The sequence below is a fragment of the Scyliorhinus torazame genome, chromosome 13 (genome assembly GCF_047496885.1).
Source record: "Scyliorhinus torazame isolate Kashiwa2021f chromosome 13, sScyTor2.1, whole genome shotgun sequence".
Classification (NCBI taxonomy): domain Eukaryota; kingdom Metazoa; phylum Chordata; class Chondrichthyes; order Carcharhiniformes; family Scyliorhinidae; genus Scyliorhinus; species Scyliorhinus torazame.
This window is the reverse complement of record NC_092719.1, coordinates 94,056,326-94,128,414: the sequence shown is the minus strand read 5'-3', so window position 1 is coordinate 94,128,414 and position 72,089 is coordinate 94,056,326.

Genomic DNA, 72,089 nt, shown 5'->3' with positions numbered 1-72,089 from the left:
ATGTCTGGCAAAAAATAGTAAATTTCAATGCAAGCCGTTCTGAAACCAATCGGCAAATTACTCAAAATGCTTAACTCGCCGAGAAAATCACTTTTTTCCCACAATGAATGTCTGGCAAAAAATAGTAAATTTCAATGCAAGCCGTTCTGAAACCAATCGGCAAATTACTCAAAATGCTTAACTCGCCAATAAAATCAGTTTTTCCCACAATGAATGGCTGGCAAAAAATAGTTCATTTTGATGCAAGCCGTTCTGAATCCAATCGGCAAATTACTCAAAATGCTTAACGAGCCAAGAAAATCACTTTTTTCCCACAATGAATGTCTGGCAAAAAATAGTTCATTTCAATGCAAGCCGTTCTGAAACCAATCGGCACATTACTCAAAATGCGTAACTCGCCGACAAAATCACTTTTTTCCCACAATGAATGTCTTGGCAATAAATAATTAATTTTGATGCAAGACGTTCTGAAACCAATCGGCAAATTACTCAAAATGCTTAACTCGCCGAGAAAATCACTTTTGTTCCACAATGAATGTCTGGCAATAAATAGTTCATTTTGATGCAAGCCGTTCTGAATCCAATCGGCAAATTACTCAAAATGCTTAACGCGCCGAGAAAATCACTTTTTTCCCCACAATGAATGTTTGGCAATAAATACTTAATTTTGATGCAAGACGTTCTGAAATCGATCGGCAAATTACTCAAAATGCTTAACTTGCCGAGAAAATCACTTTTGTTCCACAATGAATGCCTGGCTAAAAATAGTTAATTGTGATGCAAGCCGTTCTGAAACCAATCGGCAAATTACTCAAAATGCTTAGCTCGCCGAGAAAATCACTTTTTTCCCCACAATGAATGTCTGGCAAAAAATAGTAAATTTCAATGCAAGCCGTTCTGAAACCAATCGGCAAATTACTCAAAATGCTTAACTCGCCGAGAAAATCATTTTTTTCCCACAATGAATGTCTGGCAAAAAATAGTTAATTTTGATGCAAGACGTTCTGAAACCAATCGGCAAATTACTCAAAATGCTTAACGCGCCGAGAAAATCACTTTTCCCCCTCAATGAATGGCTGGCAAAAAATAGTAAATTTCAATGCAACACGTTCTGAAACCAATCGGCAAATTACTCAAAATGCTTAACTCGCCAATAAAATCAGTTTTTCCCACAATGAATGGCTGGCAAAAAATAGTTCATTTTGATGCAAGCCGTTCTGAATCCAATCGGCAAATTACTCAAAATGCTTAACTCGCCGAGATAATCACTTTTTTCCCACAATGAATGTCTGGCAAAAAATGGTAAATTTCAATGCTAGCCGTTCTGAAACCATTCGGCAAATTACTCAAAATGCTTAACTCGCCGAGAAAATCACTTTTGTTCCACAATGAATGTCTGGCAAAAAATCGTTCATTTTGATGCAAGCCGTTCTGAAACCAATCGGCAAAATGCTTAACATGCTTAACTCGCCGAGAAAATCACTTTCTTTCCACAATGAATGTCTGGCAAAAAATAGTAAATTTTAATGCAAGCCGTTCTGAAACCAATCGGCAAATTACTCAAAATGCTTAACTCGCCAAGAAAATCAGTTTTTCCCACAATGAATGCCTGGCACAAAATAGTTCATTTTGATGCAAGGTGTTCTGAAACCAATCGGCAAATTACTCAAAATGCTAAACTCGCCGAGATAATCACTTTTTTCCCACAATGAATGGCTGGCAAAAAGTAGTTCATTTTGATGCAAGACGTTCTGAAATCAATCGGCAAATTACTCAAAATGCTTAACTCGCCGAGAAAATAACTTTCTTCCCATAATGAATGGTTGGCAAAAAATAGTAAATTTCAGTGAACGACGTTCTGAAACGAATCGGCAAATTACTCAAAATGCTTAACTCGCCGAGAAAATCACTTTTTTCCCACAATGAATGTCTGGCAAAAAATAGTAAATTTCAATGCAAGCCGTTCTGAAACCAATCGGCAAATTACTCAAAATGCTTAACTCGCCGAGAAAATCATTTTTTTCCCACAATGAATGTCTGGCAAAAAATAGTTAATTTTGATGCAAGACGTTCTGAAACCAATCGGCAAATTACTCAAAATGCTTAACGCGCCGAGAAAATCACTTTTCCCCCTCAATGAATGGCTGGCAAAAAATAGTAAATTTCAATGCAACACGTTCTGAAACCAATCGGCAAATTACTCAAAATGCTTAACTCGCCAATAAAATCAGTTTTTCCCACAATGAATGGCTGGCAAAAAATAGTTCATTTTGATGCAAGCCGTTCTGAATCCAATCGCAAATTACTCAAAATGCTTAACTCGCCGAGATAATCACTTTTTTCCCACAATGAATGTCTGGCAAAAAATGGTAAATTTCAATGCTAGCCGTTCTGAAACCATTCGGCAAATTACTCAAAATGCTTAACTCGCCGAGAAAATCACTTTTGTTCCACAATGAATGTCTGGCAAAAAATCGTTCATTTTGATGCAAGCCGTTCTGAAACCAATCGGCAAAATGCTTAACATGCTTAACTCGCCGAGAAAATCACCTTCTTTCCACAATGAATGCCTGGCAAAAAATAGTAAATTTTAATGCAAGCCGTTCTGAAACCAATCGGCAAATTACTCAAAATGCTTAACTCGCCGAGAAAATCACTGTTGTTTTACAATGAATGCCTGGCAAAAAATAGTAAATTTCAATGCAAGCCGTTCTGAAGCCAATCGGCAAATTACACAAAATGATTAACACGCCGAGAAAATCACTTTCTTTCCACAATGAATGTCTGGCAAAAAATAGTAAATTTTAATGCAAGCCGTTCTGAAACCAATCGGCAAATTACTCAAAATGCTTAACTCGCCAAGAAAATCAGTTTTTCCCACAATGAATGCCTGGCACAAAATAGTTCATTTTGATGCAAGGTGTTCTGAAACCAATCGGCAAATTACTCAAAATGCTAAACTCGCCGAGATAATCACTTTTTTCCCACAATGAATGGCTGGCAAAAAGTAGTTCATTTTGATGCAAGACGTTCTGAAATCAATCGGCAAATTACTCAAAATGCTTAACTCGCCGAGAAAATAACTTTCTTCCCATAATGAATCGTTGGCAAAAAATAGTAAATTTCAGTGAACGACGTTCTGAACCTAATGGGCAAATAACTCAAAATGCTTAACGCGCCGAGAAAATCACTTTTTTCCCACAATGAATGTTTGGCAATAAATCGTTAATTTTGATGCAAGACGCTCTGAAAGCAATCGGCAAATTACTCAAAATGCTTAACTTGCCGACAAAACCACTTTTGTTCCACAATGAATGCCTGGCAAAAAATAGTTAATTGTGATGCAAGCCGTTTTGAAACCAATAGGCAAATTACTCAAAATGTTTAACTCGCCGAGAAAAACACTTTTTTCCCACAATGAATGTCTGGCAAAAAATAGTAAATTTCAATGCAAGCCGTTCTGAAACCAATCGGCAAATTACTCAAAATGCTTAACTCGCCGAGAAAATCACTTTTGTTCCACAATGAATGCCTGGCAAAAATTAGTTCATTTTGATGCAAGCCGTTCTGAAACCAATCGGCAAAATGCTTAACGCGACGAGAAAATCACTTTTGTCCCACAATGAATGTCTGGCAAAAAATAGTTAATTTTGATGCAAGACGTTCTGAAACCAATCGGCAAATTACTTTAAATGCTTAACACGCCGAGAAAATCACTTCCCCCCCCCCCCTCAATGAATGGTTGGAAAAAAATAGTAAATATCAATGCAAGCCGTTCTGAAACCAATCGGCAAATTACTCAAAATGCTTAACTCGCCGAGAAAATCACTTTCTTTCCACGATGAATGTCTGGCGTAAAATAGTAAATTTTAATGCAAGCCGTTCTGAAACCAATCGGCAAATTACTCAAAATGCTTAACTCGCCGAGAAAATCAATGTTGTTCCACAATGAATGCCTGGCAAAAAATAGTAAATTTCAATGCAATCCGTTCGGAAACCAATCGGCAAAATGCTTAACGCACCGAGAAAATCACTTTTTCCCCACAATGAATGTCTGGCAATAAATAGTTAATTTTGATGCAAGACGTTCTGAAATCAATCGGCAAATTACTCAAAATGCTTAACTTGCCGAGAAAATCACTTTTGTTCCACAATGAATGCCTGGCTAAAAATAGTTAATTGTGATGCAAGCCGTTCTGAAACCAATCGGCAAATTACTCAAAATGCTTAGCTCGCCGAGAAAATTACTTTTTTCCCCACAATGAATGTCTGGCAAAAAATAGTAAATTTCAATGCACGCCGTTCTGAAACCAATCGGCAAATTACTCAAAATGCTTATCTCGCCGAGAAATCACTTTTTTCCCACAATGAATGTCTGGCAAAAAATAGTAAATTTCAATGCAAGCCGTTCTGAAACCAATCGGCAAATTACTCAAAATGCTTAACTCGCCGAGAAAATCACTTTTTTCCCACAATGAATGTCTGGCAAAAAATAGTTAATTTTGATGCAAGACGTTCTGAAACCAATCGGCAAATTACTCAAAATGCTTAACGCGCCGATAAAATCACTTTTCACCCTCAATGAATGGCTGGCAAAAAATAGTAAATTTCAATGCAAGCCGTTCTGAAACCAATCGGCAAATTACTCAAAATGCTCAACTCGCCGAGAAAATCACTTTCTTTCCACGATGAATGTCTGGCATAAAATAGTAAATTTTAATGCAAGCCGTTCTGAAACCAATCGGCAAATTACTCAAAATGCTAAACTCGCCGAGAAAATCACTGTTGTTCCACAATGAATGCCTGGCAAAAAATAGTTCATTTCAATGCAAGCCGTTCTGAAACCAATCGGCAAAATGCTTAACGCGCCGAGAAAATCACTGTTGTTCCACAATGAATGCCTGGGAAAAAATAGTAAATTTCAATGCAAGCCGTTCTGAAGCCAATCGGCAAATTACACAAAATGATTAACACGCCGAGAAAATCACTTTCTTTCCACAATGAATGTCTGGCAAAAAATAGTAAATTTTAATGCAAGCCGTTCTGAAACCAATCGGCAAATTACTCAAAATGCTTAACTCGCCAAGAAAATCAATTTTTCCCACAATGAATGCCTGGCACAAAATAGTTCATTTTGATGCAAGGTGTTCTGAAACCAATCGGCAAATTACTCAAAATGCTAAACTCGCCGAGATAATCACTTTTTTCCCACAATGAATGGCTGGCAAAAAGTAGTTCATTTTGATGCAAGACGTTCTGAAATCAATCGGCAAATTACTCAAAATGCTTAACTCGCCGAGAAAATAACTTTCTTCCCATAATGAATGGTTGGCAAAAAATAGTAAATTTCAGTGAACGACGTTCTGAAACTAATGGGCAAATAACTCAAAATGCTTGACGCGCCGAGAAAATCACTTTTTTCCCACAATGAATGTTTGGCAATAAATCGTTAATTTTGATGCAAGACGCTCTGAAAGCAATCGGCAAATTACTCAAAATGCTTAACTTGCCGAGAAAACCACTTTTGTTCCACAATGAATGCGTGGCAAAAAATAGTTAATTCTGATGCAAGCCGTTTTGAAACCAATAGGCAAATTACTCAAAATGTTTAACTCGCCGAGAAAAACACTTTTTTCCCACAATGAATGTCTGGCAAAAAATAGTAAATTTCAATGCAAGCCGTTCTGAAACCAATCGGCAAATTACTCAAAATGCTTAACTCGCCGAGAAAATCACTTTTGTTCCACAATGAATGCCTGGCAAAAATTAGTTCATTTTGATGCAAGCCGTTCTGAAACCAATCGGCAAAATGCTTAACGCGACGAGAAAATCACTTTTTTCCCACAATGAATGTCTGGCAATAAATAGTTAATTTTGATGCAAGACGTTCTGAAACCAATCGGCAAATTACTTTAAATGCTTAACACGCCGAGAAAATCACTTCCCCCCCCCCCCCCTCAATGAATGGTTGGAAAAAAATAGTAAATATCAATGCAAGCCGTTCTGAAACCAATCGGCAAATTACTCAAAATGCTTAACTCGCCGAGAAAATCACTTTCTTTCCACGATGAATGTCTAGCGTAAAATAGTAAATTTTAATGCAAGCCGTTCTGAAACCAATCGGCAAATTACTCAAAATGCTTAACTCGCCGAGAAAATCACTTTTTTCCCCACAATGAATGGCTGGCAAAAAGTAGTTAATTTTGATGCAAGACGTTCTGAAACCAATCGGCAAATTACTCAAAATGCTTAACGCGCCGAGAAAATCACTTTTCACCCTCAATGAATGGCTGGCAAAAAATAGTAAATTTCAATGCAAGCCGTTCTGAAACCAATCGGCAAATTACTCAAAATGCTCAACTCGCCGAGAAAATCACTTTCTTTCCACGATGAATGTCTGGCATAAAATAGTAAATTTTAATGCAAGCCGTTCTGAAACCAATCGGCAAATTACTCAAAATGCTTAACTCGCCGAGAAAATCACTGTTGTTCCACAATGAATGCCTGGCAAAAAATAGTTCATTTCAATGCAAGCCGTTCTGAAACCAATCGGCAAAATGCTTAACGCGCCGAGAAAAACATCTTTCCCCACAATGAATGTCTGGCAAAAAATAGTTCATTTTGATGCAAGACGTTCTGAAACCAATCGGGAAATTACTCAAAATGCTTAACTCGCCAATAAAATCAGTTTTTTCCCACAATGAATGGCTGGCAAAAAATAGTTCATTTTGATGCAAGCCGTTCTGAATCCAATCGGCAAATTACTCAAAATGCTTAACGAGCCAAGAAAATCACTTTTTTCCCACAATGAATGTCTGGAAAAAAATAGTTCATTTCAATGCAAGCCGTTCTGAAACCAATCGGCACATTTCTCAAAATGCGTAACTCGCCGAGAAAATCACTTTTTTCCCACAATGAATGTCTTGGCAATAAATAATTAATTTTGATGCAAGACGTTCTGAAACCAATCGGCAAATTACTCAAAATGCTTAACTCGCCGAGAAAATCACTTTTGTTCCACAATGAATGTCTGGCAAAAAAAAGTTCATTTTGATGCAAGCCGTTCTGAAACCAATCGGCAAATTACTCAAAATGCTTAACTCGCCGAGAAAATCACTTTTGTTCCACAATGAATGCCTGGCAAAAAATAGTTAATTGTGATGCAAGCCGTTCTGAAACCAATCGGCAAATTACTCAAAATGCTTAACGCGCCGAGAAAATCACTTTTTTCCCCAAAATGAATGTCTGGCAAAAAATAGTAAATTTTAATGCAAGCCGTTCTGAAACCAATCGGCAAATTACTCAAAATGCTTAACTCGCCAAGAGAATCAGTTTTTCCCACAATGAATGCCTGGCAAAAAATAGTTCCTTTTGATGCAAGAAGTTCTGAAACCAATCGGCAAATTACTCAAAATGCTAAATTCGCCGAGATAATCACTTTTTTCCTACAATGAATGGCTGGCAAAAAATAGTTCATTTTGATGCAAAACGTTCTGAAACCAATCGGCAAGTTACTCAAAATGCTTAACTCGCCGAGAAAATCACTTTTTTCCCACAATGAATGGTTGTCAAAAAAAAGTAAAATTAAGTGCAAGACGTTCTGAAACTAATGGGCAAATAACTCAAAATGCTTAACGCGCCGAGAAAATCACTTTTTTCCCACAATGAATGTCTGGCAATAAATAGTGAATTTTGATGCAAGGCGTTCTGAAACCAATCGGCAAATTACTCAAAATGCTTAACTTGCCGAGAAAATCACTTTTTTCCCACAATGAATGCCTGGCAAAAAATAGTTAATTGTGATGCAATCAGTTCTGAAACCAATCGGCAAATTACTCAAAATGCTTAACTCGCAGAGAAAATCAATTTTTTCCCACAATGAATGTCTGGCAAAAAATGGTAAATTTCAATGCAAGCCGTTCTGAAACCATTCGGCAAATTACTCAAAATGCTTAACTCGCCGAGAAAATCACTTTTGTTCCACAATGAATGTCTGGCAAAAAATCGTTCATTTTGATGCAAGCCGTTCTGAAACCAATCGGCAAAATGCTTAACGCGACGAGAAAATCACTTTTTTCCCACAATGAATGTCTGGCAATAAATAGTAAATTTCAATGCAAGCCGTTCTGAAACCAATCGGCAAATTACTCAAAATGCTTTACTCGCCGAGAAAATCACTTTTGTTCCACAATGAATGTCTGGCAAAAAATTGTAAATTTCAGTGCAAGACGTTCTGAAACTAATGGGCAAATAACTCAAAATGCTTAACGCGCCGAGAAAATCACTTTTTTCCCACAATGAATGCCTGGCAAAAAATAGTTAATTGTGATGCAATCAGTTCTGAAACCAATCGGCAAATTACTCAAAATGCTTAACTCGCTGAGAAAATCAATTTTTTCCCACAATGAATGTCTGGCAAAAAATGGTAAATTTCAATGCAAGCCGTTCTGAAACCATTCGGCAAATTCCTCAAAATGCTGAACTCGCCGAGAAAATCACATTTGTTCCACAATGAATGTCTGGCAAAAAATCGTTCATTTTGATGCAAGCCGTTCTGAAACCAATCGGCAAAATGCTTTACGCGACGAGAAAATCACTTTTTTCCCACAATGAATGTCTGGCAATAAATAGTTAATTTCAATGCAAGCCGTTCTGAAACCAATCGGCAAATTACTTAAAATGCTTAACTCGCCGAGAAAATCACCTTCTTTCCACAATGAATGCCTGCCAAAAAATAGTATATTTTAATGCAAGCCGTTCTGAAACCAATCGGCAAATTACTCAAAATGCTTAACTCGCCGAGAAAATCACTGTTGTTCCACAATGAATGCCTGGCAAAAAATAGTAAATTTCAATGCAAGCCGTTCTGAAGCCAATCGGCAAATTACACAAAATGATTAACTCGCCGAGAAAATCACTTTGTTTCCACAATGAATGTCTGGCAAAAAATAGTAAATTTTAATGCAAGCCGTTCTGAAACCAATCGGCAAATTACTCAAAATGCTTAACTCGACAAGAAAATCAGTTTTCCCCACAATGAATGCCTGGCACAAAATAGTTCATTTTGATGCAAGCTATTCTGAAACCAATCGGCAAATTACTCAAAATGCTAAACTCGCCGAGATAATCACTTTTTTCCCACAATGAATGGCTGGCAAAAAGTAGTTCATTTTGATGCAAGACGTTCTGAAATCTATCGGCAAATTACTCAAAATGCTTAACTCGCCGAGAAAATAACTTTCTTCCCATAATGAATGGTTGGCAAAAAATAGTAAATTTCAGTGGACGACGTTCTGAAACTAATGGGCAAATAACTCAAAATGCTTAACGCGCCGAGAAAATCACTTTTTTTCCACAATGAATGTTTCGCAATAAATCGTTAATTTTGATGCAAGACGCACTGAAAGCAATCGGCAAATTACTCAAAATGCTTAACGTGCCGAGAAAACCACTTTTGTTCCACAATGAATGCCTGGCAAAAAATAGTTAATTGTGATGCAAGCCGTTTTGAAACCAATAGGCAAATTTCTCAAAATGCTTAACTCGCCGAGAAAAACACTTTTTTCCCACAATGAATGTCTGGCAAAAAATAGTAAATTTCAATGCAAGCCGTTCTGAAACCAATCGGCAAATTACTCAAAATGCTTAACTCGCCGAGAAAATCACTTTTGTTCCACAATGAATGCCTGGCAAAAATTAGTTCATTTTGATGCAAGCCGTTCTGAAACCAATCGGCAAATTACTTTAAATGCTTAACGCGCCGAGAAAATCACTCCCCCCCCCCCCCCCCCCCTCAATGAATGGTTGGCAAAAAATAGTAAATATCAATGCAAGCCGTTCTGAAACCAATCGGCAAATTACTCAAAATGCTTAACTCGCCGAGAAAATCACTTTCTTTCCACGATGAATGTCTGGCATAAAATAGTAAATTTTAATGTAAGCCGTTCTGAAACCAATCGGCAAATTACTCAAAATGCTTAACTCGCCGAGAAAATCAATGTTGTTCCACAATGAATGCCTGGCAAAAAATAGTAAATTTCAATGCAAGCCGTTCTGAAACCAATCGGCAAAATGCTTAACGCGCCGAGAAAATCACTTTTTCCCCACAATGAATGCCTGGCAAAAAATAGTTCCTTTTGATGCAAGAAGTTCTGAAACCAATCGGCAAATTACTCAAAATGCTAAATTCGCCGAGATAATCACTTTTTTCCTACAATGAATGGCTGGCAAAAAATAGTTCATTTTGATGCAAAACGTTCTGAAACCAATCGGCAAATTACTCAAAATGCTTAACTCGCCGAGAAAATCACTTTTTTCCCACAATGAATGGTTGTCAAAAAAAAGTAAAATTCAGTGCAAGACGTTCTGAAACTAATGGGCAAATAACTCAAAATGCTTAACGCGCCGAGAAAATCACTTTTTTCCCACAATGAATGTCTGGCAATAAATAGTGAATTTTGATGCAAGGCGTTCTGAAACCAATCGGCAAATTACTCAAAATGCTTAACTTGCCGAGAAAATCACTTTTTTCCCACAATGAATGCCTGGCAAAAAATAGTTAATTGTGATGCAATCAGTTCTGAAACCAATCGGCAAATTACTCAAAATGCTTAACTCGCAGAGAAAATCAATTTTTTCCCACATTGAATGTCTGGCAAAAAATGGTAAATTTCAATGCAAGCCGTTCTGAAACCATTCGGCAAATTACTCAAAATGCTTAACTCGCCGAGAAAATCACTTTTGTTCCACAATGAATGTCTGGCAAAAAATCGTTCATTTTGATGCAAGCCGTTCTGAAACCAATCGGCAAAATGCTTAACGCGACGAGAAAATCACTTTTTTCCCACAATGAATGTCTGGCAATAAATAGTAAATTTCAATGCAAGCCGTTCTGAAACCAATCGGCAAATTACTCAAAATGCTTTACTCGCCGAGAAAATCACTTTTGTTCCACAATGAATGTCTGGCAAAAAATTGTAAATTTCAGTGCAAGACGTTCTGAAACTAATGGGCAAATAACTCAAAATGCTTAACGCGCCGAGAAAATCACTTTTTTCCCACAATGAATGCCTGGCAAAAAATAGTTAATTGTGATGCAATCAGTTCTGAAACCAATCGGCAAATTACTCAAAATGCTTAACTCGCTGAGAAAATCAATTTTTTCCCACAATGAATGTCTGGCAAAAAATGGTAAATTTCAATGCAAGCCGTTCTGAAACCATTCGGCAAATTCCTCAAAATGCTGAACTCGCCGAGAAAATCACATTTGTTCCACAATGAATGTCTGGCAAAAAATCGTTCATTTTGATGCAAGCCGTTCTGAAACCAATCGGCAAAATGCTTTACGCGACGAGAAAATCACTTTTTTCCCACAATGAATGTCTGGCAATAAATAGTTAATTTCAATGCAAGCCGTTCTGAAACCAATCGGCAAATTACTTAAAATGCTTAACTCGCCGAGAAAATCACCTTCTTTCCACAATGAATGCCTGGCAAAAAATAGTATATTTTAATGCAAGCCGTTCTGAAACCAATCGGCAAATTACTCAAAATGCTTAACTCGCCGAGAAAATCACTGTTGTTCCACAATGAATGCCTGGCAAAAAATAGTAAATTTCAATGCAAGCCGTTCTGAAGCCAATCGGCAAATTACACAAAATGATTAACTCGCCGAGAAAATCACTTTGTTTCCACAATGAATGTCTGGCAAAAAATAGTAAATTTTAATGCAAGCCGTTCTGAAACCAATCGGCAAATTACTCAAAATGCTTAACTCGACAAGAAAATCAGTTTTCCCCACAATGAATGCCTGGCAAAAAATAGTTCATTTTGATGCAAGCTATTCTGAAACCAATCGGCAAATTACTCAAAATGCTAAACTCGCCGAGATAATCACTTTTTTCCCACAATGAATGGCTGGCAAAAAGTAGTTCATTTTGATGCAAGACGTTCTGAAATCTATCGGCAAATTACTCAAAATGCTTAACTCGCCGAGAAAATAACTTTCTTCCCATAATGAATGGTTGGCAAAAAATAGTAAATTTCAGTGGGCGACGTTCTGAAACTAATGGGCAAATAACTCAAAATGCTTAACGCGCCGAGAAAATCACTTTTTTCCCACAATGAATGTTTCGCAATAAATCGTTAATTTTGATGCAAGACGCACTGAAAGCAATCGGCAAATTACTCAAAATGCTTAACGTGCCGAGAAAACCACTTTTGTTCCACAATGAATGCCTGGCAAAAAATAGTTAATTGTGATGCAAGCCGTTTTGAAACCAATAGGCAAATTTCTCAAAATGCTTAACTCGCCGAGAAAAACACTTTTTTCCCACAATGAATGTCTGGCAAAAAATAGTAAATTTCAATGCAAGCCGTTCTGAAACCAATCGGCAAATTACTCAAAATGCTTAACTCGCCGAGAAAATCACTTTTGTTCCACAATGAATGCCTGGCAAAAATTAGTTCATTTTGATGCAAGCCGTTCTGAAACCAATCGGCAAATTACTTTAAATGCTTAACGCGCCGAGAAAATCACTCCCCCCCCCCCCCTCAATGAATGGTTGGCAAAAAATAGTAAATATCAATGCAAGCCGTTCTGAAACCAATCGGCAAATTACTCAAAATGCTTAACTCGCCGAGAAAATCACTTTCTTTCCACGATGAATGTCTGGCATAAAATAGTAAATTTTAATGCAAGCCGTTCTGAAACCAATCGGCAAATTACTCAAAATGCTTAACTCGCCGAGAAAATCAATGTTGTTCCACAATGAATGCCTGGCAAAAAATAGTAAATTTCAATGCAAGCCGTTCTGAAACCAATCGGCAAAATGCTTAACGCGCCGAGAAAATCACTTTTTCCCCACAATGAATGTCTGGCAAAAAATAGTTCATTTTGATGCAAGACGTTCTGAAACCAATCGGCAAATTACTCAAAATGCTTAACTCGCCAATAACATCAGTTTTTCACACAATGAATGGCTGGCAAAAAATAGTTCATTTTGATGCAAGCCGTTCTGAATCCAATCGGCAAATTACTCAAAATGCTTAACGCGCCGAGAAAATCACTTTTTTCCCACAATGAATGTCTGGCAAAAAATAGTAAATTTCAATGCAAGCCGTTCTGAAACCAATCGGCACATTTCTCAAAATGCTTAACTCGCCGAGAAAATCACTTTTTTCCCACAATGAGTGTCTTGGCAATAAATAGTTAATTTTGATGCAAGACGTTCTGAAACCAATCGGCAAATTACTCAAAATGCTTAACTCGCCGAGAAAATCACTTTTGTTCCACAATGAATGCCTGGCAAAAATTAGTTCATTTTGATGCAAGCCGTTCTGAAACCAATCGGCAAATTACTTTAAATGCTTAACGCGCCGAGAAAATCACTCCCCCCCCCCTCAATGAATGGTTGGCAAAAAATAGTAAATATCAATGCAAGCCGTTCTGAAACCAATCGGCAAATTACTCAAAATGCTTAACTCGCCGAGAAAATCACTTTCTTTCCACGATGAATGTCTGGCATAAAATAGTAAATTTTAATGCAAGCCGTTCTGAAACCAATCGGCAAATTACTCAAAATGCTTAACTCGCCGAGAAAATCAATGTTGTTCCACAATGAATGCCTGGCAAAAAATAGTAAATTTCAATGCAAGCCGTTCTGAAACCAATCGGCAAAATGCTTAACGCGCCGAGAAAATCACTTTTTCCCCACAATGAATGTCTGGCAAAAAATAGTTCATTTTGATGCAAGACGTTCTGAAACCAATCGGCAAATTACTCAAAATGCTTAACTCGCCAATAAAATCAGTTTTTCCCACAATGAATGGCTGGCAAAAAATAGTTCATTTTGATGCAAGCCGTTCTGAATCCAATCGGCAAATTACTCAAAATGCTTAACGCGCCGAGAAAATCACTTTTTTCCCACAATGAATGTCTGGCAAAAAATAGTAAATTTCAATGCAAGCCGTTCTGAAACCAATCGGCACATTTCTCAAAATGCTTAACTCGCCGAGAAAATCACTTTTTTCCCACAATGAATGTCTTGGCAATAAATAGTTAATTTTGATGCAAGACGTTCTGAAACCAATCGGCAAATTACTCAAAATGCTTAACTCGCCGAGAAAATCACTTTTGTTCCACAATGAATGTCTGGCAAAAAAAAGTTCATTTTGAGGCAAGCCGTTCTAAAACCAATCGGCAAATTACTCAAAATGCTTAACTCGCCGAGAAAATCACTTTTGTTCCACAATGAATGCCTGGCAAAAAATAGTTAATTGTGATGCAAGCCGTTCTGAAACCAATCGGCAAATTACTCAAAATGCTTAACGCGCCGAGAAAATCACTTTTTCCCCACAATGAATGTCTGGCAAATAATAGTTAATTTTGATGCAAGATGTTCTGAAACCAATCGGCAAATTACTCAAAATGCTTAAGTCGCCAAGAAAATAAGTTTTTCCCACAATGAATGCTTGGCAAAAAATAGTTAATTTGATGCAAGACGTTCTGAAACCAATCGGCAAATTACTCAAAATGCTTTACTCGCCGAGAAAATCACTTGTGTTCCACAATGAATGTCTGGCAAAAAATAGTTCATTTTGATGCAAGCCGTTCTGAAACCAATCGGCAAATTACTCAAAATGCTTAACTCGCCGAGATAATCACTTTTTTCCCACAATGAATGTCTTGGCAATAAATAGTTAATTTTGATGCAAGACGTTCTGAAACCAATCGGCAAATTACTCAAAATGCTCAACTCGCCGAGAAAATCACTTTTTTCCCCACAATGAATGGCTGGCAAAAAGTAGTCATTTTGATGCAAGCCGTTCTGAAACCAATCGGCAAATTACTTAAAATGCTTAACTCGCCGAGAAAATCACCTTCTTTCCACAATGAATGCCTGGCAAAAAATAGTAAATTTTAATGCAAGCCGTTCTGAAACCAATCGGCAAATTACTCAAAATGCTTAACTCGCCGAGAAAATCACTGTTGTTCCACAATGAATGCCTGGCAAAAAATAGTAAATTTCAATGCAAGCCGTTCTGAAGCCAATCGGCAAATTACACAAAATGATTAACTCGCCGAGAAAATCACTTTGTTTCCACAATGAATGTCTGGCAAAAAATAGTAAATTTTAATGCAAGCCGTTCTGAAACCAATCGGCAAATTACTCAAAATGCTTAACTCGCCAAGAAAATCAGTTTTCCCCACAATGAATGCCTGGCAAAAAATAGTTCATTTTGATGCAAGCTATTCTGAAACCAATCGGCAAATTACTCAAAATGCTCAACTCGCCGAGATAATCACTTTTTTCCCACAATGAATGGCTGGCAAAAAGTAGTTCATTTTGATGCAAGACGTTCTGAAATCAATCGGCAAATTACTCAAAATGCTTAACTCGCCGAGAAAATAACTTTCTTCCCATAATGAATGGTTGGCAAAAAAATAGTAAATTTCAGTGGACGACGTTCTGAAACTAATGGGCAAATAACTCAAAATGCTTAACGCGCCGAGAAAATCACTTTTTTCCCACAATGAATGTTTGGCAATAAATCGTTAATTTTGATGCAAGACGCACTGAAAGCAATCGGCAAATTACTCAAAATGCTTAACGTGCCGAGAAAACCACTTTTGTTCCACAATGAATGCCTGGCAAAAATTAGTTCATTTTGATGCAAGCCGTTCTGAAACCAATCGGCAAATTACTCAAAATGCTTAACTCGCCGAGAAAATCACTTTTCTTCCACAATGAATGCCTGGCAAAAATTAGTTCATTTTGATGCAAGCCGTTCTGAAACCAATCGGCAAAATGCTTAACGCGACGAGAAAATCACTTTTTTCCCACAATGAATGTCTGGCAAAAAATAGTTAATTTTGATGCAAGACGTTCTGAAACCAATCGGCAAATTACTTTAAATGCTTAACGCGCCGAGAAAATCACTCCCCCCCCCCCCCCCCCCTCAATGAATGGTTGGCAAAAAATAGTAAATATCAATGCAAGCCGTTCTGAAACCAATCGGCAAATTACTCAAAATGCTTAACTCTCCGAGAAAATCACTTTCTTTCCACGATGAATGTCTGGCATAAAATAGTAAATTTTAATGCAAGCCGTTCTGAAACCAATCGGCAAATTACTCAAAATGCTTAACTCGCCGAGAAAATCAATGTTGTTCCACAATGAATGCCTGGCAAAAAATAGTAAATTTCAATGCAAGCCGTTCTGAAACCAATCGGCAAAATGCTTAACGCGCCGAGAAAATCACTTTTTCCCCACAATGAATGTCTGGCAAAAAATAGTTCATTTTGATGCAAGACGTTCTGAAACCAATCGGCAAATTACTCAAAATGCTTAACTCGCCAATAAAATCAGTTTTTCCCACAATGAATGGCTGGCAAAAAATAGTTCATTTTGATGCAAGCCGTTCTGAATCCAATCGGCAAATTACTCAAAATGCTTAACGCGCCGAGAAAATCACTTTTTTCCCACAATGAATGTCTGGCAAAAAATAGTAAATTTCAATGCAAGCCGTTCTGAAACCAATCGGCACATTTCTCAAAATGCTTAACTCGCCGAGAAAATCACTTTTTTCCCACAATGAATGTCTTGGCAATAAATAGTTAATTTTGATGCAAGACGTTCTGAAACCAATCGGCAAATTACTCAAAATGCTTAACTCGCCGAGAAAATCACTTTTGTTCCACAATGAATGTCTGGCAGAAAAAAGTTCATTTTGATGCAAGACGTTCTGAAACCAATCGGCAAATTACTCAAAATGCTTAACTCGCCGAGAAAATCACTTTTTCCCCACAATGAATGTCTGGCAAATAATAGTTAATTTTGATGCAAGATGTTCTGAAACCAATCGGCAAATTACTCAAAATGCTTAAGTCGCCAAGAAAATCAGTTTTTCCCACAATGAATGCTTGGCAAAAAATAGTTAATTTTGATGCAAGACGTTCTGAAACCAATCGGCAAATTACTCAAAATGCTTTACTCGCCGAGAAAATCACTTGTGTTCCACAATGAATGTCTGGCAAAAAATAGTTCATTTTGATGCAAGCCGTTCTGAAACCAATCGGCAAATTACTCAAAATGCTTAACTCGCCGAGATAATCACTTTTTTCCCACAATGAATGTCTTGGCAATAAATAGTTAATTTTGATGCAAGACGTTCTGAAACCAATCGGCAAATTACTCAAAATGCTTAACTCGCCGAGAAAATCACTTTTTTCCCCACAATGTATGTCTGGCAAAAAATAGTAAATTTCAATGCAAGCCGTTCTGAAGCCAATCGGCAAATTACACAAAATGCTTAACTCGCCGAGAAAGTCACTTTTGTTCCACAATGAATGTCTGGCAAAAAATAGTTCATTTTGATGCAAGACGTTCTGAAACCAATCGGCAAATTACTCAAAATGCTTAACTCGCCGAGAAAATCACTTTTGTTCCACAATGAATGCCTGGCAAAAATTAGTTCATTTTGATGCAAGCCGTTCTGAAACCAATCGGCAAATTACTTTCAATGCTTAACGCGCCGAGAAAATCACTCCCCCCCCCTCAATGAATGGTTGGCAAAAAATAGTAAATATCAATGCAAGCCGTTCTGAAACCAATCGGCAAATTACTCAAAATGCTTAACTCGCCGAGAAAATCACTTTCTTTCCACGATGAATGTCTGGCATAAAATAGTAAATTTTAATGCAAGCCGTTCTGAAACCAATCGGCAAATTACTCAAAATGCTTAACTCGCCGAGAAAATCAATGTTGTTCCACAATGAATGCCTGGCAAAAAATAGTAAATTTCAATGCAATCCGTTCTGAAACCAATCGGCAAAATGCTTAACGCGCCGAGAAAATCACTTTTTCCCCACAATGAATGTCTGGCAAAAAATAGTTCATTTTGATGCAAGACTTTCTGAAACCAATCGGCAAATTACTCAAAATGCTTAACTCGCCAATAAAATCAGTTTTTCCCACAATGAATGGCTGGCAAAAAATAGTTCATTTTGATGCAAGCCGTTCTGAATCCAATCGGCAAATTACTCAAAATGCTTAACGCGCCGAGAAAATCACTTTTTTCCCACAATGAATGTCTGGCAAAAAATAGTAAATTTCAATGCAAGCCGTTCTGAAACCAATCGGCACATTTCTCAAAATGCTTAACTCGCCGAGAAAATCACTTTTTTCCCACAATGAATGTCTTGGCAATAAATAGTTAATTTTGATGCAAGACGTTCTGAAACCAATCGGCAAATTACTCAAAATGCTTAACTCGCCGAGAAAATCACTTTTGTTCCACAATGAATGTCTGGCAAAAAAAAGTTCATTTTGAGGCAAGCCGTTCTAAAACCAATCGGCAAATTACTCAAAATGCTTAACTCGCCGAGAAAATCACTTTTGTTCCACAATGAATGCCTGGCAAAAAATAGTTAATTGTGATGCAAGCCGTTCTGAAACCAATCGGCAAATTACTCAAAATGCTTAACGCGCCGAGAAAATCACTTTTTCCCCACAATGAATGTCTGGCAAATAATAGTTAATTTTGATGCAAGATGTTCTGAAACCAATCGGCAAATTACTCAAAATGCTTAAGTCGCCAAGAAAATAAGTTTTTCCCACAATGAATGCTTGGCAAAAAATAGTTAATTTGATGCAAGACGTTCTGAAACCAATCGGCAAATTACTCAAAATGCTTTACTCGCCGAGAAAATCACTTGTGTTCCACAATGAATGTCTGGCAAAAAATAGTTCATTTTGATGCAAGCCGTTCTGAAACCAATCGGCAAATTACTCAAAATGCTTAACTCGCCGAGATAATCACTTTTTTCCCACAATGAATGTCTTGGCAATAAATAGTTAATTTTGATGCAAGACGTTCTGAAACCAATCGGCAAATTACTCAAAATGCTCAACTCGCCGAGAAAATCACTTTTTTCCCCACAATGAATGGCTGGCAAAAAGTAGTCATTTTGATGCAAGCCGTTCTGAAACCAATCGGCAAATTACTTAAAATGCTTAACTCGCCGAGAAAATCACCTTCTTTCCACAATGAATGCCTGGCAAAAAATAGTAAATTTTAATGCAAGCCGTTCTGAAACCAATCGGCAAATTACTCAAAATGCTTAACTCGCCGAGAAAATCACTGTTGTTCCACAATGAATGCCTGGCAAAAAATAGTAAATTTCAATGCAAGCCGTTCTGAAGCCAATCGGCAAATTACACAAAATGATTAACTCGCCGAGAAAATCACTTTGTTTCCACAATGAATGTCTGGCAAAAAATAGTAAATTTTAATGCAAGCCGTTCTGAAACCAATCGGCAAATTACTCAAAATGCTTAACTCGCCAAGAAAATCAGTTTTCCCCACAATGAATGCCTGGCAAAAAATAGTTCATTTTGATGCAAGCTATTCTGAAACCAATCGGCAAATTACTCAAAATGCTCAACTCGCCGAGATAATCACTTTTTTCCCACAATGAATGGCTGGCAAAAAGTAGTTCATTTTGATGCAAGACGTTCTGAAATCAATCGGCAAATTACTCAAAATGCTTAACTCGCCGAGAAAATAACTTTCTTCCCATAATGAATGGTTGGCAAAAAAATAGTAAATTTCAGTGGACGACGTTCTGAAACTAATGGGCAAATAACTCAAAATGCTTAACGCGCCGAGAAAATCACTTTTTTCCCACAATGAATGTTTGGCAATAAATCGTTAATTTTGATGCAAGACGCACTGAAAGCAATCGGCAAATTACTCAAAATGCTTAACGTGCCGAGAAAACCACTTTTGTTCCACAATGAATGCCTGGCAAAAATTAGTTCATTTTGATGCAAGCCGTTCTGAAACCAATCGGCAAATTACTCAAAATGCATAACTCGCCGAGAAAATCACTTTTCTTCCACAATGAATGCCTGGCAAAAATTAGTTCATTTTGATGCAATCCGTTCTGAAACCAATCGGCAAAATGCTTAACGCGACGAGAAAATCACTTTTTTCCCACAATGAATGTCTGGCAAAAAATAGTTAATTTTGATGCAAGACGTTCTGAAACCAATCGGCAAATTACTTTAAATGCTTAACGCGCCGAGAAAATCACTTCCCCCCCCCCCCCCCCCCTCAATGAATGGTTGGCAAAAAATAGTAAATATCAATGCAAGCCGTTCTGAAACCAATCGGCAAATTACTCAAAATGCTTAACTCTCCGAGAAAATCACTTTCTTTCCACGATGAATGTCTGGCATAAAATAGTAAATTTTAATGCAAGCCGTTCTGAAACCAATCGGCAAATTACTCAAAATGCTTAACTCGCCGAGAAAATCAATGTTGTTCCACAATGAATGCCTGGCAAAAAATAGTAAATTTCAATGCAAGCCGTTCTGAAACCAATCGGCAAAATGCTTAACGCGCCGAGAAAATCACTTTTTCCCCACAATGAATGTCTGGCAAAAAATAGTTCATTTTGATGCAAGACGTTCTGAAACCAATCGGCAAATTACTCAAAATGCTTAACTCGCCAATAAAATCAGTTTTTCCCACAATGAATGGCTGGCAAAAAATAGTTCATTTTGATGCAAGCCGTTCTGAATCCAATCGGCAAATTACTCAAAATGCTTAACGCGCCGAGAAAATCACTTTTTTCCCACAATGAATGTCTGGCAAAAAATAGTAAATTTCAATGCAAGCCGTTCTGAAACCAATCGGCACATTTCTCAAAATGCTTAACTCGCCGAGAAAATCACTTTTTTCCCACAATGAATGTCTTGGCAATAAATAGTTAATTTTGATGCAAGACGTTCTGAAACCAATCGGCAAATTACTCAAAATGCTTAACTCGCCGAGAAAATCACTTTTGTTCCACAATGAATGTCTGGCAAAAAAAAGTTCATTTTGAGGCAAGCCGTTCTAAAACCAATCGGCAAATTACTCAAAATGCTTAACTCGCCGAGAAAATCACTTTTGTTCCACAATGAATGCCTGGCAAAAAATAGTTAATTGTGATGCAAGATGTTCTGAAACCAATCGGCAAATTACTCAAAATGCTTAAGTCGCCAAGAAAACCAGTTTTTCCCACAATGAATGCTTGGCAAAAAATAGTTAATTTTGATGCAAGACGTTCTGAAACCAATCGGCAAATTACTCAAAATGCTTAACGCGCCGAGAAAATCACTTTTTCCCCACAATGAATGTCTGGCAAATAATAGTTAATTTTGATGCAAGATGTTCTGAAACCAATCGGCAAATTACTCAAAATGCTTAAGTCGCCAAGAAAATCAGTTTTTCCCACAATGAATGCTTGGCAAAAAATAGTTAATTTTGATGCAAGACGTTCTGAAACCAATCGGCAAATTACTCAAAATGCTTAACTCGCCGAGATAATCACTTTTTTCCCACAATGAATGTCTTGGCAATAAATAGTTAATTTTGATGCAAGACGTTCTGAAACCAATCGGCAAATTACTCAAAATGCTTAACTCGCCGAGAAAATCACTTTTTTCCCCACAATGTATGTCTGGCAAAAAATAGTAAATTTCAATGCAAGCCGTTCTGAAGCCAATCGGCAAATTACACAAAATGCTTAACTCGCCGAGAAAGTCACTTTTGTTCCACAATGAATGTCTGGCAAAAAATAGTTCAATTTGATGCAAGCCGTTATGAAACCAATCGGCAAATTACTCAAAATGCTTAACTCGCCAAGAAAATCAGTTTTTCCCACAATGAATGCCTGGCAAAAAATAGTTCATTTTGATGCAAGCTGTTCTGAAACCAATCGGCAAATTATTCAAAATGCTAAACTCGCCGAGATAATCACTTTTTTCCCCACAATGAATGGCTGGCAAAAAGTAGTTCATTTTGATGCAAGACGTTCTGAAATCAATCGGCAAATTACTCAAAATGCTTAACTCGCCGAGAAAATAACTTTCTACCCATAATGAATGGTTGGCAAAAAATAGTAAATTTCAGTGCACGACGTTCTGAAACTAATGGGCAAATAACTCAAAATGCTTAACGCGCCGAGAAAATCACTTTTTTCCCACAATGAATGTTTGGCAATAAATCGTGAATTTTGATGCAAGACGTTCTGAAAGCAATCGGCAAATTACTCAAAATGCTTAACTTGCCGAGAAAACCACTTTTGTCCCACAATGAATGCCTGGCAAAAAATAGTTAATTGTAATGCAAGCCGTTCTGAAACCAATCGGCAAATTACTCAAAATGCTTAACTCGCCGAGAAAATCACTTTTTTCCCACAATGAATGTCTGGCAAAAAATAGTAAATTTAATGCAAGCCGTTCTGAAACCAATCGGCAAATTACTCAAAATGCTTAACTCGCCGAGAAAATCACTTTTGTTCCACAATGAATGTCTGGCAAAAATTAGTTCATTTTGATGCAAGCCGTTCTGAAACCAATCGGCAAAATGCTTAACGCGACGAGAAAATCACTTTTTTCCCACAATGAATGTCTGGCAAAAAATAGTTAATTTTGATGCAAGACGTTCTGAAACCAATCGGCAAATTACTCAAAATGCTTAACGCGCCGAGAAAATCACTTTCCCCCCAACCCCCCTCAATGAATGGTTGGCAAAAAATAGTTAATTTTGATGCAAGACGTTCTGAAACCAATCGGCAAATTACTCAAAATGCTTAACTCGCCGAGAAAATCACTTTTGTTCCTCAATGAATGTCTGGCAAAAAATAGTTCATTTTGATGCAAGCCGTTCTGAAACCAATCGGCAAATTACTCAAAATGTTTAACTCGCCGAGATAATCACTTTTTTCCCACAATGAATGTTTGGCAATAAATAGTTAATTTTGATGCAACACGTTCTGAAACCAATCGGCAAAATGCTTAACTTGCCGAGAAAACCACTTTTGTTCCACAATGAATGCCTGGCAAAAAATAGTTCATTTTGATGCAAGCCGTTCTGAATCCAATCGGCAAATTTCTCAAAATGCTTAACTCGCCGAGAAAATCACTTTTTTCCCACAATGAATGTCTTGGCAATAAATAGTTAATTTTGATGCAAGACGTTCTGAAACCAATCGGCAAATTACTCAAAATGCTTGACACGCCGAGAAAATCACTTTTGTTCCACAATGAATGTCTGGCAAAAAAAAGGTCATTTTGAGGCAAGCCGTTCTGAAACCAATCGGCAAATAACTCAAAATGCTGAACTCGCCGAGAAAATCACTTTTGTTCCACAATGAATGCCTGGCAAAAAATAGTTAATTGTGATGCAAGCCGTTCTGAAACCAATCGGCAAATTACTCAAAATGCTTAACGCGCCGAGAAAATCACTTTTTCGCCACAATGAATGTCTGGCAAAAAATAGTTAATTTTGATGCAAGATGTTCTGAAACCAATCGGCAAATTACTCAAAATGCTTAAGTCGCCAAGAAAATCAGTTTTTCCCACAATGAATGCTTGGCAAAAAATAATTAATTTTGATGCAAGGCGTTCTGAAACCAATCGGCAAATTACTCAAAATGCTTAACTCGCCGAGAAAATCACTTTTGTTCAACAATGAATGTCTGGCAAAAAATAGTTCATTTTGATGCAAGCCGTTCTGAAACCAATCGGCAAAATGCTTAACTCGCCGAGATAATCACTTTTTTCCCACAATGAATGCCTGGCAAAAAATAGTACATTTCAGTGCAAGACGTTCTGAAACTAATGGGCAAATAACTCAAAATGCTTAACGCGCCGAGAAAATCACTTTTTTCCCCACAATGAATGTTTGGCAATAAATACTTAATTTTGATGCAAGACGTTCTGAAATCGATCGGCAAATTACTCAAAATGCTTAACTTGCCGAGAAAATCACTTTTGTTCCACAATGAATGCCTGGCTAAAAATAGTTAATTGTGATGCAAGCCGTTCTGAAACCAATCGGCAAATTACTCAAAATGCTTAGCTCGCCGAGAAAATCACTTTTTTCCCCACAATGAATGTCTGGCAAAAAATAGTAAATTTCAATGCAAGCCGTTCTGAAACCAATCGGCAAATTACTCAAAATGCTTAACTCGCCGAGAAAATCACTTTTTTCCCACAATGAATGTCTGGCAAAAAATAGTAAATTTCAATGCAAGCCGTTCTGAAACCAATCGGCAAATTACTCAAAATGCTTAACTCGCCGAGAAAATCATTTTTTTCCCACAATGAATGTCTGGCAAAAAATAGTTAATTTTGATGCAAGACGTTCTGAAACCAATCGGCAAATTACTCAAAATGCTTAACGCGCCGAGAAAATCACTTTTCCCCCTCAATGAATGGCTGGCAAAAAATAGTAAATTTCAATGCAACACGTTCTGAAACCAATCGGCAAATTACTCAAAATGCTTAACTCGCCAATAAAATCAGTTTTTCCCACAATGAATGGCTGGCAAAAAATAGTTCATTTTGATGCAAGCCGTTCTGAATCCAATCGGCAAATTACTCAAAATGCTTAACGAGCCAAGAAAATCACTTTTTTCCCACAATGAATGTCTGGCAAAAAATAGTTCATTTCAATGCAAGCCGTTCTGAAACCAATCGGCCCATTACTCAAAATGCGTAACTCGCCGAGAAAATCACTTTTTTCCCACAATGAATGTCTTGGCAATAAATAATTAATTTTGATGCAAGACGTTCTGAACCCATTCGGCAAATTACTCAAAATGCTTAACTCGCCGAGAAAATCACTTTTGTTCCACAATGAATGTCTGGCAAAAAATAGTTCATTTTGATGCAAGCCGTTCTGAATCCAATCGGCAAATTACTCAAAATGCTTAACGCGCCGAGAAAATCACTTTTTTCCCCACAATGAATGTTTGGCAATAAATACTTAATGTTGATGCAAGACGTTCTGAAATCGATCGGCAAATTACTCAAAATGCTTAACTTGCCGAGAAAATCACTTTTGTTCCACAATGAATGTCTGGCAAAAAAAAGTTCATTTTGATGCAAGCCGTTCTGAAACCAATCGGCAAATTACTCAAAATGCTTAACTCGCCGAGAAAATCACTTTTGTTCCACAATGAATGCCTGGCAAAAAATAGTTAATTGTGATGCAAGCCGTTCTGAAACCAATCGGCAAATTACTCAAAATGCTTAACTCGCCGAGAAAATCACTTTTTCCCCACAATGAATGGTTGGCAAAAAAAAGTAAATTTCCCTGCAAGACGTTCTGAAACTAATGGGCAAATAACTCAAAATGCTTAACGCGCCGAGAAAATCACTTTTTTCCCACAATGAATGTCTGGCAATAGATAGTGAATTTTGATGCAAGGCGTTCTGAAACCAATCGGCAAATAACTCAAAATGCTGAACTCGCCGAGAAAATCACTTTTGTTCCACAATGAATGCCTGGCAAAAAATAGTTAATTGTGATGCAAGCCGTTCTGAAACCAATCGGCAAATTACTCAAAATGCTTAACTCGCCGAGAAAATCACTTTTGTTCAACAATGAATGTCTGGCAAAAAATAGTTCATTTTGATGCAAGCCGTTCTGAAACCAGTCGGCAAAATGCTTAACTCGCCGAGATAATCACTTTTGTTCCACAATTAATGCCTGGCTAAAAATAGTTAATTATGATGCAAGCCGTTCTGAAACCAATCGGCAAATTACTCAAAATGCTTAGCTCGCCGAGAAAATCACTTTTTTCCCCCACAATGAATGTCTGGCAAAAAATAGTAAATTTCAATGCAAGCCGTTCTGAATCCAATCGGCAAATTACTCAAAATGCTTAACGCGCCGAGAAAATCACTTTTTTCCCCACAATGAATGTTTGGCAATAAATACTTAATTTTGATGCAGGACGTTCTGAAATCGATCGGCAAATTACTCAAAATGCTTAACTTGCCGAGAAAATCACTTTTGTTCCACAATGATGCCTGGCTAAAAATAGTTAATTTTGATGCAAGGCGTTCTGAAACCAATCGGCAAATAACTCAAAATGCTGAACTCGCCGAGAAAATCACTTTTGTTCCACAATGAATGCCTGGCAAAAAATAGTTAATTGTGATGCAAGCCGTTCTGAAACCAATCGGCAAATTACTCAAAATGCTTAACTCGCCAATAAAATCAGTTTTTCCCACAATGAATGGCTGGCAAAAAATAGTTCATTTTGATGCAAGCCGTTCTGAATCCAATCGGCAAATTACTCAAAATGCTTAACGAGCCAAGAAAATCACTTTTTTCCCACAATGAATGTCTGGCAAAAAATAGTTCATTTCAATGCAAGCCGTTCTGAAACCAATCGGCACATTACTCAAAATGCGTAACTCGCCGAGAAAATCACTTTTTTCCCACAATGAATGTCTTGGCAATAAATAATTAATTTTGATGCAAGACGTTCTGAAACCAATCGGCAAATTACTCAAAATGCTTAACGAGCCAAGAAAATAACTTTTTTCCCACAATGAATGTCTGGCAAAAAATAGTTCATTTCAATGCAAGCCGTTCTGAAACCAATCGGCACATTACTCAAAATGCGTAACTCGCCGAGAAAATCACTTTTTTCCCACAATGAATGTCTTGGCAATAAATAATTAATTTTGATGCAAGACGTTCTGAAACCAATCGGCAAATTACTCAAAATGCTTAACTCGCCGAGAAAATCACTTTTGTTCCACAATGAATGTCTGGCAAAAAAAAGTTCATTTTGATGCAAGCCGTTCTGAAACCAATCGGCAAATTACTCAAAATGCTTAACTCGCCGAGAAAATCACTTTTGTTCCACAATGAATGCCTGGCAAAAAATAGTTAATTGTGATGCAAGCCGTTCTGAAACCAATCACTTTTTTCCCCAAAATGAATGTCTGGCAAAAAATAGTAAATTTTGATGCAAAACGTTCTGAAACCAATCGGCAAATTACTCAAAATGCTTAACTCGCCGAGAAAATCACTTTTTCCCCACAATGAATGGTTGGCAAAAAAAAGTAAATTTCAGTGAAAGACGTTCTGAAACTAATGGGCAAATAACTCAAAATGCTTAACGCGCCGAGAAAATCACTTTTTTCCCACAATGAATGTCTGGCAATAAATAGTGAATTTTGATGCAAGGCGTTCTGAAACCAATCGGCAAATAACTCAAAATGCTGAACTCGCCGAGAAAATCAATTTTGTTCAACAATGAATGTCTGGCAAAAAATAGTTCATTTTGATGCAAGCCGTTCTGAAACCAATCGGCAAAATGCTTAACTCGCCGAGATAATCACTTTTTTCCCACAATGAATGCCTGGCAAAAAATAGTACAATTCAGTGCAAGACGTTCTGAAACTAATGGGCAAATAACTCAAAATGCTTAACGCGCCGAGAAAATCACTTTTTTCCCCACAATGAATGTTTGGCAATAAATACTTAATTTTGATGCAAGACGTTCTGAAATCGATCGGCAAATTACTCAAAATGCTTAACTTGCCGAGAAAATCATTTTTTTCCCACAATGAATGTCTGGCAAAAAACAGTTAATTTTGATGCAAGACGTTCTGAAACCAATCGGCAAATTACTCAAAATGCTTAACGCGCCGAGAAAATCACTTTTCCCCCTCAATGAATGGCTGGCAAAAAATAGTAAATTTCAATGCAACACGTTCTGAAACCAATCGGCAAATTACTCAAAATGCTTAACTCGCCAATAAAATCAGTTTTTCCCACAATGAATGGCTGGCAAAAAATAGTTCATTTTGATGCAAGCCGTTCTGAATCCAATCGGCAAATTACTCAAAATGCTTAACGAGCCAAGAAAATCACTTTTTTCCCACAATGAATGTCTGGCAAAAAATAGTTCATTTCAATCCAAGCCGTTCTGAAACCAATCGGCACATTACTCAAAATGCGTAACTCGCCGAGAAAATCACTTTTTTCCCACAATGAATGTCTTGGCAATAAATAATTAATTTTGATGCAAGACGTTCTGAAACCAATCGGCAAATTACTCAAAATGCTTAACTCGCCGAGAAAATCACTTTTGTTCCACAATGAATGTCTGGCAAAAAAAAGTTCATTTTGATGCAAGCCGTTCTGAAACCAATCGGCAAATTACTCAAAATGCTTAACTCGCCGAGAAAATCACTTTTGTTCCACAATGAATGCCTGGCAAAAAATAGTTAATTGTGATGCAAGCCGTTCTGAAACCAATCGGCAAATTACTCAAAATGCTTAACGCGCCGAGAAAATCACTTTTTCCCCACAATGAATGGTTGGCAATAAATAATTAATTTTGATGCAAGACGTTCTGAAACCAATCGGCAAATTACTCAAAATGCTTAACGCGCCGAGAAAATCACTTTTTTCCCCAAAATGAATGTCTGGCAAAAAATAGTAAATTTTGATGCAAAACGTTCTGAAACCAATCGGCAAATTACTCAAAATGCTTAACTCGCCGAGAAAATCACTTTTTCCCCACAATGAATGGTTGGCAAAAAAAAGTAAATTTCAGTGCAAGACGTTCTGAAACTAATGGGCAAATAACTCAAAATGCTTAACGCGCCGAGAAAATCACTTTTTTCCCACAATGAATGTCTGGCAATAAATAGTGAATTTTGATGCAAGGCGTTCTGAAACCAATCGGCAAATTACTCAAAATGCTTAACTTGCCGAGAAAATCACTTTTGTTCCACAATGAATGCCTGGCAAAAAATAGTGAATTGTGATGCAAGCTGTTCTGAAACCAATCGGCAAATTACTCAAAATGATTAACTCGCCGAGAAAATCACTTTTTTCCCCACAATGAATGTCTGGCAAAAATAGTAAATTTCAATGCAAGCCGTTCTGAAACCAATCGGCAAATTACTCAAAATGCTTTACTCGCCGAGAAAATCACTTTTGTTCCACAATGAATGTCTGGCAAAAAATAGTAAATTGCAGTGCAAGACGTTCTGAAACTAATGGGCAAATAACTCAAAATGCTTAACGCGCCGAGAAAATCACTTTTTTCCCACAATGAATGCCTGGCAAAAAATAGTTAATTGTGATGCAATCAGTTCTGAAACCAATCGGCAAATTACTCAAAATGCTTAACTCGCTGAGAAAATCAATTTTTTCCCACAATGAATGTCTGGCAAAAAATGGTAAATTTCAATGCAAGCCGTTCTGAAACCAATCGGCAAATTACTTAAAATGCTTAACTCGCCGAGAAAATCACCTTCTTTCCACAATGAATGCCTGGCAAAAAATAGTACATTTTAATGCAAGCCGTTCTAAAACCAATCGGCAAATTACGCAAAATGCTTAACTCGCCGAGAAAATCACTGTTGTTCCACAATGAATGCCTGGCAAAAAATAGTAAATTTCAATGCAAGCCGTTCTGAAGCCAATCGGCAAATTACACAAAATGATTAACTCGCCGAGAAAATCACTTTCTTTCCACAATGAATGTCTGGCAAAAAATAGTAAATTTTAATGCAAGCCGTTCTGAAACCAATCGGCAAATTACTCAAAATGCTTAACTCGCCAAGAAAATCTGTTTTTCCCACAATGAATGCCTGGCACAAAATAGTTCATTTTGATGCAAGCTGTTCTGAAACCAATCGGCAAATTACTCAAAATGCTAAACTCGCCGAGATAATCACTTTTTTCCCACAATGAATGGCTGGCAAAAAGTAGTTCATTTTGATGCAAGACGTTCTGAAATCAATCGGCAAATTACTCAAAATGCTTAACTCGCCGAGAAAATAACTTTCTTCCCATAATGAATGGTTGGCAAAAAATAGTAAATTTCAGTGAACGACGTTCTGAAACTAATGGGCAAATAACTCAAAATGCTTAACTTGCCGAGAAAACCACTTTTGTTCCACAATGAATGCCTGGCAAAAAATAGTTAATTGTGATGCAAGCCGTTTTGAAACCAATAGGCAAATTACTCAAAATGCTTAACTCGCCGAGAAAAACACTTTTTTCCCACAATGAATGTCTGGCAAAAAATAGTAAATTTCAATGCAAGCCGTTCTGAAACCAATCGGCAAATTACTCAAAATGCTTAACTCGCCGAGAAAATCACTTTTGTTCCACAATGAATGCCTGGCAAAAAATAGTTAATTTTGATGCAAGCTGTTCTGAAACCAATCGGCAAATTACTCAAAATGCTAAACTCGCCGAGATAATCACTTTTTTCCCACAATGAATGGCTGGCAAAAAGTAGTTCATTTTGATGCAAGACGTTCTGAAATCAATCGGCAAATTACTCAAAATGCTTAACTCGCCGAGAAAATAACTTTCTACCCATAATGAATGGTTGGCAAAAAACAGTAAATTTCAGTGCACGACGTTCTGAAACTAATGGGCAAATAACTCAAAATGCTTAACGCGCCGAGAAAGTCACTTTTGTTCCACAATGAATGTCTGGCAAAAAATAGTTCATTTTGGTGCAAGCCGTTCTGAAACCAATCGGCAAAATGCTTAACTCGCCGAGAAAATCACTTTTTTCCCACAATGAATGCCTGGCAAAAAATAGTTAATTGTGATGCAAGCCGTTCTGAAACCAATCGGCAAATTACTCAAAATGCTTAACGCGCCGAGAAAATCACTTTTTCCCCCACAATGAATGTCTGGCAAAAAAATAGTTAATTTTGATGCAAGATGTTCTGAAACCAATCGGCAAATTACTCAAAATGCTTAAGTCGCCAAGAAAATCAGTTTTTCCCACAATGAATGCTTGGCAAAAAATAGTTAATTTTGATGAAAGACGTTCTGAAACCAATCGGCAAATTACTCAAAATGCTTAACTCGCCGAGAAAATCACTTTTGTTCCACAATGAATGCTTGGCAAAAAATAGTTAATTTTGATGCAAGACGTTCTGAAACCAATCGGCAAATTACTCAAAATGCTTAACTCGCCGAGAAAATCACTTTTGTTCCACAATGAATGTCTGGCAAAAAAGTAGTTCATTTTGATGCAAGCCGTTCTGAAACCAATCGGCAAATTACTCAAAATGCTTAACTCGCCGAGATAATCACTTTTTTCCCACAATGAATGCCTGGCAAAAAATAGTAAATTTCAGTGCAAAACGTTCTGAAACTAATGGGCAAATAACTGAAAATGCTTAACGCGCCGAGAAAATCACTTTTTTCCCACAATGAATGTTTGGCAATAAATAGTTAATTTTGATGCAAGACGTTCTGAAATCAATCGGCAAATTACTCAAAATGCTTAACTTGCCGAGAAAATCACTTTTGTTCCACAATGAATGCCTGGCTAAAAATAGTTAATTGTGATGCACGCCGTTCTGAAACCAATCGGCAAATTACTCAAAATGCTTAACTCGCCGAGAAAATCACTTTTTTCCCCACAATGAATGTCTGGCAAAAAATAGTTCATTATGATGCAAGCCGTTCTGAAACCAATCGGCAAATTACTCAAAATGCTTAACTCGCCGAGAAAATCACTTTTTTCCCCACAATGAATGTCTGGCAAAAAATAGTTAATTTTGATGCAAGATGTTCTGAAACCAATCGGCAAATTACTTTAAATGCTTAACGCGCCGAGAAAATCACTCCCCCCCCCTCAATGAATGGTTGGCAAAAAATAGTAAATATCAATGCAAGCCGTTCTGAAACCAATCGGCAAATTACTCAAAATGCTTAACTCGCCGAGAAAATCACTTTCTTTCCACGATGAATGTCTGGCATAAAATAGTAAAATTTAATGCAAGCCGTTCTGAAACCAATCGGCAAATTACTCAAAATGCTTAACTCGCCGAGAAAATCAATGTTGTTCCACAATGAATGCCTGGCAAAAAATAGTAAATTTCAATGCAAGCCGTTCTGAAACCAATCGGCAAAATGCTTAACGCGCCGAGAAAATCACTTTTTCCCCACAATGAATGTCTGGCAAAAAATAGTTCATTTTGATGCAAGACGTTCTGAAACCAATCGGCAAATTACTCAAAATGCTTAACTCGCCAATAAAATCAGTTTTTCCCACAATGAATGGCTGGCAAAAAATAGTTCATTTTGATGCAAGCCGTTCTGAATCCAATCGGCAAATTACTCAAAATGCTTAACTCGCCGAGATAATCACTTTTTTCCCACAATGAATGCCTGGCAAAAAATAGTAAATTTCAGTGCAAAACGTTCTGAAACTAATGGGCAAATAACTGAAAATGCTTAACGCGCCGAGAAAATCACTTTTTTCCCACAATGAATGTTTGGCAATAAATAGTTAATTTTGATGCAAGACGTTCTGAAATCAATCGGCAAATTACTCAAAATGCTTAACTTGCCGAGAAAATCACTTTTGTTCCACAATGAATGCCTGGCTAAAAATAGTTCATTATGATGCAAGCCGTTCTGAAACCAATCGGCAAATTACTCAAAATGCTTAACTCGCCGAGAAAATCACTTTTTTCCCCACAATGAATGTCTGGCAAAAAATAGTTAATTTTGATGCAAGACGTTCTGAAACCAATCGGCAAATTACTTTAAATGCTTAACGCGCCGAGAAAATCACTCCCCCCCCCCCTCAATGAATGGTTGGCAAAAAATAGTAAATATCAATGCAAGCCGTTCTGAAACCAATCGGCAAATTACTCAAAATGCTTAACTCGCCGAGAAAATCACTTTCTTTCCACGATGAATGTCTGGCATAAAATAGTAAAATTTAATGCAAGCCGTTCTGAAACCAATCGGCAAATTACTCAAAATGCTTAACTCGCCGAGAAAATCAATGTTGTTCCACAATGAATGCCTGGCAAAAAATAGTAAATTTCAATGCAAGCCGTTCTGAAACCAATCGGCAAAATGCTTAACGCGCCGAGAAAATCACTTTTTCCCCACAACGAATGTCTGGCAAAAAATAGTTCATTTTGATGCAAGACGTTCTGAAACCAATCGGCAAATTACTCAAAATGCTTAACTCGCCAATAAAATCAGTTTTTCCCACAATGAACGGCTGGCAAAAAATAGATCATTTTGATGCAAGCCGTTCTGAATCCAATCGGCAAATTACTCAAAATGCTTAACGCGCCGAGAAAATCACTTTTTTCCCACAATGAATGTCTGGCAAAAAATAGTAAATTTCAATGCAAGCCGTTCTGAAACCAATCGGCACATTTCTCAAAATGCTTAACTCGCCGAGAAAATCACTTTTTTCCCACAATGAAAGTCTTGGCAATAAATAGTTAATTTTGATGCAAGACGTTCTGAAACCAATCGGCAAATTACTCAAAATGCTTAACTCGCCGAGAAAATCACTTTTGTTCCACAATGAATGTCTGGCAAAAAAAAGTTCATTTTGAGGCAAGCCGTTCTAAAACCAATCGGCAAATTACTCAAAATGCTTAACTCGCCGAGAAAATCACTTTTGTTCCACAATGAATGCCTGGCAAAAAATAGTTAATTGTGATGCAAGCCGTTCTGAAACCAATCGGCAAATTACTCAAAATGCTTAACGCGCCGAGAAAATCACTTTTTCCCCCACAATGAATGTCTGGCAAAAAAGTAGTTCATTTTGATGCAAGCCGTTCTGAAACCAATCGGCAAATTACTCAAAATGCTTAACTCGCCGAGATAATCACTTTTTTCGCACAATGAATGCCTGGCAAAAAATAGTAAATTTCAGTGCAAAACGTTCTGAAACTAATGGGCAAATAACTCAAAATGCTTAACGCGCCGAGAAAATAACTTTTTTCCCACAATGAATGTTTGGCAATAATTAGTTAATTTTGATGCAAGACGTTCTGAAATCAATCGGCAAATTACTCAAAATGCTTAACTTGCCGAGAAAATCACTTTTGTTCCACAATGAATGCCTGGCTAAAAATAGTTAATTGTGATGCACGCCGTTCTGAAACCAATCGGCAAATTACTCAAAATGCTTAACTCGCCGAGAAAATCACTTTTTTCCCCACAATGAATGTCTGGCAAAGAATAGTAAATTTCAATGCAAGCCGTTCTGAAACCAATCGGCAAATGACACAAAATGCTTAACTCGCCGAGAAAGTCACTTTTGTTCCACAATGAATGTCTGGCAAAAAATAGTTCATTTTGATGCAAGCCGTTCTGAAACCAATCGGCAAAATGCTTAACACGCCGAGAAAATCACTTTTTTCCCACAATGAATGTCTTGGCAACAAATAGTTAATTTTGATGCAAGACGTTCTGAAACCAATCGGCAAATTACTCAAAATGCTTAACTCGCCGAGAAAATCACTTTTGTTCCACAATGAATGTCTGGCAAAAAAAAATTCATTTTGAGGCAAGCCGTTCTAAAACCAATCGGCAAATTACTCAAAATGCTTAACTCGCCGAGAAAATCACTTTTGTTCCACAATGAATGCCTGGCAAAAAATAGTTAATTGTGATGCAAGCCGTTCTGAAACCAATCGGCAAATTACTCAAAATGCTTAACTCGCCGAGATAATCACTTTTTTCCCACAATGAATGCCTGGCAAAAAATAGTAAATTTCAGTGCAAAACGTTCTGAAACTAATGGGCAAATAACTCAAAATGCTTAACGCGCCGAGAAAATCACTTTTTTCCCACAATGAATGTTTGGCAATAAATAGTTAATTTTGATGCAAGACGTTCTGAAATCAATCGGCAAATTACTCAAAATGCTTAACTTGCCGAGAAAATCACTTTTGTTCCACAATGAATGCCTGGCTAAAAATAGTTAATTGTGATGCACGCCGTTCTGAAACCAATCGACAAATTACTCAAAATGCTTAACTCGCCGAGAAAATCACTTTTTTCCCCATAATGAATGTCTGGCAAAAAATAGTAAATTTCAATGCAAGCCGTTCTGAAACCAATCGGCAAAATGCTTAACGCGACGAGAAAATCACTTTTTTCCCACAATGAATGTCTGGCAAAAAATAGTTCATTATGATGCAAGCCGTTCTGAAACCAATCGGCAAATTACTCAAAATGCTTCACTCGCCGAGAAAATCACTTTTTTCCCCACAATGAATGTCTGGCTAAGAATAGTAAATTTCAATGCAAGCCGTTCTGAAACCAATCGGCAAATTACACAAAATGCTTAACTCGCCGAGAAAGTCACTTTTGTTCCACAACGAATGTCTGGCAAAAAATAGTTCATTTTGATGCAAGCCGTTCTGAAACCAATCGGCAAAATGCTTAACACGCCGAGAAAATCACTTTTTTCCCACAATGAATGTCTTGGCAACAAATAGTTAATTTTGATGCAAGACGTTCTGAAACCAATCGGCAAATTACTCAAAATGCTTAACTCGCCGAGAAAATCACTTTTGTTCCACAATGAATGTCTGGCAAAAAAAAATTCATTTTGAGGCAAGCCGTTCTAAAACCAATCGGCAAATTACTCAAAATGCTTAACTCGCCGAGAAAATCACTTTTGTTCCACAATGAATGCCTGGCAAAAAATAGTTAATTGTGATGCAAGCCGTTCTGAAACCAATCGGCAAATTACTCAAAATGCTTAACTCGCCGAGATAATCACTTTTTTCCCACAATGAATGCCTGGCAAAAAATAGTAAATTTCAGTGCAAAACGTTCTGAAACTAATGGGCAAATAACTCAAAATGCTTAACGCGCCGAGAAAATCACTTTTTTCCCACAATGAATGTTTGGCAATAAATAGTTAATTTTGATGCAAGACGTTCTGAAATCAATCGGCAAATTACTCAAAATGCTTAACTTGCCGAGAAAATCACTTTTGTTCCACAATGAATGCCTGGCTAAAAATAGTTAATTGTGATGCACGCCGTTCTGAAACCAATCGACAAATTACTCAAAATGCTTAACTCGCCGAGAAAATCACTTTTTTCCCCATAATGAATGTCTGGCAAAAAATAGTAAATTTCAATGCAAGCCGTTCTGAAACCAATCGGCAAAATGCTTAACGCGACGAGAAAATCACTTTTTTCCCACAATGAATGTCTGGCAAAAAATAGTTAATTTTGATGCAAGACGTTCTGAAACCAATCGGCAAAGTACTTTAAATGCTTAACTCGCCGAGATAATCACTTTTTTCCCCACAATGAATGGCTGGCAAAAAATAGTTCATTTTGATGCAAGCCGTTGTGAATCCAATCGGCAAATTACTCAAAATGCTTAACTCGCCGAGAAAATCACTTTTGTTCCACAATGAATGCCTGGCAAAAAATAGTTAATTGTGATGCAAGCCGTTCTGAAACCAATCGGCAAATTACTCAAAATGCTTAACGCGCCGAGAAAATCACTTTTTCCCCCACAATGAATGTCTGGCAAAAAATAGTTAATTTTGATGCAAGATGTTCTGAAACCAATCGGCAAATTACTCAAAATGCTTAAGTCGCCAAGAAAATCAGTTTTTCCCACAATGAATGCTTGGCAAAAAATAGTTAATTTTGATGCAAGACGTTCTGAAACCAATCGGCAAATTACTCAAAATGCTTAACTCGCCGAGAAAATCACTTTTGTTCAACAATGAATGTCTGGCAAAAAAGTAGTTCATTTTGATGCAAGCCGTTCTGAAACCAATCGGCAAATTACTCAAAATGCTTAACTCGCCGAGATAATCACTTTTTTCCCACAATGAATGCCTGGCAAAAAATAGTAAATTTCAGTGCAAAACGTTCTGAAACTAATGGGCAAATAACTCAAAATGCTTAACGCGCCGAGAAAATCACTTTTTTCCCACAATGAATGTTTGGCAATAAATAGTTAATTTTGATGCAAGACGTTCTGAAATCAATCGGCAAATTACTCAAAATGCTTAACTTGCCGATAAAATCACTTTTGTTCCACAATGAATGCCTGGCTAAAAATAGTTAATTGTGATGCACGCCGTTCTGAAACCAATCGGCAAATTACTCAAAATGCTTAACTCGCCGAGAAAATCACTTTTTTCCCCACAATGAATGTCTGGCAAAAAATAGTTCATTATGAAGCAAGCCGTTCTGAAACCAATCGGCAAATTACTCAAAATGCTTCACTCGCCGAGAAAATCACCTTTTCCCCACAATGAATGTCTGGCTAAAAATAGTAAATTTCAATGCAAGCCGTTCTGAAACCAATCGGCAAATTACACAAAATGCTTAACTCGCCGAGAAAGTCACTTTTGTTCCACAATGAATGTCTGGCAAAAAAAAGTTCATTTTGAGGCAAGCCGTTCTAAAACCAATCGGCAAATTACTCAAAATGCTTAACTCGCCGAGAAAATCACTTTTGTTCCACAATGAATGCCTGGCAAAAAATAGTTAATTGTGATGCAAGCCGTTCTGAAACCAATCGGCAAATTACTCAAAATGCTTAACGCGCCGAGAAAATCACTTTTTCCCCACAATGAATGTCTGGCAAAAAAATAGTTAATTTTGATGCAAGATGTTCTGAAACCAATCGGCAAATTACTCAAAATGCTTAAGTCGCCAAGAAAATCAGTTTTTCCCACAATGAATGCTTGGCAAAAAATAGTTAATTTTGATGCAAGACGTTCTGAAACCAATCGGCAAATTACTCAAAATGCTTAACTCGCCGAGAAAATCACTTTTGTTCCACAATGAATGTCTGGCAAAAAAGTAGTTCATTTTGATGCAAGCCGTTCTGAAACCAATCGGCAAATTACTCAAAATGCTTAACTCGCCGAGAAAATCACTTTCTTTCCACAATGAATGCCTGGCAAAAAATAGTAAATTTCAATGCAAGCCGTTCTGAAACCAATCGGCAAATTACACAAAATGCTTAACTCGCCGAGAAAATCACTTTCATTCCACAATGAATGTCTGGCAAAAAGTAGTAAATTTTAATGCAAGCCGTTCTGAAACCAATCGGCAAATTACTCAAAATGCTTAACTCGCCAAGAAAATCAGTTTTTCCCACAATGAATGCCTGGCAAAAAATAGTTCATTTTGATGCAAGCCGTTCTGAAACCAATCGGCAAATGACTCAAAATGCTAAACTCGCCGAGATAATCACTTTTTTCCAACATTGAATGGCTGGCAAAAAATAGTTAATTGTGATGCAAGCCGTTCTGAAACCAATCGGCAAATTACTCAAAATGCTTAACTCGCCGAGAAAATCACTTTCTTTCCACAATGAATGCCTGGCAAAAAATAGTAAATTTCAAGGCAAGCCGTTCTGAAGCCAATCGGGAATATACACAAAATGCTTAACTCGCCGAGAAAATAACTTTCTTTCCACAATGAATGTCTGGCAAAAAATAGTTCATTTTGATGCAAGCCGTTCAGAAACCAATCGTCAAAATGCTTAACTCGCCGAGATAATCACTTTTTTCCCACAATGAATGCCTGGCAAAAAATAGTAAATTTCAGTGCAAGACGTTCTGAAACTAATGGGCAAATAACTTAAAATGCTTAACGCGCCGAGAAAATCACTTTTTTCCCACAATGAATGCCTGGCAAAAAATAGTAAATTTCAGTGCAAAACGTTCTGAAACTAATGGGCAAATAACTCAAAATGCTTAACGCGCCGAGAAAATCACTTTTTTCCCACAATGAATGTTTGGGAATAAATAGTTAATTTTGATGCAAGACGTTCTGAAATCAATCGGCAAATTACTCAAAATGCTTAACTTGCCGAGAAAATCACTTTTGTTCCACAATGAATGCCTGGCTAAAAATAGTTAATTGTGATGCACGCCGTTCTGAAACCAATCGGCAAATTACTCAAAATGCTTAACTCGCCGAGAAAATCACTTTTTTCCCCACAATGAATGTCTGGCAAAAAATAGTTCATTATGATGCAAGCCGTTCTGAAACCAATCGGCAAATTACTCAAAATGCTTAACTCGCCGAGAAAATCACTTTTTTCCCCACAATGAATGTCTGGCAAAAAATAGTTAATTTTGATGCAAGACGTTCTGAAACCAATCGGCAAATTACTTTAAATGCTTAACGCGCCGAGAAAATCACTCCCCCCCCCCCCCCCCCCCTCAATGAATGGTTGGCAAAAAATAGTAAATATCAATGCAAGCCGTTCTGAAACCAATCGGCAAATTACTCAAAATGCTTAACTCGCCGAGAAAATCACTTTCTTTCCACGATGAATGTCTGGCATAAAATAGTAAATTTTAATGCAAGCCGTTCTGAAACCAATCGGCAAATTACTCAAAATGCTTAACTCGCCGAGAAAATCAATGTTGTTCCACAATGAATGCCTGGCAAAAAATAGTAAATTTCAATGCAAGCCGTTCTGAAACCAATCGGCAAAATGCTTAACGCGCCGAGAAAATCACTTTTTCCCCACAATGAATGTCTGGCAAAAAATAGTTCATTTTGATGCAAGACGTTCTGAAACCAATCGGCAAATTACTCAAAATGCTTAACTCGCCAATAAAATCAGTTTTTCCCACAATGAATGGCTGGCAAAAAATAGTTCATTTTGATGCAAGCCGTTCTGAATCCAATCGGCAAATTACTCAAAATGCTTAACGCGCCGAGAAAATCACTTTTTCCCCACAATGAATGTCTGGCAAAAAATAGTAAATTTCAATGCAAGCCGTTCTGAAACCAATCGGCACATTTCTCAAAATGCTTAACTCGCCGAGAAAATCACTTTTTTCCCACAATGAATGTATTGGCAATAAATAGTTAATTTTGATGCAAGACGTTCTGAAACCAATCGGCAAATTACTCAAAATGCTGAACTCGCCGAGAAAATCACTTTTGTTCCACAATGAATGCCTGGCAAAAAATAGTTAATTGTGATGCAAGCCGTTCTGAAACCAATCGGCAAATTACTCAAAATGCTTAACGCGCCGAGAAAATCACTTTTTCCCCCACAATGAATGTCTGGCAAAAAAATAGTTAATTTTGATGCAAGAAGTTCTGAAACCAATCGGCAAATTACTCAAGATGCTTAAGTCGCCAAGAAAATCAGTTTTTCCCACAATGAATGCTTGGCAAAAAATAGTTAATTTTGATGCAAGACGTTCTGAAACCAATCGGCAAATTACTCAAAATGCTTAACTCGCCGAGAAAATCACTTTTGTTCCACAATGAATGTCTGGCAAAAAAGTAGTTCATTTTGATGCAAGCCGTTCTGAAACCAATCGGCAAATTACTCAAAATGCTTAACTCGCCGAGATAATCACTTTTTTCCCACAATGAATGCCTGGCAAAAAATAGTAAATTTCAGTGCAAAACGTTCTGAAACTAATGGGCAAATAACTCAAAATGCTTAACGCGCCGAGAAAATCACTTTTTTCCCACAATGAATGTTTGGCAATAAATAGTTAATTTTGATGCAAGACGTTCTGAAATCAATCGGCAAATTACTCAAAATGCTTAACTTGCCGAGAAAATCACTTTTGTTCCACAATGAATGCCTGGCTAAAAATAGTTAATTGTGATGCACGCCGTTCTGAAACCAATCGGCAAATTACTCAAAATGCTTAACTCGCCGAGAAAATCACTTTTTTCCCCACAATGAATGTCTGGCAAAAAATAGTTCATTATGATGCAAGCCGTTCTGAAACCAGTCGGCAAATTACTCAAAATGCTTCACTCGCCGAGAAAATCACTTTTTCCCCACAATGAATGTCTGGCTAAAAATAGTAAATTTCAATGCAAGCCGTTCTGAAACCAATCGGCAAATTACACAAAATTCTTAACTCGCCGAGAAAGTCACTTTTGTTCCACAATGAATGTCTGGCAAAAAATAGTTCATTTTGATGCAAGCCGTTCTGAAACCAATCGGCAAAATGCTTAACTCGCCGAGAAAATCTCTTTTTTCCCACAATGAATGTCTTGGCAATAAATAGTTAATTTTGATGCAAGACGTTCTGAAACCAATCGGCAAATTACTCAAAATGCTTAACTCGCCGAGAAAATCACTTTTGTTCCACAATGAATGTCTGGCAAAAAAAAGTTCATTTTGAGGCAAGCCGTTCTAAAACCAATCGGCAAATTACTCAAAATGCTTAAGTCGCCAAGAAAATCAGTTTTTCCCACAATGAATGCTTGGCAAAAAATAGTTAATTTTGATGCAAGACGTTCTGAAACCAATCGGCAAATTACTCAAAATGCTTAACTCGCCGAAAAAATCACTTTTGTTCCACAATGAATGTCTGGCAAAAAAGTAGTTCATTTTGATGCAAGCCGTTCTGAAACCAATCGGCAAATTACTCAAAATGCTTAACTCGCCGAGATAATCACTTTTTTCCCACAATGAATGCCTGGCAAAAAATAGTAAATTTCAGTGCAAAACGTTCTGAAACTAATGGGCAAATAACTCAAAATGCTTAACGCGCCGAGAAAATCACTTTTTTCCCACAATGAATGTTTGGGAATAAATAGTTAATTTTGATGCAAGACGTTCTGAAATCAATCGGCAAATTACTCAAAATGCTTAACTTGCCGAGAAAATCACTTTTGTTCCACAATGAATGCCTGGCTAAAAATAGTTAATTGTGATGCACGCCGTTCTGAAACCAATCGGCAAATTACTCAAAATGCTTAACTCGCCGAGAAAATCACTTTTTTCCCCACAATGAATGTCTGGCAAAAAATAGTTCATTATGATGCAAGCCGTTCTGAAACCAATCGGCAAATTATTCAAAATGCTTAACTCGCCGAGAAAATCACTTTTTTCCCCACAATGAATGTCTGGCAAAAAATAGTTACTTTTGATGCAAGACGTTCTGAAACCAATCGGCAAATTACTTTAAATGCTTAACGCGCCGAGAAAATCACTCCCTCCCCCCCACTCAATGAATGGTTGGCAAAAAATAGTAAATATCAATGCAAGCCGTTCTGAAACCAATCGGCAAATTACTCAAAATGCTTAACTCGCCGAGAAAATCACTTTCTTTCCACGATGAATGTCTGGCATAAAATAGTAAATTTTAATGCAAGCCGTTCTGAAACCAATCGGCAAATTACTCAAAATGCTTAACTCGCCGAGAAAATCAATGTTGTTCCACAATGAATGCCTGGCAAAAAATAGTAAATTTCAATGCAAGCCGTTCTGAAACCAATCGGCAAAATGCTTAACGCGCCGAGAAAATCACTTTTTCCCCACAATGAATGTCTGGCAAAAAATAGTTCATTTTGATGCAAGACGTTCTGAAACCAATCGGCAAATTACTCAAAATGCTTAACTCGCCAATAAAATCAGTTTTTCCCACAATGAATGCTTGGCAAAAAATAGTTCATTTTGATGCAAGCCGTTCTGAATCCAATCGGCAAATTACTCAAAATGCTTAACGCGCCGAGAAAATCACTTTATTCCCACAATGAATGTGTGGCAAAAAATAGTAAATTTCAATGCAAGCCGTTCTGAAACCAATCGGCACATTTCTCAAAATGCTTAACTCGCCGAGAAAATCACTTTTTTCCCACAATGAATGTCTTGGCAATAAATAGTTAATTTTGATGCAAGACGTTCTGAAACCAATCGGCAAATTACTCAAAATGCTTAACTCGCCGATAAAATCACTTTTGTTCCACAATGTATGTCTGGCAAAAAAAAGTTCATTTTGAGGCAAGCCGTTCTAAAACCAATCGGCAAATTACTCAAAATGCTTAACTCGCCGAGAAAATCACTTTTGTTCCACAATGAATGCCTGGCAAAAAATAGTTAATTGTGATGCAAGCCGTTCTGAAACCAATCGGCAAATTACTCAAAATGCTCAACGCGCCGAGAAAATCACTTTTTCCCCACAATGAATGTCTGGCAAAAAATAGTTAATTTTGATGCAAGATGTTCTGAAACCAATCGGCAAATTACTCAAAATGCTTAAGTCGCCAAGAAAATCAGTTTTTCCCACAATGAATGCCTGGCTAAAAATAGTTAATTGTGATGCACGCCGTTCTGAAACCAATCGGCAAATTACTCAAAATGCTTAACTCGCCGAGAAAATCACTTTTTTCCCCACAATGAATGTCTGGCAAAAAATAGTTCATTATGATGCAAGCCGTTCTGAAACCAATCGGCAAATTATTCAAAATGCTTAACTCGCCGAGAAAATCACTTTTTTCCCCACAATGAATGTCTGGCAAAAAATAGTTAATTTTGATGCAAGACGTTCTGAAACCAATCGGCAAATTACTTTAAATGCTTAACGCGCCGAGAAAATCACTCCCTCCCCCCCACTCAATGAATGGTTGGCAAAAAATAGTAAATATCAATGCAAGCCGTTCTGAAACCAATCGGCAAATTACTCAAAATGCTTAACTCGCCGAGAAAATCACTTTCTTTCCACGATGAATGTCTGGCATAAAATAGTAAATTTTAATGCAAGCCGTTCTGAAACCAATCGGCAAATTACTCAAAATGCTTAACTCGCCGAGAAAATCAATGTTGTTCCACAATGAATGCCTGGCAAAAAATAGTAAATTTCAATGCAAGCCGTTCTGAAACCAATCGGCAAAATGCTTAACGCGCCGAGAAAATCACTTTTTCCCCACAATGAATGTCTGGCAAAAAATAGTTCATTTTGATGCAAGACGTTCTGAAACCAATCGGCAAATTACTCAAAATGCTTAACTCGCCAATAAAATCAGTTTTTCCCACAATGAATGCTTGGCAAAAAATAGTTCATTTTGATGCAAGCCGTTCTGAATCCAATCGGCAAATTACTCAAAATGCTTAACGCGCCGAGAAAATCACTTTATTCCCACAATGAATGTGTGGCAAAAAATAGTAAATTTCAATGCAAGCCGTTCTGAAACCAATCGGCACATTTCTCAAAATGCTTAACTCGCCGAGAAAATCACTTTTTTCCCACAATGAATGTCTTGGCAATAAATAGTTAATTTTGATGCAAGACGTTCTGAAACCAATCGGCAAATTACTCAAAATGCTTAACTCGCCGATAAAATCACTTTTGTTCCACAATGTATGTCTGGCAAAAAAAAGTTCATTTTGAGGCAAGCCGTTCTAAAACCAATCGGCAAATTACTCAAAATGCTTAACTCGCCGAGAAAATCACTTTTGTTCCACAATGAATGCCTGGCAAAAAATAGTTAATTGTGATGCAAGCCGTTCTGAAACCAATCGGCAAATTACTCAAAATGCTCAACGCGCCGAGAAAATCACTTTTTCCCCACAATGAATGTCTGGCAAAAAATAGTTAATTTTGATGCAAGATGTTCTGAAACCAATCGGCAAATTACTCAAAATGCTTAAGTCGCCAAGAAAATCAGTTTTTCCCACAATGAATGCTTGGCAAAAAATAGTTAATTTTGATGCAAGACGTTCTGAAACCAATGGGCAAATTACTCAAAATGCTTAACTCGCCGAGAAAATCACTTTTGTTCCACAATGAATGTCTGGCAAAAAATAGTTCATTTTGATGCAAGCCGTTCTGAAACCAATCGGCAAATTACTCAAAATGCTTAACTCGCCGAGATAATCACTTTTTTCCCACAATGAATGCCTGGCAAAAAATAGTAAATTTCAGTGCAAGACGTTCTGAAACTAATGGGCAAATAACTTAAAATGCTTAACGCGCCGAGAAAATCACTTTTTTCCCACAATGAATGTTTGGCAATAAATAGTTAATTTTGATGCAAGACGTTCTGAAATCAATCGGCAAATTACTCAAAATGCTTAACTTGCCGAGAAAATCACTTTTGTTCCACAATGAATGCCTGGCTAAAAATAGTTAATTGTGATGCACGCCGTTCTGAAACCAATCGGCAAATTACTCAAAATGATTAACTCGCCGAGAAAATCACTTTTTTCCCCACAATGAATGTCTGGCAAAAAGTAGTAAATTTCATTGCAAGCCGTTCTGAAACCAATCGGCAAATTACACAAAATGCTTAACTCGCCGAGAAAGTCACTTTTGTTCCACAATGAATGTCTGGCAAAAAATAGTTCATTTTGATGCAAGCCGTTATGAAACCAATCGGCAAATTACTCAAAATGCTTAACTCGCCAAGAAAATCAGTTTTTCCCACAATGAATGCCTGGCAAAAAATAGTTCATTTTGATGCAAGCTGTTCTGAAACCAATCGGCAAATTACTCAAAATGCTAAACTCGCCGAGATAATCACTTTTTTCCCAAAATGAATGGCTGGCAAAAAGTAGTTCATTTTGATGCAAGACGTTCTGAAATCAATCGGCAAATTACTCAAAATGCTTAACTCGCCGAGAAAATAACTTTCTACCCATAATGAATGGTTGGCAAAAAATAGTAAATTTCAGTGCAAGCCGTTCTGAAACCAATCGGCAAATTACTCAAAATGCTTAACTCGCCGAGAAAATCACTTTCTTTCCACGCTGAATGTCTGGCATAAAATAGTAAATTTTAATGCAAGCCGTTCTGAAACCAATCGGCAAATTACTCAAAATGATTAACTCGCCGAGAAAATCAATGTTGTTCCACAATGAATGCCTGGCAAAAAATAGTAAATTTCAATGCAAGCCGTTCTGAAACCAATCGGCAAAATGCTTAACGCGCCGAGAAAATCACTTTTTTCCCACAATGAATGTTTGGGAATAAATAGTTAATTTTGATGCAAGACGTTCTGAAATCAATCGGCAAATTACTCAAAATGCTTAACTTGCCGAGAAAATCACTTTTGTTCCACAATGAATGCCTGGCTAAAAATAGTTAATTGTGATGCACGCCGTTCTGAAACCAATCGGCAAATTACTCAAAATGCTTAACTCGCCGAGAAAATCACTTTTTTCCCCACAATGAATGTCTGGCAAAAAATAGTTCATTATGATGCAAGCCGTTCTGAAACCAATCGGCAAATTATTCAAAATGCTTAACTCGCCGAGAAAATCACTTTTTTCCCCACAATGAATGTCTGGCAAAAAATAGTTAATTTTGATGCAAGACGTTCTGAAACCAATCGGCAAATTACTTTAAATGCTTAACGCGCCGAGAAAATCACTCCCCCCCCCCCCCCCCCACTCAATGAATGGTTGGCAAAAAATAGTAAATATCAATGCAAGCCGTTCTGAAACCAATCGGCAAATTACTCAAAATGCTTAACTCGCCGAGAAAATCACTTTCTTTCCACGATGAATGTCTGGCATAAAATAGTAAATTTTAATGCAAGCCGTTCTGAAACCAATCGGCAAATTACTCAAAATGCTTAACTCGCCGAGAAAATCAATGTTGTTCCACAATGAATGCCTGGCAAAAAATAGTAAATTTCAATGCAAGCCGTTCTGAAACCAATCGGCAAAATGCTTAACGCGCCGAGAAAATCACTTTTTCCCCACAATGAATGTCTGGCAAAAAATAGTTCATTTTGATGCAAGACGTTCTGAAACCAATCGGCAAATTACTCAAAATGCTTAACTCGCCAATAAAATCAGTTTTTCCCACAATGAATGCTTGGCTAAAAATAGTTCATTTTGATGCAAGACGTTCTGAATCCAATCGGCAAATTACTCAAAATGCTTAACGCGCCGAGAAGATCACTTTATTCCCACAATGAATGTGTGGCAAAAAATAGTAAATTTCAATGCAAGCCGTTCTGAAACCAATCGGCACATTTCTCAAAATGCTTAACTCGCCGAGAAAATCACTTTTTTCCCACAATGAATGTCTTGGCAATAAATAGTTAATTTTGATGCAAGACGTTCTGAAACCAATCGGCAAATTACTCAAAATGCTTAACTCGCCGATAAAATCACTTTTGTTCCACAATGTATGTCTGGCAAAAAAAAGTTCATTTTGAGGCAAGCCGTTCTAAAACCAATCGGCAAATTACTCAAAATGCTTAACTCGCCGAGAAAATCACTTTTGTTCCACAATGAATGCCTGGCAAAAAATAGTTAATTGTGATGCAAGCCGTTCTGAAACCAATCGGCAAATTACTCAAAATGCTCAACGCGCCGAGAAAATCACTTTTTCCCCACAATGAATGTCTGGCAAAAAATAGTTAATTTTGATGCAAGATGTTCTGAAACCAATCGGCAAATTACTCAAAATGCTTAAGTCGCCAAGAAAATCAGTTTTTCCCACAATGAATGCTTGGCAAAAAATAGTTAATTTTGATGCAAGACGTTCTGAAACCAATGGGCAAATTACTCAAAATGCTTAACTCGCCGAGAAAATCACTTTTGTTCCACAATGAATGTCTGGCAAAAAATAGTTCATTTTGATGCAAGCCGTTCTGAAACCAATCGGCAAATTACTCAAAATGCTTAACTCGCCGAGATAATCACTTTTTTCCCACAATGAATGCCTGGCAAAAAATAGTAAATTTCAGTGCAAGACGTTCTGAAACTAATGGGCAAATAACTTAAAATGCTTAACGCGCCGAGAAAATCACTTTTTTCCCACAATGAATGTTTGGCAATAAATAGTTAATTTTGATGCAAGACGTTCTGAAATCAATCGGCAAATTACTCAAAATGCTTAATTTGCCGAGAAAACCACTTTTGTTCCACAATGAATGCCTGGCAAAAAATAGTTAATTGTAATGCAAGCCGTTCTGAAACCAATCGGCAAATTACTCAAAATGCTTAACTCGCCAAGAAATTCAGTTTTTCCCACAATGAATGCCTGGCAAAAAATCGTTCATTTTGATGCAAGACGTTCTGAAACCAATCGGCAAATTACTCAAAATGCTTAACTCGCCAATAAAATCAGTTTTTTCCCACAATGAATGGCTGGCAAAAAATAGTTCATTTTGATGCAAGCCGTTCTGAATCCAATCGGCAAATTACTCAAAATGCTTAACGCGCCGAGAAAATCACTTTTTCCCCCACAATGAATGTCTGGCAAAAAATAGTAAATTTCAATGCAAGCCGTTCTGAAACCAATCGGCGCATTTCTCAAAATGCTTAACTCGCCGAGAAAATCACTTTTTTCCCACAATGAATGTCTTGGCAATAAATAGTTAATTTTGATGCAAGTCGTTCTGAAACTAATGGGCAAATAACTCAAAATGCTTAACTCGCCGAGAAAATCACTTTTGTTCCACAATGAATGCCTGGCAAAAAATAGTTAATTTTGATGCAAGACGTTCTGAAACCAATAGGCAAATTACTCAAAATGCTTAACTTGCCGAGAAAATCACTTTTGTTCCACAATGAATGCCTGGCTAAAAATAGATAATTGTGATGCAAGCCGTTCTGAAACCAATCGGCAAATTACTCAAAATGCTTAACTCGCCAATAAAATCAGTTTTTTCCCACAATGAATGGCTGGCAAAAAATAGTTCATTTTGATGCAAGCCGTTCTGAATCCAATCGGCAAATTACTCAAAATGCTTAACGCGCCGAGAAAATCACTTTTTTCCCACAATGAATGTCCGGCAATAAATAGTAAATTTTAATGCAAGCCGTTCTGAAACCAATCGGCAAATTACTCAAAATGCTTAACTCGCCGAGATAATCACCTTTTTCACACAATGAATGTCTGGCAAAAAATAGTTCATTTTGATGCAAGACGTTCTGAAACCAATCGGCAAATTACTCAAAATGCTTAACTCGCCAATAAAATCAGTTTTTTCCCACAATGAATGGCTGGCAAAAAATAGTTCATTTTGATGCAAGCCGTTCTGAATCCAATCGGCAAATTACTCAAAATGCTTAACGCGCTGAGAAAATCACTTTTTTCCCACAATGAATGTCCGGCAATAAATAGTAAATTTTAATGCAAGCCGTTCTGAAACCAATCGGCAAATTACTCAAAATGCTTAACTCGCCGAGAAAATCACTTTTGTTCCACAATGATTGTCTGGCAAAATATAGTAAATTTCAATGCAAGCCGTTATGAAACTAATCGGTAAATAACTCAAAATGCTTAAGTTGCCGAGAAAATCACTTTTGTTCCACAATGATTGTCTGGCAAAAAATAGTAAATTTCAATGCGAGCCGTTCTGAAACTAATCGGCAAATTACTCAAAATGCTACTCGCCGAGAAAATCACTTTCGTTCCACAATGAATGTCTGGCAAAAAATAGTTCATTTTGATGCAAGGCGTTCTGAAACCAATCGGCAAATTACTCAAAATGCTTAACTCACAATGAATGTCTGGCACAAAATAGTAAATTTCAATGCAAGCCGTTCTGAAACCATTCGGCAAATTACTCAAAATGCTTAACTCGCCGAGAAAATCACTTTTGTTCCACAATGAATGTCTGGCAAAAAATAGTTCATTTTGATGCAAGCCGTTCTGAAACAAATCGGCAAAATGCTTCACGCGACGAGAAAATCACTTTCTTTCCACAATGAATGTCTGGTAAAAAATAGTAAATTTTAATGCAAGCCGTTCTGAAACCAGTCGGCAAATTACTCAAAATGCTTAACTCGCCGAGAAAATCACTGTTGTTCCACAATGAATGCCTGGCAAAAAATAGTAAATTTCAATGCAAGCCGTTCTGAAACCAATCGGCAAAATGCTTAACGCGCCGAGAAAACCACTTTTTCCCCACAATGAATGTCTGGCAAAAAATACTTAATTTTGATGCAAGACGTTCTGAAACCAATCGGCAAATTACTCAAAATGCTTAACGCGCCGAGAAAATCACTTTTCCCCCACAATGAGTGTCTGGCATAAAATAGTGAATTTTGATGGAAGACGTTCTGAAACCAATCGGCAAATTACTCAAAATGCTTAACTCGCCGAGAAAATCACTTTTGTTCCTCAATGAATGCCTGGCATAAAATAGTTAATTGTGATGCAAGCGGTTCTGAAACCAATCGGCAAATTACTCAAAATGCTTAACTCGCCGAGAAAATCACTTTCCTTCCACAATGAATGTCTGGCAAAAAATAGTTCATTTTGATGCAAGACGTTCTGAGACCAATCGGCAAATTACTCAAAATGCTTAACTCGCCGAGAATATCACTTTTGTTCCACAATGAATGCCTGGCAAAAAATAGTTAATTGTGATGCATGCCGCTCTGAAACCAATCGGCAAATTACTCAAAATGCTTAACGCGCCGAGAAAATCACGTTTTCCCCACAGTGAATGTCTGGCAAAAAATAGTTAATTTTGATGCAAGACGTTCTGAAACCAATCGGCAAATTACTCAAAATGCTTAAATCGCCGAGAAAATCAATTTCTCCCCACAATGAATGTCTGGCAAAAAATAGTTAATTTTGATGCAAGACATTCTGAAACCAATCGGCAAATTACTCAAAATGCTTAAATCGCCGAGAAAACCACTTTTTTCCCACAGTGAATGGTTGGCAAAAAATAGTAAATTTCAATGCAAGCAATTCTGAAACCAATAGGCAAATTACTCAAAATGCTTATCTCGCCGAGAAAATCACTTTCTTTCCACAATGAATGTCTGGCAAAAAATAGTTCATTTTAATGGAAGACGTTCTGAAACCAATCGGCAAATTACTCAAAATGCTAAACGCGCCGAGAAAATCACGTTTTCCCCACAATGAATGCCTGGCAAAAAACAGTTAATTTTGATGCAAGACGTTCTGAAACCAATCGGCAAATTACTCAAAATGCTTAACTCGCCAAGAAAATCAGTTTTTCCCACCATGAATGCCTGGCAAAAAATAGGAAATTTCAGTGCAAGACGTTCTGAAACTAATGGGCAAATAACTCAAAATGCTTTACTCGCTGAGAAAATCAATTTTTTCCCACAATGAATGTCTGGCAAAAAATCGTTCATTTTGATGCAAGCCGTTCTGAAACCAATCGGCAAAATGCTTAACGCGACGAGAAAATCACTTTTTTCCGACAATGAATGTCTGGCAAAAAATAGTAAATTTCAATGCAAGCCGTTCTGAAGCCAATCGGCAAATTACTCAAAATGCTTAACTCGCCGAGAAAATCACTTTTGTTCCACAATGAATGCCTGGCAAAAAATAGTTAATTGTGATGCAAGCCGTTCTGAAACCAATCGGCAAATTACTCAAAATGCTTAACGCGCCGAGAAAATCACTTTTTCCCCACAATGAATGTCTGGCAAAAAATAGTTAATTTTGATGCAAGACGTTCTGAAACCAATCGGCAAATTACTCAAAATGCTTAACTCGCCGAGAAAATCACTTTTGTTCCACAATGAATGTCTGGCAAAAAATAGTTCATTTTGATGCAAGCCGTTCTGAAACCAATCGGCAAATTACTCAAAATGCTTAACTCGCCAATAAAATCATTTTTTTCCCACAATGAATGGCTGGCAAAAAATAGTTCATTTTGATGCAAGCCGTTCTGAATCCAATCGGCAAATTACTCAAAATGCTTAACGCGCCGAGAAAATCACTTTTTTCCCCTCAATGAATGTCTTGGCAAAAAATAGTTAATTTTGATGCAAGACGTTATGAAACCAATCGGCAAATTACTCAAAATGCTTAACTTGCCGAGAAAATCACTTTTGTTCCACAATGAATGCCTGGCTAAAAATTGTTAATTGTGATGCAAGCCGTTCTGAAACCAATCGGCAAATTACTCAAAATGCTTAACTCGCCGAGAAAATCACTTTTTTCCCCACAATGAATGTCTGGCAAAAAATAGTAAATTTCAATGCAAGCCGTTCTGAAACCAATCGGCAAATTACTCAAAATGCTTAATTCGCCGAGCAAATCACTTTTGTCCAATATGAATGCCTGGTAAAAATAGTATATATTAATGCAAGCCGTTCTGAAACCAATCGGCAAATTACTCAAAATGCTTAACTCGCCGAGAAAATCACTTTCTTTCCACGATGAATGTCTGGCATAAAATAGTAAATTTTAATGCAAGCCGTTCTGAAACCAATCGGCAAATTACTCAAAATGTTTAACTCGCCGAGAAAATCACTGTTGTTCCACAATGAATGCCTGGCAAAAAATAGTAAATTTCAATGCAAGCCGTTCTGAAACCAATCGGCGACATGCTTAACGCGCCGAGAAAATCACTTTTTGCCCACAATGAATGTCTGGCAAAAAAATCGTTCATTTTGATGCAAGACGTTCTGAAACCAATCGGCAAATTACTCAAAATGCTTAACTCGCCAATAAAATCAGTTTTTTCCCACAATGAATGGCTGGCAAAAAATAGTTCATTTTGATGCAAGCCGTTCTGAATCCAATCGGCAAATTACTCAAAATGCTTAACTCGCCAATAAAATCAGTTTTTTCCCACAATGAATGTCTGGCAAAAAATAGTAAATTTCAATGCAAGCCGTTCTGAAACCAATCGGCACATTTCTCAAAATGCTTAACTCGCCGAGAAAATCACTTTTTTCCCACAATGAATGTCTTGGCAATAAATAGTTAATGTTGATGCAAGACGTTCTGAAACTAATGGGCAAATAACTCAAAATGCTTAACTCGCCGAGAAAATCACTTTTGTTCCACAATGAATGCCTGGCAAAAAATAGTTAATTTTGATGCAAGACGTTCTGAAACCAACAGGCAAATTACTCAAAATGCTTAACTTGCCGAGAAAATCACTTTTGTTCCACAATGAATGCCTGGCTAAAAATAGTTAATTGTGATGCACGCCGTTCTGAAACCAATCGGCAAATTACTCAAAATGCTTAACTCGCCAATAAAATCAGTTTTTTCCCACAATGAATGGTTGGCAAAAAATAGTAAATTTCAATGCAAGCCGTTCTGAAACCAATCGGCAAATTATTCAAAATGCTTAATTCGCCGAGAAAATCACTTTCTTTCCACAATGAATGCCTGATAAAAATAGTAAATTTTAATGCAAGCCGTTCTGAAACCAATCGGCAAATTACTCAAAATGCTTAACTCGCCGAGAAAATCACTTTTGTTCCACAATGAATGTCTGGCAAAAAATAGTTCATTTTGATGCAAGCCGTTCTGAAACCAATCAGCAAAATGCTTAACGCGACGAGAAAATCACTTTTTTCCCACAATGAATGTCTGGCAAAAAATAGTTAATTTTGATGCAAGACGTTCTGAAACCAATCGGCAAATTCCTCAAAATGCTTAACGCGCCGAGAAAATCACTTTTCCCCCACAATGAATGGTTGGCAAAAAATAGTAAATATCAATGCAAGCCGTTCTGAAACCAATCGGCAAATTACTCAAAATGCTTAACTCGCCGAGAAAATCACTTTTGTTCCACAATGAATGCCTGGCAAAAAATAGTTAATTGTGACGCACGCCGTTCTGAAACCAATCTGCAAATTACTCAAAATGCTTAACTCGCCGAGAAAATCACTATTTTCCCACAATGAATGTCTGGCCAAAAATAGTAAATTTCAATGCAAGCCGTTCTGAAACCAATCGGCAAATTACTCAAAATGCTTAACACGCCGAGAAAATCACTTTTGTTTCACAATGAATGTCTGGCAAAAAATAGTTCATCTTGATGCAAGCCGTTCTGAAACCAATCAGCAAAATGCTTAACGCGACGAGAAAATCACTTTTTTCCCCACAATGAATGTCTGGCAAAAAATAGTTAATTTTGATGCAAGACGTTCTGAAACCAATCGGCAAATTACTCAAAATGCTTAACTTGCCGAGAAAACCACTTTTGTTCCACAATGAATGCCTGGCAAAAAATAGTTAATTGTAATGCAAGCCGTTCTGAAACCAATCGGCAAATTACTCAAAATGCTTAACTCGCCGAGAAAATCACTTTTTTCCCACAATGAATGTCTGGCAAAAAATAGTAAATTTCAATGCAAGCCGTTCTGAAACCAATCGGCAAATTACTTTAAATGCTTAACGCGCCGAGAAAATCACTCCCCCCCCCCCCCCTCAATGAATGGTTGGCAAAAATAGTAAATATCAATGCAAGCCGTTCTGAAACCAATCGGCAAATTACTCAAAATGCTTAACTCGCCGAGAAAATCACTTTCTTTCCACGATGAATGTCTGGCATAAAATAGTAAATTTTAATGCAAGCCGTTCTGAAACCAATCGGCAAATTACTCAAAATGCTTAACTCGCCGAGAAAATCAATGTTGTTCCACAATGAATGCCTGGCAAAAAATAGTAAATTTCAATGCAAGCCGTTCTGAAACCAATCGGCAAAATGCTTAACGCGCCGAGAAAATCACTTTTTCCCCACAATGAATGTCTGGCAAAAAATAGTTCATTTTGATGCAAGACGTTCTGAAACCAATCGGCAAATTACTCAAAATGCTTAACTCGCCAATAAAATCAGTTTTTCCCACAATGAATGGCTGGCAAAAAATAGTTCATTTTGATGCAAGCCGTTCTGAATCCAATCGGCAAATTACTCAAAATGCTGAACGCGCCGAGAAAATCACTTTTTCCCCACAATGAATGTCTGGCAAAAAATAGTAAATTTCAATGCAAGCCGTTCTGAAACCAATCGGCACATTTCTCAAAATGCTTAACTCGCCGAGAAAATCACTTTTTTCCCACAATGAATGTCTTGGCAATAAATAGTTAATTTTGATGCAAGACGTTCTGAAACCAATCGGCAAATTACTCAAAATGCTGAACTCGCCGAGAAAATCACTTTTGTTCCACAATGAATGCCTGGCAAAAAATAGTTAATTGTGATGCAAGCCGTTCTGAAACCAATCGGCAAATTACTCAAAATGCTTAACGCGCCGAGAAAATCACTTTTGTTCCACAATGAATGCCTGGCTAAAAATAGTTAATTGTGATGCACGCCGTTCTGAAACCAATCGGCAAATTACTCAAAATGCTTAACTCGCCGAGAAAATCACTTTTTTCCCCACAATGAATGTCTGGCAAAAAATAGTTCATTATGATGCAAGCCGTTCTGAAACCAGTCGGCAAATTACTCAAAATGCTTCACTCGCCGAGAAAATCACTTTTTCCCCACAATGAATGTCTGGCTAAAAATAGTAAATTTCAATGCAAGCCGTTCTGAAACCAATCGGCAAATTACACAAAATGCTTAACTCGCCGAGAAAGTCACTTTTGTTCCACAATGAATGTCTGGCAAAAAATAGTTCATTTTGATGCAAGCCGTTCTGAAACCAATCGGCAAAATGCTTAACTCGCCGAGAAAATCACTTTTTTCCCACAATGAATGTCTTGGCAATAAATAGTTAATTTTGATGCAAGACGTTCTGAAACCAATCGGCAAATTACTCAAAATGCTTAACTCGCCGAGAAAATCACTTTTGTTCCACAATGAATGTCTGGCAAAAAAAAGTTCATTTTGAGGCAAGCCGTTCTAAAACCAATCGGCAAATTACTCAAAATGCTTAACTCGCCGAGAAAATCACTTTTGTTCCACAATGAATGCCTGGCAAAAAATAGTTAATTGTGATGCAAGCCGTTCTGAAACCAATCGGCAAATTACTCAAAATGCTTAACGCGCCGAGAAAATCACTTTTTCCCCACAATGAATGTCTGGCAAAAAAATAGCTAATTTTGATGCAAGATGTTCTGAAACCAATCGGCAAATTACTCAAAATGCTTAAGTCGCCAAGAAAATCAGTTTTTCCCACAATGAATGCTTGGCAAAAAATAGTTAATTTTGATGCAAGACGTTCTGAAACCAATCGGCAAATTACTCAAAATGCTTAACTCGCCGAAAAAATCACTTTTGTTCCACAATGAATGTCTGGCAAAAAAGTAGTTCATTTTGATGCAAGCCGTTCTGAAACCAATCGGCAAATTACTCAAAATGCTTAACTCGCCGAGATAATCACTTTTTTCCCACAATGAATGCCTGGCAAAAAATAGTAAATTTCAGTGCAAAACGTTCTGAAACTAATGGGCAAATAACTCAAAATGCTTAACGCGCCGAGAAAATCACTTTTTTCCCACAATGAATGTTTGGGAATAAATAGTTAATTTTGATGCAAGACGTTCTGAAATCAATCGGCAAATTACTCAAAATGCTTAACTTGCCGAGAAAATCACTTTTGTTCCACAATGAATGCCTGGCTAAAAATAGTTAATTGTGATGCACGCCGTTCTGAAACCAATCGGCAAATTACTCAAAATGCTTAACTCGCCGAGAAAATCACTTTTTTCCCCACAATGAATGTCTGGCAAAAAATAGTTCATTATGATGCAAGCCGTTCTGAAACCAATCGGCAAATTATTCAAAATGCTTAACTCGCCGAGAAAATCACTTTTTTCCCCACAATGAATGTCTGGCAAAAAATAGTTAATTTTGATGCAAGACGTTCTGAAACCAATCGGCAAATTACTTTAAATGCTTAACGCGCCGAGAAAATCACTCCCTCCCCCCCACTCAATGAATGGTTGGCAAAAAATAGTAAATATCAATGCAAGCCGTTCTGAAACCAATCGGCAAATTACTCAAAATGCTTAACTCGCCGAGAAAATCACTTTCTTTCCACGATGAATGTCTGGCATAAAATAGTAAATTTTAATGCAAGCCGTTCTGAAACCAATCGGCAAATTACTCAAAATGCTTAACTCGCCGAGAAAATCAATGTTGTTCCACAATGAATGCCTGGCAAAAAATAGTAAATTTCAATGCAAGCCGTTCTGAAACCAATCGGCAAAATGCTTAACGCGCCGAGAAAATCACTTTTTCCCCACAATGAATGTCTGGCAAAAAATAGTTCATTTTGATGCAAGACGTTCTGAAACCAATCGGCAAATTACTCAAAATGCTTAACTCGCCAATAAAATCAGTTTTTCCCACAATGAATGCTTGGCAAAAAATAGTTCATTTTGATGCAAGCCGTTCTGAATCCAATCGGCAAATTACTCAAAATGCTTAACGCGCCGAGAAAATCACTTTATTCCCACAATAAATGTGTGGCAAAAAATAGTAAATTTCAATGCAAGCCGTTCTGAAACCAATCGGCACATTTCTCAAAATGCTTAACTCGCCGAGAAAATCACTTTTTTCCCACAATGAATGTCTTGGCAATAAATAGTTAACTTTGATGCAAAACGTTCTGAAACCAATCGGCAAATTACTCAAAATGCTTAACTCGCCGATAAAATCACTTTTGTTCCACAATGTATGTCTGGCAAAAAAAAGTTCATTTTGAGGCAAGCCGTTCTAAAACCAATCGGCAAATTACTCAAAATGCTTAACTCGCCGAGAAAATCACTTTTGTTCCACAATGAATGCCTGGCAAAAAATAGTTAATTGTGATGCAAGCCGTTCTGAAACCAATCGGCAAATTACTCAAAATGCTCAACGCGCCGAGAAAATCACTTTTTCCCCACAATGAATGTCTGGCAAAAAATAGTTAATTTTGATGCAAGATGTTCTGAAACCAATCGGCAAATTACTCAAAATGCTTAAGTCGCCAAGAAAATCAGTTTTTCCCACAATGAATGCTTGGCAAAAAATAGTTAATTTTGATGCAAGACGTTCTGAAACCAATGGGCAAATTACTCAAAATGCTTAACTCGCCGAGAAAATCACTTTTGTTGCACAATGAATGTCTGGCAAAAAATAGTTCATTTTGATGCAAGCCGTTCTGAAACCAATCGGCAAATTACTCAAAATGCTTAACTCGCCGAGATAATCACTTTTTTCCCACAATGAATGCCTGGCAAAAAATAGTAAATTTCAGTGCAAGACGTTCTGAAACTAATGGGCAAATAACTTAAAATGCTTAACGCGCCGAGAAAATCACTTTTTTCCCACAATGAATGTTTGGCAATAAATAGTTAATTTTGATGCAAGACGTTCTGAAATCAATCGGCAAATTACTCAAAATGCTTAACTTGCCGAGAAAATCACTTTTGTTCCACAATGAATGCCTGGCTAAAAATAGTTAATTGTGATGCACGCCGTTCTGAAACCAATCGGCAAATTACTCAAAATGATTAACTCGCCGAGAAAATCACTTTTTTCCCCACAATGAATGTCTGGCAAAACATAGTTCATTATGATGCAAGCCCTTCTGAAACCAATCGGCAAATTACTCAAAATGCTTAACTCGCCGAGAAAATCACTTTTTTCCCCACAATGAATGTCTGGCAAAAAATAGTAAATTTCATTGCAAGCCGTTCTGAAACCAATCGGCAAATTACACAAAATGCTTAACTCGCCGAGAAAGTCACTTTTGTTCCACAATGAATGTCTGGCAAAAAATAGTTCATTTTGATGCAAGCCGTTATGAAACCAATCGGCAAATTACTCAAAATGCTTAACTCGCCAAGAAAATCAGTTTTTCCCACAATGAATGCCTGGCAAAAAATAGTTCATTTTGATGCAAGCTGTTCTGAAACCAATCGGCAAATTACTCAAAATGCTAAACTCGCCGAGATAATCACTTTTTTCCCAAAATGAATGGCTGGCAAAAAGTAGTTCATTTTGATGCAAGACGTTCTGAAATCAATCGGCAAATTACTCAAAATGCTTAACTCGCCGAGAAAATAACTTTCTACCCATAATGAATGGTTGGCAAAAAATAGTAAATTTCAGTGCAAGCCGTTCTGAAACCAATCGGCAAATTACTCAAAATGCTTAACTCGCCGAGAAAATCACTTTCTTTCCACGATGAATGTCTGGCATAAAATAGTTAATTTTAATGCAAGCCGTTCTGAAACCAATCGGCAAATTACTCAAAATGCTTAACTCGCCGAGAAAATCAATGTTGTTCCACAATGAATGCCTGGCAAAAAATAGTAAATTTCAATGCAAGCCGTTCTGAAACCAATCGGCAAAATGCTTAACGCGCCGAGAAAATCACTTTTTTCCCACAATGAATGTTTGGGAATAAATAGTTAATTTTGATGCAAGACGTTCTGAAATCAATCGGCAAATTACTCAAAATGCTTAACTTGCCGAGAAAATCACTTTTGTTCCACAATGAATGCCTGGCTAAAAATAGTTAATTGTGATGCACGCCGTTCTGAAACCAATCGGCAAATTACTCAAAATGCTTAACTCGCCGAGAAAATCACTTTTTTCCCCACAATGAATGTCTGGCAAAAAATAGTTCATCATGATGCAAGCCGTTCTGAAACCAATCGGCAAATTATTCAAAATGCTTAACTCGCCGAGAAAATCACTTTTTTCCCCACAATGAATGTCTGGCAAAAAATAGTTAATTTTGATGCAAGACGTTCTGAAACCAATCGGCAAATTACTTTAAATGCTTAACGCGCCGAGAAAATCACTCCCCCCCCCCCCACTCAATGAATGGTTGGCAAAAAATAGTAAATATCAATGCAAGCCGTTCTGAAACCAATCGGCAAATTACTCAAAATGCTTAACTCGCCGAGAAAATCACTTTCTTTCCACGATGAATGTCTGGCATAAAATAGTAAATTTTAATGCAAGCCGTTCTGAAACCAATCGGCAAATTACTCAAAATGCTTAACTCGCCGAGAAAATCAATGTTGTTCCACAATGAATGCCTGGCAAAAAATAGTAAATTTCAATGCAAGCCGTTCTGAAACCAATCGGCAAAATGCTTAACGCGCCGAGAAAATCACTTTTTCCCCACAATGAATGTCTGGCAAAAAATAGTTCATTTTGATGCAAGACGTTCTGAAACCAATCGGCAAATTACTCAAAATGCTTAACTCGCCAATAAAATCAGTTTTTCCCACAATGAATGCTTGGCTAAAAATAGTTCATTTTGATGCAAGACGTTCTGAATCCAATCGGCAAATTACTCAAAATGCTTAACGCGCCGAGAAAATCACTTTATTCCCACAATGAATGTGTGGCAAAAAATAGTAAATTTCAATGCAAGCCGTTCTGAAACCAATCGGCACATTTCTCAAAATGCTTAACTCGCCGAGAAAATCACTTTTTTCCCACAATGAATGTCTTGGCAATAAATAGTTAATTTTGATGCAAGACGTTCTGAAACCAATCGGCAAATTACTCAAAATGCTTAACTCGCCGATAAAATCACTTTTGTTCCACAATGTATGTCTGGCAAAAAAAAGTTCATTTTGAGGCAAGCCGTTCTAAAACCAATCGGCAAATTACTCAAAATGCTTAACTCGCCGAGAAAATCACTTTTGTTCCACAATGAATGCCTGGCAAAAAATAGTTAATTGTGATGCAAGCCGTTCTGAAACCAATCGGCAAATTACTCAAAATGCTCAACGCGCCGAGAAAATCACTTTTTCCCCACAATGAATGTCTGGCAAAAAATAGTTAATTTTGATGCAAGATGTTCTGAAACCAATCGGCAAATTACTCAAAATGCTTAAGTCGCCAAGAAAATCAGTTTTTCCCACAATGAATGCTTGGCAAAAAATAGTTAATTTTGATGCAAGCCGTTCTGAAACCAATCGGCAAATTACTCAAAATGCTTAACTCGCCGAGATAATCACTTTTTTCCCACAATGAATGCCTGGCAAAAAATAGTAAATTTCAGTGCAAGACGTTCTGAAACTAATGGGCAAATAACTTAAAATGCTTAACGCGCCGAGAAAATCACTTTTTCCCACAATGAATGTTTGGCAATAAATAGTTAATTTTGATGCAAGACGTTCTGAAATCAATCGGCAAATTACTCAAAATGCTTAATTTGCCGAGAAAACCACTTTTGTTCCACAATGAATGCCTGGCAAAAAATAGTTAATTGTAATGCAAGCCGTTCTGAAACCAATCGGCAAATTACTCAAAATGCTTAACTCGCCAAGAAATTCAGTTTTTCCCACAATGAATGCCTGGCAAAAAATAGTTCATTTTGATGCAAGACCTTCTGAAACCAATCGGCAAATTACTCAAAATGCTTAACTCGCCGAGACAATCACTTTCTTTCCACAATGAATGCCTGGCAAAAAATAGTAAATTTCAATGCAAGCCGTTCTGAAGCCAATCGGCAAATTACACAAAATGCTTAACTCGCCGAGAAAATAACTTTCTTTCCACAATGAATGTCTGGCAAAAAATAGTTCATTTTGATGCAAGCCGTTCTGAAACCAATCGGCAAAATGCTTAACGCGACGAGAAAAATCACTTTTTTCCCACAATGAATGTCTGGCAAAAAATAGTAAATTTCAATGCAAGCCGTTCTGAAACCAATCGGCAAATTACTCAAAATGCTTAACTCGCCGAGAAAATCACTTTTGTTCCACAATGAATGTCTGGCAAAAATTAGTTCATTTTGATGCAAGCCGTTCTGAAACCAATCGGCAAAATGCTTAACGCGACGAGAAAATCACTTTTTTCCCACAATGAATGTCTGGCAAAAAATAGTTAATTTTGATGCAAGACGTTCTGAAACCAATCGGCAAATTACTTGAAATGCTTAACGCGCCGAGAAAATCACTTCCCCCCCCCCCCTCAATGAATGGTTGGCAAAAAATAGTAAATATCAATGCAAGCCGTTCTGAAACCAATCGGCAAATTACTCAAAATGCTTAACTCGCCGAGAAAATCACTTTCTTTCCACGATGAATGTCTGGCATAAAATGGTAAATTTTAATGCAAGCCGTTCTGAAACCAATCGGCAAATTACTCAAAATGCTTAACTCGCCGAGAAAATCAATGTTGTTCCACAATGAATGCCTGGCAAAAAATAGTAAATTTCAATGCAAGCCGTTCTGAAACCAATCGGCAAAATGCTTAACGCGCCGAGAAAATCACTTTTTCCCCACAATGAATGTCTGGCAAAAGAAAGTTCATTTTGAGGCAAGCCGTTCTGAAACCAATCGGCAAATTACTCAAAATGCTTAACTCGCCGAGAAAATCACTTTTGTTCCACAATGAATGTCTGGCAAAAAAAAGTTCATTTTGAGGCAAGCCGTTCTAAAACCAATCGGCAAATTACTCAAAATGCTGAACTCGCCGAGAAAATCACTTTTGTTCCACAATGAATGCCTGGCAAAAAATAGTTAATTGTGATGCAAGCCGTTCTGAAACCAATCGGCAAATTACTCAAAATGCTTAGCGCGCCGAGAAAATCACTTTTCCCACAATGAATGTCTGGCAAAAAATAGTTAATTTTGATGCAAGATGTTCTGAAACCAATCGGCAAATTACTCAAAATGCTTAAGTCGCCAAGAAAATCAGTTTTTCCCACAATGAATGCTTGGCAAAAAATAGTTCATTTTGATGCAAGCCGTTCTGAAACCAATCGGCAAATTACTCAAAATGCTTAACTCGCCGAGATAATCACTTTTTTCCCACAATGAATGCCTGGCTAAAAATAGTACATTTCAGTGCAAGACGTTCTGAAACTAATGGGCAAATAACTCAAAATGCTTAACGCGCCGAGAAAATCACTTTTTTCCCACAATGAATGTTTGGCAATAAATAGTTAATTTTGATGCAAGACGTTCTGAAATCAATCGGCAAATTACTCAAAATGCTTAACTTGCCGAGAAAATCACTTTTGTTCCACAATGAATGCCTGGCTAAAAATAGTTAATTGTGATGCACGCCGTTCTGAAACCAATCGGCAAATTACTCAAAATGCTTAACTCGCCGAGAAAATCACTTTTTTCCCCACAATGAATGTCTGGCAAAAAATAGTTCATTATGATGAAAGCCGTTCTGAAAGTAATCGGCAAATTACTCAAAATGCTTAACTCGCCGAGAAAATCACTTTTTTCCCCACAATGAATGTCTGGCAAAAAATAGTAAATTTCATTGCAAGCCGTTCTGAAACCAATCGGCAAATTACACAAAATGCTTAACTCGCCGAGAAAGTCACTTTTGTTCCACAATGAATGTCTGGCAAAAAATAGTTCATTTTGATGCAAGACGTTCTGAAATCAATCGGCAAATTACTCAAAATGCTTAACGCGCCGAGAAAATCACTTTATTCCCACAATGAATGTGTGGCAAAAAATAGTAAATTTCAATGCAAGCCGTTCTGAAACCAATCGGCACATTTCTCAAAATGCTTAACTCGCCGAGAAAATCACTTTTTTCCCACAATGAATGTCTTGGCAATAAATAGTTAATTTTGATGCAAGACGTTCTGAAACCAATCGGCAAATTACTCAAAATGCTGAACTCGCCGAGAAAATCACTTTTGTTCCACAATGTATGTCTGGCAAAAAAAAGTTCATTTTGAGGCAAGCCGTTCTAAAACCAATGGGCAAATTACTCAAAATGCTTAACTCGCCGAGAAAATCACTTTTGTTCCACAATGAAGGTCTGGCAAAAAATAGTTCATTTTGATGCAAGCCGTTCTGAAACCAATCGGCAAATTACTCAAAATGCTTAACTCGCCGAGATAATCACTTTTTTCCCACAATGAATGCCTGGCAAAAAATAGTAAATTTCAGTGCAAGACGTTCTGAAACTAATGGGCAAATAACTTAAAATGCTTAACGCGCCGAGAAAATCACTTTTTTCCCACAATGAATGTTTGGCAATAAATAGTTAATTTTGATGCAAGACGTTCTGAAATCAATCGGCAAATTACTCAAAATGCTTAACTTGCCGAGAAAATCACTTTTGTTCCACAATGAATGCCTGGCAAAAAATAGTAAATTTCATTGCAAGCCGTTCTGAAACCAATCGGCAAATTACACAAAATGCTTAACTCGCCGAGAAAGTCACTTTTGTTCCACAATGAATGTCTGGCAAAAAATAGTTCATTTTGATGCAAGCCGTTATGAAACCAATCGGCAAATTACTCAAAATGCTTAACTCGCCAAGAAAATCAGTTTTTCCCACAATGAATGCCTGGCAAAAAATAGTTCATTTTGATGCAAGCTGTTCTGAAACCAATCGGCAAATTACTCAAAATGCTAAACTCGCCGAGATAATCACTTTTTTCCCAAAATGAATGGCTGGCAAAAAGTAGTTCATTTTGATGCAAGACGTTCTGAAATCAATCGGCAAATTACTCAAAATGCTTAACTCGCCGAGAAAATAACTTTCTACCCATAATGAATGGTTGGCAAAAAATAGTAAATTTCAGTGCACGACGTTCTGAAACTAATGGGCAAATAACTCAAAATGCTTAACGCGACGAGAAAATCACTTTTTTCCCACAATGAATGTTTGGCAATAAATCGTGAATTTTGATGCAAGACGCTCTGAAACCAATCGGCAAATTACTCAAAATGCTTAATTTGCCGAGAAAACCACTTTTGTTCCACAATGAATGCCTGGCAAAAAATAGTTAATTGTAATGCAAGCCGTTCTGAAACCAATCGGCAAATTACTCAAAATGCTTAACTCGCCGAGAAAATCACTTTTTTCCCACAATGAATGTCTGGCAAAAAATAGTAAATTTCAATGCAAGCCGTTCTGAAACCAATCGGCAAATTACTCAAAATGCTTAACTCGCCGAGAAAATCACTTTTGTTCCACAATGAATGTCTGGCAAAAATTAGTTCATTTTGATGCAAGCCGTTCTGAAACCAATCGGCAAAATGCTTAACGCGACGAGAAAATCACTTTTTTCCCACAATGAATGTCTGGCAAAAAATAGTTAATTTTGATGCAAGACGTTCTGAAACCAATCGGCAAATTACTTGAAATGCTTAACGCGCCGAGAAAATCACTTCCCCCCCCCCCCCTCAATGAATGGTTGGCAAAAAATAGTAAATATCAATGCAAGCCGTTCTGAAACCAATCGGCAAATTACTCAAAATGCTTAACTCGCCGAGAAAATCACTTTCTTTCCACGATGAATGTCTGGCATAAAATAGTAAATTTTAATGCAAGCCGTTCTGAAACCAATCGGCAAATTACTCAAAATGCTTAACTCGCCGAGAAAATCAATGTTGTTCCACAATGAATGCCTGGCAAAAAATAGTAAATTTCAATGCAAGCCGTTCTGAAACCAATCGGCAAAATGCTTAACGCGCCGAGAAAATCACTTTTTCCCCACAATGAATGTCTGGCAAAAGAAAGTTCATTTTGAGGCAAGCCGTTCTGAAACCAATCGGCAAATTACTCAAAATGCTTAACTCGCCGAGAAAATCACTTTTGTTCCACAATGAATGTCTGGCAAAAAAAAGTTCATTTTGAGGCACCCGTTCTAAAACCAATCGGCAAATTACTCAAAATGCTGAACTCGCCGAGAAAATCACTTTTGTTCCACAATGAGTGCCTGGCAAAAAATAGTTAATTGTGATGCAAGCCGTTCTGAAACCAATCGGCAGATTACTCAAAATGCTTAGCGCGCCGAGAAAATCACTTTTCCCACAATGAATGTCTGGCAAAAAATAGTTAATTTTGATGCAAGATGTTCTGAAACCAATCGGCAAATTACTCAAAATGCTTAAGTCGCCAAGAAAATCAGTTTTTCCCACAATGAATGCTTGGCAAAAAATAGTTCATTTTGATGCAAGCCGTTCTGAAACCAATCGGCAAATTACTCAAAATGCTTAACTCGCCGAGATAATCACTTTTTTCCCACAATGAATGCCTGGCAAAAAATAGTAACTTTCAGTGCAAGACGTTCTGAAACTAATGGGCAAATAACTCAAAATGCTTAACGCGCCGAGAAAATCACTTTTTTCCCACAATGAATGTTTGGCAATAAATAGTTAATTTTGATGCAAGACGTTCTGAAATCAATCGGCAAATTACTCAAAATGCTTAACTTGCCGAGAAAATCACTTTTGTTCCACAATGAATGCGTGGCTAAAAATAGTTAATTGTGATGCACGCCGTTCTGAAACCAATCGGCAAATTACTCAAAATGCTTAACTCGCCGAGAAAATCACTTTTTTCCCCACAATGAATGTCTGGCAAAAAATAGTTCATTATGATGCAAGCCGTTCTGAAACCAATCGGCAAATTACTCAAAATGCTTAACTCGCCGAGAAAATTACTTTTTTCCCCACAATGAATGTCTGGCAAAAAATAGTAAATTTCATTGCAAGCCGTTCTGAAACCAATCGGCAAATTACACAAAATGCTTAACTCGCCGAGAAAGTCACTTTTGTTCCACAATGAATGTCTGGCAAAAAATAGTTCATTTTGATGCAAGCCGTTATGAAACCAATCGGCAAATTACTCAAAATGCTTAACTCGCCAAGAAAATCAGTTTTTCCCACAATGAATGCCTGGCAAAAAATAGTTCATTTTGATGCAAGCTGTTCTGAAACCAATCGGCAAATTACTCAAAATCCTAAACTCGCCGAGATAATCACTTTTTTCCCAAAATGAATGGCTGGCAAAAAGTAGTTCATTTTGATGCAAGACGTTCTGAAATCAATCGGCAAATTACTCAAAATGCTTAACTCGCCGAGAAAATAACTTTCTACCCATAATGAATGGTTGGCAAAAAATAGTAAATTTCAGTGCACGACGTTCTGAAACTAACGGGCAAATAACTCAAAATGCTTAACGCGACGAGAAAATCACTTTTTTCCCACAATGAATGCTTGGCAAAAAATAGTTAATTTTGATGCAAGACACACTGAAACCAATCGGCAAATTACTCAAAATGCTTAACTCGCCGAGAAAATCACTTTTGTTCCACAATGAATGTCTGGCAAAAAATAGTTCATTTTGATGCAAGCCGTTCTGAAACCAATCGGCAAATTACTCAAAATGCTTAACTCGCCGAGATAATCACTTTTTTCCCACAATGAATGCCTGGCAAAAAATAGTAAATTTCAGTGCAAGACGTTCTGAAACTAATGGGCAAATAACTTAAAATGCTTAACGCGCCGAGAAAATCACTTTTTTCCCACAATGAATGTTTGGCAATAAATAGTTAATTTTGATGCAAGACGTTCTGAAATCAATCGGCAAATTACTCAAAATGCTTAACTTGCCGAGAAAATCACTTTTGTTCCACAATGAATGCCTGGCTAAAAATAGTTAATTGTGATGCACGCCGTTCTGAAACCAATCGGCAAATTACTCAAAATGCTTAACTCGCCGAGAAAATCACTTTTTTCCCCACAATGAATGTCTGGCAAAAAATAGTTCATTATGATGCAAGCCGTTCTGAAAGTAATCGGCAAATTACTCAAAATGCTTAACTCGCCGAGAAAATCACTTTTTTCCCCACAATGAATGTCTGGCAAAAAATAGTTCATTATTGTGCAAGCCGTTCTGAAAGTAATCGGCAAATTACTCAAAATGCTTAACTCGCCGAGAAAATCACTTTTTTCCCCACAATGAATGTCTGGCAAAAAATAGTAAATTTCATTGCAAGCCGTTCTGAAACCAATCGGCAAATTACACAAAATGCTTAACTCGCCGAGAAAGTCACTTTTGTTCCACAATGAATGTCTGGCAAAAAATAGTTCATTTTGATGCAAGACGTTCTGAAATCAATCGGCAAATTACTCAAAATGCTTAACTCGCCGAGAAAATAACTTTCTACCCATAATGAATGGTTGGCAAAAAATAGTAAATTTCATTGCACGACGTTCTGAAACTAACGGGCAAATAACTCAAAATGCTTAACGCGACGAGAAAATCACTTTTTTCCCACAATGAATGTTTGGCAATAAATCGTGAATTTTGATGCAAGACGCTCTGAAACCAATCGGCAAATTACTCAAAATTCTTAACTTGCCGAGAAAACCACTTTTGTTCCACAATGAATGCCTGGCAAAAAATAGTTAATTGTAATGCAAGCCGTTCTGAAACCAATCGGCAAATTACTCAAAATGCTTAACTCGCCGAGAAAATCACTTTTTTCCCACAATGAATGTCTGGCAAAAAATAGTTAATTTTGATGCAAGACGTTCTGAAACCAATCGGCAAATTACTTTAAATGCTTAACGCGCCGAGAAAATCACTTCCCCCCCCCCCCCTCAATGAATGGTTGGCAAAAAATAGTAAATATCAATGCAAGCCGTTCTGAAACCAATCGGCAAATTACTCAAAATGCTTAACTCGCCGAGAAAATCACTTTCTTTCCACGATGAATGTCTGGCATAAAATAGTAAATTTTAATGCAAGCCGTTCTGAAACCAATCGGCAAATTACTCAAAATGCTTAACTCGCCGAGAAAATCAATGTTGTTCCACAATGAATGCCTGGCAAAAAATAGTAAATTTCAATGCAAGCCGTTCTGAAACCAATCGGCAAAATGCTTAACGCGCCGAGAAAATCACTTTTTCCCCACAATGAATGTCTGGCAAAAAATAGTTCATTTTGATGCAAGACGTTCTGAGACCAATCGGCAAATTACTCAAAATGCTTAACTCGCCGAGAAAATCACTTTTGTTCCACAATGAATGTCTGGCAAAAATTAGTTCATTTTGATGCAAGCCGTTCTGAAACCAATCGGCAAATTACTTTAAATGCTTAACGCGCCGAGAAAATCACTTTTTTCCCACAATGAATGTTTGACAATAAATAGTTAATTTTGATGCAAGACGTTCTGAAATCAATCGGCAAATTACTCAAAATGCTTAACTTGCCGAGAAAATCACTTTTGTTCCACAATGAATGCCTGGCTAAAAATAGTTAATTGTGATGCACGCCGTTCTGAAACCAATCGGCAAATTACTCAAAATGCTTAACTCGCCGAGAAAATCACTTTTTTCCCCACAATGAATGTCTGGCAAAAAATAGATCATTATGATGCAAGCCGTTCTGAAACCAATCGGCAAATTACTCAAAATGCTTAACTCGCCGAGAAAATCACTTTTTTTCCCCACAATGAATGTCTGGCAAAAAATAGATCATTATGATGCAAGCCGTTCTGAAACCAATCGGCAAATTACTCAAAATGCTTAACTCGCCGAGAAAATCACTTTTTTTCCCCACAATGAATGTCTGGCAAAAAATAGTAAATTTTAATGCAAGCCGTTCTGAAACCAATCGGCAAATTACTCAAAATGCTTAACTTGCCGAGAAAACCACTTTTGTTCCACAATGAATGCCTGGCAAAAAATAGTTAATTGTAATGCAAGCCGTTCTGAAACCAATCGGCAAATTACTCAAAATGCTTAACTCGCCGAGAAAATCACTTTTTTCCCACAATGAATGTCTGGCAAAAAATAGTAAATTTCAATGCAAGCCGTTCTGAAACCAATCGGCAAATTACTCAAAATGCTTAACTCGCCGAGAAAATCACTTTTGTTCCACAATGAATGTCTGGCAAAAATTAGTTCATTTTGATGCAAGCCGTTCTGAAACCAATCGGCAAAATGTTTAACGCGACGAGAAAATCACTTTTTTCCCACAATGAATGTCTGGCAAAAAAGAGTTAATTTTGATGCAAGATGTTCTGAAACCAATCGGCAAATTACTTTAAATGCTTAACGCGCCGAGAAAATCACTTCCCCCCCCCTCAATGAATGATTGGCAAAAAATAGTAAATATCAATGCAAGCCGTTCTGAAACCAATCGGCAAATTACTCAAAATGCTTAACTCGCCGAGAAAATCACTTTCTTTCCACGATGAATGTCTGGCATAAAATAGTAAATTTTAATGCAAGCCGTTCTGAAACCAATCGGCAAATTACTCAAAATGCTTAACTCGCCGAGAAAATCAATGTTGTTCCACAATGAATGCCTGGCAAAAAATATTAAATTTCAATGCAAGCCGTTCTGAAACCAATCGGCAAAATGCTTAACGCGCCGAGAAAATCACTTTTTCCCCACAATGAATGTCTGGCAAAAAATAGTTCATTTTGATGCAAGACGTTCTGAAACCAATCGGCAAATTACTCAAAATGCTTAACTCGCCGAGAAAATCACTTTTGTTCCACAATGAATGTCTGGCAAAAAATAGTTAATTGTAATGCAAGCCGTTCTGAAACCAATCGGCAAATTACTCAAAATGCTTAACTCGCCGAGAAAATCACTTTTTTCCCACAATGAATGTCTGGCAAAAAATAGTAAATTTCAATGCAAGCCGCTCTGAAACCAATCGGCAAATTACTCAAAATGCTTAACTCGCGGAGAAAATCACTTTTGTTCCACAATGAATGTCTGGCAAAAATTAGTTCATTTTGATGCAAGCCGTTCTGAAACCAATCGGCAAATTACTTTAAATGCTTAACGCGCCGAGAAAATCACTTTTTTCCCACAATGAATGTTTGACAATAAATAGTTAATTTTGATGCAAGACGTTCTGAAATCAATCGGCAAATTACTCAAAATGCTTAACTCGCCGAGAAAATCACTTTTGTTCCACAATGAATGTCTGGCAAAAATTAGTTCATTTTGATGCAAGCCGTTCTGAAACCAATCGGCAAATTACTTTAAATGCTTAACGCGCCGAGAAAATCACTTTTTTCCCACAATGAATGTTTGACAATAAATAGTTAATTTTGATGCAAGACGTTCTGAAATCAATCGGCAAATTACTCAAAATGCTTAACTTGCCGAGAAAATCACTTTTGTTCCACAATGAATGCCTGGCTAAAAATAGTTAATTGTGATGCACGCCGTTCTGAAACCAATCGGCAAATTACTCAAAATGCTTAACTCGCCGAGAAAATCACTTTTTTCCCCACAATGAATGTCTGGCAAAAAATAGATCATTATGATGCAAGCCGTTCTGAAACCAATCGGCAAATTACTCAAAATGCTTAACTCGCCGAGAAAATCACTTTTTTTCCCCACAATGAATGTCTGGCAAAAAATAGATCATTATGATGCAAGCCGTTCTGAAACCAATCGGCAAATTACTCAAAATGCTTAACTCGACGAGAAAATCACTTTTTTCCCACAATGAATGTCTGGCAAAAAAGAGTTAATTTTGATGCAAGATGTTCTGAAACCAATCGGCAAATTACTTTAAATGCTTAACGCGCCGAGAAAATCACTCCCCCCCCCCTCAATGAATGATTGGCAAAAAATAGTAAATATCAATGCAAGCCGTTCTGAAACCAATCGGCAAATTACTCAAAATGCTTAACTCGCCGAGAAAATCACTTTCTTTCCACGATGAATGTCTGGCATAAAATAGTAAATTTTAATGCAAGCCGTTCTGAAACCAATCGGCAAATTACTCAAAATGCTTAACTCGCCGAGAAAATCAATGTTGTTCCACAATGAATGCCTGGCAAAAAATATTAAATTTCAATGCAAGCCGTTCTGAAACCAATCGGCAAAATGCTTAACGCGCCGAGAAAATCACTTTTTCCCCACAATGAATGTCTGGCAAAAAATAGTTCATTTTGATGCAAGACGTTCTGAAACCAATCGGCAAATTACTCAAAATGCTTAACTCGCCGAGAAAATCACTTTTGTTCCACAATGAATGTCTGGCAAAAAAAAGTTCCTTTTGAGGCAAGCCGTTCTAAAACCAATCGGCAAATTACTCAAAATGCTTAACTCGCCGAGAAAATCACTTTTGTTCCACAATGAATGCCTGGCAAAAAATAGTTAATTGTGATGCAAGCCGTTCTGAAACCAATCGGCAAATTACTCAAAATGCTTAACTCGCCGAGAAAATCACTTTTTTCCCCACAATGAATGTCTGGCAAAAAATAGATCACTATGATGCAAGCCGTTCTGAAACCAATCGGCAAATTACTCAAAATGCTTAACTCGCCGAGAAAATCACTTTCTTTCCACGATGAATGTCTGGCATAAAATAGCAAATTTTAATGCAAGCCGTTCTGAAACCAATCGGCAAATTACTCAAAATGCTTAACTTGCCGAGAAAACCACTTTTGTTCCACAATGAATGCCTGGCAAAAAATAGTTAATTGTAATGCAAGCCGTTCTGAAACCAATCGGCAAATTACTCAAAATGCTTAACTCGCCGAGAAAATCACTTTTTTCCCACAATGAATGTCTGGCAAAAAATAGTAAATTTCAATGCAAGCCGTTCTGAAACCAATCGGCAAATTACTCAAAATGCTTAACTCGCCGAGAAAATCACTTTTGTTCCACAATGAATGTCTGGCAAAAATTAGTTCATTTTGATGCAAGCCGTTCTGAAACCAATCGGCAAAATGCTTAACGCGACGAGAAAATCACTTTTTTCCCACAATGAATGTCTGGCAAAAAATAGTTAATTTTGATGCAAGATGTTCTGAAACCAATCGGCAAATTACTGTAAATGCTTAACGCGCCGCGAAAATCACTCCCCCCCCCCCCTCAATGAATGATTGGCAAAAAATAGTAAATATCAATGCAAGCCGTTCTGAAACCAATCGGCAAATTACTCAAAATGCTTAACTCGCCGAGAAAATCACTTTCTTTCCACGATGAATGTCTGGCATAAAATAGTAAATTTTAATGCAAGCCGTTCTGAAACCAATCGGCAAATTACTCAAAATGCTTAACTCGCCGAGAAAATCAATGTTGTTCCACAATGAATGCCTGGCAAAAAATAGTAAATTTCAATGCAAGCCGTTCTGAAACCAATCGGCAAAATGCTTAACGCGCCGAGAAAATCACTTTTTCCCCACAATGAATGTCTGGCAAAAAATAGTTCATTTTGATGCAAGACGTTCTGAAACCAATCGGCAAATTACTCAAAATGCTTAACTCGCCGAGAAAATCACTTTTGTTCCACAATGAATGTCTGGCAAAAAAAAGTTCATTTTGAGGCAAGCCGTTCTAAAACCAATCGGCAAA